Consider the following 72,089-nt stretch of genomic DNA (forward strand, 5'->3'; position numbering starts at 1 on the left):
TCAATCAATGTGACAGCTGCTGAGGGCGGTGCCATCTGATCTGAGAAGCATCAATCAAGATGACAGCTGCAGAGGGCAGTGCCATCTGAGAAGCATCAATCAAGATGACAGCTGCTGAGGGCGGTGCCATATGAGAATAACCCAACCCATCAAGCAATAACCCAAAATCCGAATGTACCTGGAGCTTATTTGATTTGCCCACTGCAGCAAAAGGGCCAGTTCTTTATACCAAATCATCATTACTTACAAGTATTCTGTAAAGGTTTTATTTTTCACAGCCTGACAAATGTATCCTTTCCCTGATGGAGCATAATTTCTGCTTAAAGGACTGCTGATTATACACGTGTCTGGAACAGCAATTCAGAACCACGGGGATATGATCTTATGAATCCAGCGCCCCCAACCCCATTAATAATCGCTGCGGCTTCGCCTCCTGCGAGACCTTGGCAATCCAAACTGCACATGTGCCATAAGAGCGGTGGAGAAGAACGCCCTGCTGTCGATCTACTGTGTTCCAGATTCATATTTAGTGACACACGCAGATGTGTGTTTGTGTACTGGGGTGCGACAGTGCCCCAACACTGTCTATACATGAGACGCCACTGGATATGATACATTTCAAAGTGGAAACAGTAATACTAAAAGTTAGAAAATCAGACACACATTTCAATGAGAATTGTTTGTCACATGCATGGTTTGGGATTATCCACATGGAAAAATAGAATCAATTACATAGAACTTAATATATAAAGTAATAGACAAGGTGTAAACGGAGATAGTCGGGAGAATCTAGAGAGAAATGTTGTACTGTACCAAACTGTGGAGGCTTTGCAAGCAAACAAACTACAGTAGATCAACCCCCAGGAGCATTATAGTGAGGTGATTAACTCTGCTCAGCTTGCTGCAGCCAGCAGACACAATGAAATCAGTAAAATAAGGTTACACTGTTAAACACAATCTAAAAGAATTTTACATTGTGCCTTGAGCTTCAAATATACCATTTTCCAAGCTACTGCTTAATTCTGAGATGAGTGTTGAGAGCACAAGCCGATGCTGAATTAGCTACCCACATAATTCCACATGTTATTATTATTATTTGTTTATTTAGCAGACGCTTTTATCCAAGGCGACTTACAGAGACAAGGGTGTGTGAACTATGCATCAGCTGCAGAGTCACAATTACATCTCACCCGAAAGACGGAGCACAAGGAGGTTAAGTGACTTGCTCAGGGTCGCACAATGAGCAAAGTGACTTGCTCAGGATCACACAATGGCTGAGGTGGGATTTGAACCAGGGACCTTACTGTTACAAGCCTTTTTCTTTAATCACTGGACCACACAGCCTCCCACTTGCATATTAAATGTAACTACGTTCAGTTAAGGAACGTGCATTTTGCACTCATTTAGCTTCCAGTGCTGTTGTACAGTACAGTACATTGATTTGAATTGTATGAAGTGCTGCTCTTATGATAGAGGACTTGACGCAAGTCCTTTGTGAGTAAACTGCAGTATAAAAGCATCGACTCTCCCAGTATTCTCAGGCCATGTCTGACAATGGCTCCACTGCATCCCCTTTAGTGCATCTTCCTGAAAAGAAAAATAAAGAATGAATGTTCTTTACCCGGCAGGGTGTATTTGAAGACTCTTTGCGATGTCCACAGGTCTAGAAAGCTCCACAAGCAACAACAATCAGTAAATTGATGTGGAGAGTCTTATGTTTCTCAATAAAGACAGAAAGCCTAGGTATTGTTTCTTCTTTTTCTGTTATCTGTTAAGGGAAAACTGTTTTTTTTCTAGTTGTTTTAGATCAGATGTTTTGTATACGAGCAAATGACCTACCTAGACAATAAAATGTGCCTAAATCCGTGATGATTCGTGATTATATTTACATTATATGAAATGGCTAATGTATTTGCTTCACAGCACAGGGGAACGTAGCTTCACTCCCACTGTCCAGTGTGTTCAGGTGTGTTGTCAGATGTGTCATTGCCATGAATGGTGAGTATGAGCCTGTAACAAACAGCCTTTGTTTCCAGTAATCCACAGGATTGCAATTCATTTGAAACCTGCTGAGAACTGGAGATCATGTAACACTTTACATGAAGTGTCTCTAATTACAGTGTATTTACATAATAGTTACATAGTAAATACATGTGCACTTACACATGCTTACAATGCTATTATACATAATACAATGTACTTAATGTGTACATCTTTTTGCATGAATATGTAAGTACACAATTGTATCAGAAAAGAGTTAGGGTTAGGTTTAGACTTGGGGTTCACGGGGTTAGGGTTAGGTTTAGACTTGGGGTTCGCGGGGTTAGGGTTAGGTTTAGACTTGGGGTTCGCGGGTTTAGGGATAGGTTTAGACTTGGGGTTCGCGGGGTTAGGGTTAGGTTTAGACTTGGGGTTAGCGGGGTTAGGGTTAGGTTTAGAGTTAAGGTTAGCAGGGTTAGGGTTAGGTTTAGACTTGGGGTTCGCGGGTTTAGGGATAGGTTTAGACTTGGGGTTCGCGGGGTTAGGGTTAGGTTTAGACTTGGGGTTCGCGGGTTTAGGGATAGGTTTAGACTTGGGGTTCGCGGGGTTAGGGTTAGGTTTAGAGTTAAGGTTAGCAGGGTTAGGGTTAGGTTTAGACTTGGGGTTCGCGGGGTTAGGGTTAGGTTTAGACTTGGGGTTCGCGGGTTTAGGGATAGGTTTAGACTTGGGGTTCGCGGGGTTAGGGTTAGGTTTAGACTTGGGGTTCGCGGGTTTAGGGATAGGTTTAGACTTGGGGTTCGCGGGGTTAGGGTTAGGTTTAGACTTGGGGTTAGCGGGGTTAGGGTTAGGTTTAGACTTGGGGTTAGCGGGGTTAGGGTTAGGTTTAGAGTTAAGGTTAGCAGGGTTAGGGTTAGGTTTAGACTTGGGGTTCGCGGGTTTAGGGATAGGTTTAGACTTGGGGTTCGCGGGGTTAGGGTTAGGTTTAGACTTGGGGTTAGCGGGGTTAGGGTTAGGTTTAGACTTGGGGTTAGCGGGGTTAGGGTTAGGTTTAGACTTGGGGTTAGCGGGGTTAGGGTTAGGTTTAGAATTGGGTTAGCGGGGTTAGGGTTAGGTTTAGAGTTAAGGTTAGGGTGAGGAATATGGTTAGGGTTATATCATGCAAAAACAAATTACACATTTTGTACATTGTAACTGTGCATAATAACATTGTAATTATGTGTAAGTATGCATGTATTTACTAAGTAACTACCATGTAAATACACAGTAATGAGAAACACTTAAAATAAAGTGTTACCTAATTTTGAAATAATTTGACATATGATTTAAATAACTGACTGTGGCAGGACAAAGTTGTCCTGCCCCTTTAATGGAAGGGGTCACGTGATGGGCGACCATTCTGGCTCTGGAGTGGAGCTACAGACCAGAGCTGGAATGGCCGCCAATTAAACACATGATCCCAATCACCAAATTGGGGGATTATCTTATTAATTGTTTAATTGGCCCAGCTGGCCCATATAAAGCTGGCCATGCTGCAGCACGGGAGGAAGGGAGGAGAACAAAGGAGAAACAATGAAGTGCTGGGGCCTGTGTGTTTGCTGGTTTTCATAACTGTGAGTTTTGTATATTTAGTTTAAGATATTTCTGTTTTGTTTAAATCTTTGTTTTGGCCATTGTGCCCTTTATTTTGCCGTGTGGCATTTCTTTGTTTTATTTATGTTTTGGTTTATTAAAAATAAACCCCCATTTCTAAAATACTCTGCCTCTGAGTCTTGAGAACGCCAGTATCCTCTACCATCCTGTCACACTGACATAGAACAAAAAAAGTTTAAAACAGAATATAAAACAGAAAATCTTCACTTTAGTTTTTTAAGGGCTTCGAGTAATGGGACCTTGTGGCAAAGTGGTTTGTAGTCCACAGGTGCAGTGGTGATGCAGTGCTCAGGAATGAGAGACACAAGACAGTTTACGGTTAAAAAGCAGCTCTTTATTTGCTGACAAATAATAATACCTGGCTCTACACGACAATGTGTATCGCTCAGGCAAACCACGGGGTTCCGTCCCGAAAAAATAATCCACTAAACAAGACACACACAAACACCACGGTCACAAGTCCAGAGTGAGGGCTCTTAGTGAAAGTGGTGATTTACAGGTTTATTCATGTACCTGTAATTCATGTGAAGTGGAGTCCAGGTTTAATTGCTGGTGGTTTAGCTACAGCTCCCAGAGGTTAGCCTTCTATAATGACAAGCACAGACAGTTAGAAACAAACAAAACACTTAACACTCACGATTCACAAATTGATCACTTCCTTTCTCGGTCCTAGTGGTAACCACATCAAAAGCAACAGATTGCTGGGGCCACTTACCCTAAATACCCTCTGTCACGCCCGCTTTCAGTGGTGCGGCCAATCACGTCTCCTCCAATCCATGACTGACACGTCGCTGGGCGCTCTGCTCGATTATACTGTGCCCTCACAGATCAGGAGGGAGATTGTTGACTCGGATTCATTCACTCTCTGTCACAGACCTATATTTAAAAAAGCAGTTCTATCTACCACGACCGCTCTGCAACCTTCCAAGTGTGAAGTGTGAAACATGTCTCCACTCTGAGAAATGTGGTTCCTTTTTCATTTTCCAGTATTACTGATGTACAGCGTAATGCAATGTTTAATTCATTTTTTTAGTGAAAGGAATGTCTTGAGCAGTTATTCTCAGAAGGCAGTACACAGGAATTATTGTGTAATATGTCACTCCACGCAGTCCTGCTGTTACTGGTTGAGCCAATGGGATTCGTCTGTACAGGGAATAACCCCAGCCTTCTACCGTTTCAAGAAGGTACTGAATTACGTTACCGCTGAATCCAGCCCAGTTTTTGTTATTATCAAGATACAGTGATATAGATGATAATGTGTATGCATGTACCCGAGTACACTGTAATAATCCAACGCCTAAACATAAACACATTTTAATTGTAGATCTAATGAGATTATTATCGGGATAATAATAATAATAATAATAATAATAATAATAATAAGCGCATATATTTATACATGCATACAAACATACATATATAAATACATAAAAAGTGGACTGGTGTTATCAGTATTAAGACATCGTGTGTAGACCCCATAGAGAGAGTTTATGTTCCATACAGAAAACATAATGTGTCCTTGATCGTCTGAGTCACAAGTCCTGCGGCTTTCTGAATAAGCATCATGACTCAGAAACGGTATGGTAATCCCATTAGCGGGATCGAAGTGTGGGAGAACTGACTGCTGTAGCTGGGAAAGATCTGGAAAATCAAGACAGCAAAAAGCTTGTCTACTTTGCAGCTTTTATTGTTCTGATATTTCCAATCGGACACTAGTGGGTTAATTATTTAGAAAACCCAGGGACAAGCAGATAACAGAGGGGATAAATAGGCTGAACTATTCTCTCACTTACCAGGTTCATATCACCAGTTAAATCTTTGTCAGTTGACTAATGCCCAGCATTACAGAAACAAGCAAAAAAGTAAGTGTTTTTTTTTTCTTTTTAATTTAGTTTGATAAACTTTCCTTCAGGAATCTGTAAGCAGAGTGAAGGAAAGCTGAAGGTCTGACTCTATTGCTGAATTGTTCAATTTAGCCTTGTGTTCTTTTTTGCTTGTTTGGGGGAAGGAGCAGTGTTGAAGGGCATGTTTTACATTGAAGCACCTCATGCTCTCAATACCTCTCGCTTAATTCTCAGTCTGTATTCAAAGAAGGGTGTAACACATTTAGCTTTATAATAAATCATCATTTAAAAATGCATATAATCAACAGAAGGACCTGTATATAACTCTTCCGAAGTAAAACAGCCGCATAACATGCGAGTAGCCCGGCTTCACTTTGTTCGGTGTCAGTTTTGAGTACCTGGGTTGGCAGCTAATGAGAATAATCACATGTCTTTCACGTTCTCTATTTTACTGCAGAGATCTCAGTCTCAGCTCAGGCTGCATTGTGTTTTGTTTTCTAATAAAAAGGATGGAGCAGGCATGTGATTCTCAGTGGCTGGCAATAGCTCTATTTTCTGCTCTTAGATTTGTGGCACAGCAACGCCACACAGCAGGGAAAGCAGGTACTTGAGAGTATGTGTTCTGATAGATATTATAGCAGAGAACAAAGACACATTTTGCTGTGTTCATTATTTAAATTGGTTTCAGATTTAATTTTTTCCTCTTTGCAGGACACCGATTTACATCCAGAGTATTTCGTATTTTGATGATGTCATCACCACACACCACTATCGGCTATTAACTAAAAATACTACTTGATCCCTGAAAAAATTGTATGTATATAACAATGTGTTTAGAAAGGCAAATTTAAAGTGAATACCTAGAATACCTAGAATATTGTGTTCAGTTCTGGTCACCTCATTACAAAAAGGATATTGCTGCTCTAGAAAGAGTTCAAAGAAGAGCGACCAGAATTATCCCGGGTTTAAAAGGCATGTCGTATGCAGACAGGCTAAAAGAATTGAATCTATTCAGTCTTGAACAAAGAAGACTACGCGGCGATCTGATTCAAACATTCAAAATCCTAAAAAGTATAGACCATGTCGACCCAGGGGACTTTTTTGAACTGAAAAAAGAAATAAGGACCAGGGGTCACAAATGGAGATTAGATAAAGGGGCATTCAGAACAGAATATAGGAGGCACTTTTTTACACAGAGAATTGTGAGGGTCTGGAACCAACTCCCCAGTAATGTTGTTGAAGCTGACACCCTGGGATCCTTCAAGAAGCTGCTTGATGAGATTCTGAGATCAATAAGCTACTAACAACCAAATGAGCAAGATGGGCTGAATGGCCTCCTCTCGTTTGTAAGCTTTCTTATGTTTTTAAGTATGTCGTAAATAATACATTATGCCCACCCCCCCCCCCCCCTCCAAAAAAAACCCAAATCTAAAGAAAAACAACTGTTTGAAGCAACGCTGATAAACTATATGGTCGGGCACATGCACATGCTGAGCGTAACCACGTGACGTGCCGAAGCAGCCTGCATAGAAACTGCTAATGAACTGCTAATGAGATCCTGATCTGGAGGAGCTGCAGCTCCGCCCCTCTGAGTGACTATCAGCAGTAAGCACTGCAACTCTTTGGGTGTTTAGAAAAGGGTAGTGGGAACCTTGTGCAATGGGGATTCAGGTTTAGGACTGAGGACATGGGGATTCAGGTTTAGGACAGAGGACATGGGGATTCAGGTTTAGGACAGAGGACATGGGGATTCAGGTTTAGGACAGAGGACATGGGGATTCAGGTTTAGGACAGAGGACATGGGGATTCAGGTTTAGGACAGAGGACATGGGGATTCAGGTTTAGGACAGAGGACATGGGGATTCAGGTACAATTGCATGTTGATAATGACAAACTTTTTTACATTTTTTGCATCACCCAAACAGTGACATTATATTTTGCGGGTTATACAATGACTATCGTGGGTCTGAGGGTTTGAATGTCAATTTGCTACTCTGTGTACTTATAAGAGGGAAGGGCTCTGTCCCCGGCCAGTGTGATACAGAAAGTACAGAATGGTCTGACCAGCAAAGAATCATTTATAAGGACTGGACTTGCAAAATTGATCAAAATAATACCAAGGAAAACTGCAAGCCAGCGTCCACATCGCTTTGTTAAGATCTGACCTTGATCTGACTGTTGCTGTGTGTGTGTGTGTGGGGGGGGGGGGGGGGTTGGGGGGGGATTTGTTCACCTCCTCACTGGAGACCATAAGCAAACCGCCGCTAAGAACTTGGACTTGGATGTTATGTGTCAGCTAATCTTAGGCAATTCTCCCTAAAGTCTGCTGTGCCCTGAACTTAATTGCATACAACCAACTGGGATCAATAAAACACATTAAATAAGCATTTGTGTTGATGCAAATAAAAGTCTGAAAAAGAAAGGGGCACACCAAGATGTAGAAAAAGTGCATAGCCAAATAGAGGAGCAGAAATCAAGAAAGATAAATATGATCTGGGTGAGACTTCCTCCTTTAAAATTATACAAGTGAATCCACTGTTTAAAACAGAAACATCTATTAAATGTGGCTTTCTTCAAACTACTTCTCACTGAGAACTGGCACACACAGCCGCAGACACACACAGATTCTTAGTAGAGGCTTATGAAATGAATATGTCACCCTCAATTGACTGTCAGTTCAGGTTGCTCTTCAGGTAACACCACTGAAGCCCCACTATGGGATGAAAGAGTAATGACTCTGCAATGAAGTTCACTGGGGAGATCCTGTTTGCTGCAGTAAAAGTACAAAAAAATGGCCAAATTGAATCTGGCAAGCTCAGCGGCTCTCTGGTATGACAGCATCCATTGCTAAAACGTGTTTGTCATCATCTATTACGTCTGTTTAGGAGGCAAAGCATTTGTATATTAACCAAAGCCAGCAATTAACCAGTGTATGCTAGTACATTAACAGTCCATGTGTTAGATACTATTGGGTACTTAATGCTTAGTTTCCATGTGCAGGCACGATAAACTCCCTCACACCGTCTCCTTCTCTCCTTTTTCTTCTCACTGTTTGTTTGGTTGTTCATGTCCTGCCTTCTATCGCTACAGATGCAATCCTGCTTATGCATGGAGTAAGAGCCTATGCTATGATATGAGTCCACCCTCTGGTGGTGGCACAAAGTTATTTTTACATATTGTAGAAATTGTTTTGTGAGTACGTTTTGGGGGGTTTGTGTACCTACTGTATAGTTCTAATTGGCACCCCGATTTCTGTCTTTCGGTTCCTTGATTTTGTACGATCTCTTCTATTTGAATGCGGGCCTCGGATGGTTTTCGGGACGATTTAGCAGTTTTTGACCTGGATGACTTGGTATGTTGGTGTTGCTATCTTTTATTTCTCACATTAGAAAATGTGCTGTGCACGAAGCCAGAATCTTATTACCAAAACATACCGAATTTCAGTGTATTTGAAAACTGGCCCAAACACTGAGGGGTAGATGTACTAAAGTGTTGCACCTGTCGCAATAGTTGCAAACCAGCTGCGAACAAGTCGGAAGTCTTGAGTGAAATGTACTAAACAAGCGCAATGCTATTTGTGACTTTAGGGAATGTTTTGCAGCAGCAGTTTTCTTTGTGGTTCAAGCTTAGATGAATATGTAATTCTGGGCGTTCCTGCATAAATTTCTGGTATGTTGCCAGTTGTGCACAATGTATTTTTGAGGCGAATACCCAAGTACCTGATTTTCACGAAAGGCAAGGTGTACTTACAAGCCTTGAAAACAAATTTCTATGACATTTCTGGTTTCCCCAACATGATGGGAGCAATAGACTGCACACATGTGCCACTAACCCCTCTGGCTCATTCTGAGCATCTGTATAGGACCAGGATTACAATTTTGTGTCAATTGTCTAGGCTACTAAGTATGCTAAATTAAAAATAATAATATAAATAAATAAATAAATAAATAAATAAATAAATAAATAAATAAAATGATAAAATCATTTAGTCTCAATTTAAAATAATCTTTTATTCTCATTGTACAAAGTGTGTACAATGCAGCAGCATTATTTATTTTGTGTTACCAGTAGGATAAAGTAATTCATTTGATTTTACTACTGTACTGTACAGGCCTACTGTACAGATTTATATTTTTACATAGTGTAATGTGTAGCCTACCCAAAACACATGACTGTTATTTCAGCGCAATGATTTTCATTTAAAATGCATTGAGCACTATAGATGTATGTGTGTGTGCGATTTTATTGTATTGTTTTTAAACCCGACACCTCCTTATGTCAGACCAACATGTCCAGTTTAGCGCTACTGTATGATTATGAAAAGCTTTTTGGGGGTGAAGGTGGGGGCTCCACTATAGAATCTGATGGGATTAATGCCTTTCATTATTTATTTATATAACAGTATTAAAATAGGTAAAATGAAGACAAAAACAAAAACAATGTTATTTGTACCCTTGCATGTATAGACGTTATCCTTCAGGCACCCTCTGCTGCAGCAAACCACAACTCAACTTCCGCTATTTATTTGAACAATGTCGCATGATTCTCGTAATGTATAATGCTAGAGATCTCGCTAAGAAGACGCAACAAATATTTAAATTGGTATATTGCAGCTGTCTTTATTAACATATTTTCTCTTAGTACATATGACAAAATGTTTACTTTGCTAAGTGTCACAACGAAAATACAAATTGCGGTATGTCTGCACGGCGACTGCCCCATCTTAGTACACCTAACTGAGTATCAGGGAATAATTAGCTGCATGTTGGACAGATAGCAGTATATCCTAAAAACAAATGAAAGAGTCGTTCTCTCTACAATTTATAATCCTCTTTAGTCTTTTTTGTTTAAGTTTAGAGATTAGAAAAACCTAATTTATTACTAAAAAATGTACATTAAACTTAGTCGAGATACATCCTAGGATAATGAGAAAATACAGATAAAGTTTTATAAATGGCAAGCCACCAAAAACGAAAAAAGGAACCTACTAGACATTCATTTTCTGGAGACTAGTGCTCCAGTCTCTGCTTTTTTTGGTTTTCAAGCATGCATCAGTAATAAGTTTATCTCACAATGGAACTAATTGCAAGAATGTGAGCAGCAAAATAAATCACTATATTGGGTAATAATAGCCAAGGGAGGAGAAAATTGTAAAACACTGTACGATTCCAAATCAATCAAATACAACTCCCACTCACATACCATGCTTACCTATTCCTGAGGGTCCTTCAGTTTGCCAAACTGTAACAGAGTTTCACTCTATTAATACAGTAGATTTCTCAGTAAACATGGGGGGAGGAGGAGAAGATGCTAACAGACAAGCACCCCTTTCACAGCAATACAGCATATAGGGTAAAGCGCTGTGTACGCTTTCACACTGACCACAAAGTGAACCTTTCTTCAGTACTGAAGTTAATAAGGTTTACCTTACATTGCAATACAAATTGTAAGGTAATATTACAAAAAAAAAAAAAAAAACATTTCCCTGTTGTTACATCTGTTTTTAGAGCATTCTCTAAGTCTTGTGTTGGAAAACATCCTCTCACATCTACTTACTTTACAGCTGTGCTTAGCCACAGTGTTCTCAAGTGTGCTCACAATATTTGTTCAACCTTCATTAACCCCTACAATATAAAAAATATGTGTGCGAGCAGTTTGGTCAGGATTTCAGACTAAGAAATCCCTGTGACTAATGAAGGATTGCACCAATATATAAGCTGGACGGTGACATGCTGTCGGAAAAGTTTGTATAATAAGCTGCTTTAGTACTGACATAACTTCTACTAGACTTGTGTTACTGAGATAACCCGGAATGAACGCACTGATGTTCTGTGTATAATTTAACGATATAGGAATTCATTGTTACCTGCGATCGCTGAACAGCTTAATTCAGTCCTGGATAGAACAGTTTCAGCCTCAACAGTTTTGCAAGGAAACGCATACAGGAGATTTTCAGAAGAGAAGAACCAAGAAACCTCTAAATTCTGTCAAGGGGAAACCTAGAATCTGGTGTTGTTTTGGCCATAAAAAGTGGTCTGGTGATCAATGGCAAAAGGTTTTGTGGTCAGAAGAATCACACTATACTGTGATGGACAGGTGCACATGTGAAGACCTGCCAGAAATGTCAAGGGAGACAGGGGTTCCATTATTGTTTGTGATGCAATATATTCCCACTGTGTGATGTGATGCTGCCCAAGATGTTGTCTGAAACAGCAGTTGTATCATATTCCAGTTAGGAGCATTGCTTACGAATAGTTTGAGAATTGAGTGTCAAACGTTGGTCGATTATTTCTCACACGCACAAAAATCTTAATAAAAGGCTTACAAACATGAATGGATTTATAGCATGTATCGGAAGAACAACATTTCACATGCTGAAGGAAATCTAAATGCATTGAAAAAATACACATGAATAATTCATTTTCAAACCACTGTATATACACGATAATAACTTTATTAATTCAGAACAGTAAACTATTTTAATTATAGAGAGAATATTTGACTAGGACATGTGCGCTGAATGAACATTGAATGTCTAAGATCATCTCTTGCACTGATGGATTTTTTTAAAGAAGTCTGCTGTGAGCTTTCCATTGATATATCTGTCACTGTGTAATGATTAGACTTGTAGCACTTTGCTGCTATTGTTGCCATGACACCATCTAAAGAATATATTAATACTGTTTACTAAACACTGTGGTTGTTGTTTTACCCAGGCTTCTTCCTGATAGTGAAGTGATCCCCGACCCACTATCCTTTTATGTTTTCAGTGTGCTTGTCAAAGCTTGACAAATGGCTTCTTTTGTCACGTCCCTGACCTGGTAAAAAAAAAAAAAAAAAAAGAAACATCAAGCGAGTTAGGTGTAAAGCAAGTGACTGCTCGAAAGACAGTTTGTGGCATTTTATCTCCCTCTCTCCCCCTCTCTCTCTCTCCCTCTCTCTCTCTCTCTCTCTCTCTCCCCCTCTCTCTCCCCCTCTCTCTCCCTCTCTCTCTCCCCCTCTCTCCCCCTCTCTCCCCCTCTCTCTCCCTCTCTCTCCCTCTCTCTCTCTCTCCCCCTCTCTCTCTCCCTCTCTCTCCCTCTCTCTCCCCCTCTCTCTCCCTCTCTCTCTCTCTCCCCCTCTCTCCCCCTCCCTCCCTCTCTCTCTCTCAGGGATGCTTCCATGTTAATACATGAGGGTATTAGGTGTGCATGGTGCAGTAATTACATTCTCCCTCGCACACTGGCACCTGACTCACGCTATTGTTGGACCGATAGGAGAGGCGCGGGGAACCTGTCTTGTTTCTGCAATACGAAGGCCTTCATTATGATCCGCTGTGTTCCTGTCCTTTTCCAATAGAGCTGCAAATGATAAGAGACTTTATTGTGACTACACCCACTTCCCATCTCCCATTGGGTTTCCTAAGGACATAGGCTCTGGGCTTCAGAATCGTAATTCAAACATTAAATGACAGATAAACTGCTGGTCTCACATAGCCTGAAAAATAAAATATATTTCATGCTATTGCTATGAATACAAAATCAAATCCATTAAAGGGGCAGAGGTTTGTTGTTAGACTAGTTTGCTATTGTTACAGTGACTGACAGTTGGTTTATTGTTAACGAGTTGATTGGTCACTAAAGCACTGAACATTTGCAGCTTCTTAGGACAAATGGCTGCTTATTTAAGGTTCCTCTGTCATTTAATTGCATTGGAAATCAGTGTACTGGGGTTTACAGGCTCTATAGGGGCAGGGCTGGGGGGATACACAGGTGGGCGGGCTTATATATATATATATATATATATATATATATATATATATATATATATAAATAACATATTAGCTGTTACTCTGAAAAAAACATTGAAAAAGATTTTCTCTCCAAGCAAAAAAAATATATATCAATACCAAAAACAAATAATATTTGTTCTTAATAATGATAAACGTAATGATTGATTAGTTTAATATGTACTATCAATAGCGCTGGCAATGAAGGCTGCGCATTCATTGATTTCTGCAGGGGTAAAACGCGATGTGATCCATCGCCTACTTCACTGAGAAACAGCTATAGTTTACACATAATATTCTGCCCTATTAATTACACTATTTGCAGACAGGCCTGGGTTGTTTGGTGTCATATCATAAATAATCATTATGACTCTGTTCTTACTGTGTCACAGGCTGCCTGCGGAGCTGGGAGAGTATTAACTGGTGCAGCTGTGCTGGAAATGAGACAACACATGGCATTTCAAGAGCAAGAGAACAGACAGGGAATAAGAAGTTTGTGTATTTATTTATTTATTTAAGTGTCAATAAAAAAAATCTCTTCCTGCATTAACGGTAATGAACAAGATCATTGTCTGAGGGGTTGTTACAAGTTAAATGTTCTCAAATACTACATTCACTGAAGCCATTGGTAACATTCCTTGGCATCTACAGTGTTTTAGGTAAAGGGCTTAAACAGTAGGTATCCCTTACCCACCGAAACACGGCCCTGTGTGCATTCAGCCAAGATCTGCAACTCTACGCAACCAGGATTCGAACTACTGAGCTCCTGAGGGCACGACTCACCCTACCCTCCCGCTAGCTCCTCATCACAATTCAGGGAGCAGTTCTATTTTAGTACTGCAGGATGAGCAGCAAACTCAGATCTTTTTTTTTTCGTTCTTTTTTATAAATTTAGTCGTTGCCAATTATTTTTATTATTTTCTTTTATTATTATTATTATTTTATTTAGCAGACGCCTTTATCCAAGGCGACTTACAGAGACTAGGGTGTGTGAACTATGCATCAGCTGCAGAGTCACTTACAAGTACGTCCCACCCGAAAGACGGAGCACAAGGAGGTTAAGTGACTTGCTCAGGGTCACACAATGAGTCAGTGGCTGAGGTGGGATTTGAACCGGGGACCTCCTGGTTACAAGCTCTTTTCTTTAACCACTGGACCACACAGCCTCCTTTTCTCCCAATTTGGAATTGCCAATTATTTTATTATGCTCAGCTCACTGCTGCACTGACTCGGGAGGGCGAAGACGAACACTGTCGCTGTCCTCCAAAGCGTGTGCCGTCAGCCGACCACTTTTTTTCACACTGCGGACTCACTATGCAGCCACCCAAGAGCTACAGCGTCGGAGGACAACGCGGCTCTCGGACAGCTTACAGGCAAGCCCGCAAGCGCCCGGCCAGACTACAGGGGTCGCTGGTGCGCGGTGAGCCGAGGACACCCTGACCGACCTAGCCCTCCCTCCCCCTGAGCGCCGCCCCCTGGAAGCTCCAGTCCTCGGTCAGCAAAGGAATAGCCTGGACTCAAACTCGTGACGTCCAGACTATAGAGTGCATCCTGCACTTCACGTGGAGCGCCTTTACTGGATGCGCCACTCGGGAGAGATCACTGAGATCTTAATCTTATTACAGCACCCACTCTTCTGTCTAAAAGGGTACAGGATAGCATTAAAAATAACTGGGTTTACCAGATGTAAAAAAAGCAGAATGACTGGGTATTTGTTGCCTGGCGTCCTGGATAGCTGATAGTCCCTGTTATTTCAAATACATGCAAATACTTTAATGAGCAAATTGTATTCCACACATTATCCATTTACTACTTGTGCAGAACAACTTGATGAGACCCGAAAAATTGGTTTGTTGGAGAATGTTTCAGATGTAGATGATTTTCATTGACTAGCACTATAACAACAACAAAAATCAGTTTGACATCAATGACTCTAATGATGCCTTTAAATAGACTAAGACCATGTCGTAAATGAATAATAATAATAATCTTATTAATAATAATACTGCAGTCCACAGTTGTTCTCTGCATTAGCTGAAGAAAGTGTCACTCTCTCATCCTGAGATATTAGGCTGTAGTTTGTCAGGTTGTAAGTTTTTGGTTCCAGCAGCAGATGCACCCGCTCTGTCCCTCCAGCTGTGCTGGACACATACCAGAAAATGTGCTGAGTAACTGCGGGCCCAGAGCGAGGCCCCTCTCCGAAAATGAAAAGGGCTGACGTTGGCTCAGAGGGTTTGCCATAAATGAAGTAATTTGTCATCCTGCCTCCTATTAATGACTGGCCCTTTCCTGCACCAGTCGAGTCTCTGAAGAACAGTACGACTGCCACCAATTCATCTCAGACTGACTGTGCTGCAACAACCACATTCTGCGATGCTTAGGGGCAGTCTGAGTTCCACCTCCCCCGAGGGACAGACTCCACAGCCCAGGGAGAGTTTGCAGAGAAGCTCAGTTTGCTCTGCAGTAGAAACATACAGATTCTGGCATAAATTGTGAAGAGTCCTGTGGCACAGTGGCAGGCTGTCAGCGGCAGAAATAGTAAACCCCAAGCACAGAACATCAGTTTAAAGCACCTTGGTGCACTTTTATTATATACAAAACACAGGAACAAACAAAAGGGTTGAACAAAAACACTAACACATGAAACAACACCAGAGATCTGGCTATCCCAGGCTTGTTTCTCTTACCTTTTCACTCTCTGTTGAGGCTTCACAAACCGCCTTCACTGAACTGTCCTCCATGTGCTCTCCCCCAAACAAACATTTCTTTGTGTCTTTTATAGGGTGTGGCCAGGGAAAATTGACTTCAATCATTCAATTGCCACCAGGCCACATTCCACATTTTTCTAATTAACTAATAAAACAATTATACAATTGAGCCATTAAACATGTTACCATGTGGCTGTGTAAAGGCAGCCCCAAAACACAATGTGTTCAGTGTCCAGGGCCTCTGCCCTGTCACAAGTCCATTCCGCTAGTTTAATCCCATCAGACTCCTCCTGATTGTCCTGTGGCTCTTCTGAATCTATATGCTGTGCCTTCTGTTAATGTTTACTATTCTCTGTTTAGGGTAAGTGTAGCAAGGCGGACACTGGGAGCAAACCATTCTCAAACCCCGAGCTAGAATCATAAACCCTGCACAAAGCAGCCAAGCTAGGCTGGTTTGCAAAAGCATAGATAGGGTTTAAAATCTGACAGCAGTCAGAATCCATTACACAACATCCACAGCTACTTCCAATACAAGTCCTAACTTAATTCTGCCATTAAAATGGCTTGGGGGACATTAGTTGGATTCTTGGTCCAAATTGGGATTATGAAATTTGTTTCAAGGTTTGTGGAAGACTTTAAAAAGGTAGCTTTGACAGCATGTATACTGAATGCTGAAGCTCACTGTGAATCTCACTAAGCATTGTTTTTCTGCAGTATTTATTAAACAAGTCCCTACTTAGACACAGCTGCCTGCCGTAACCTGGAACTCACCTTTTCAATGGCTTTTCTGTCTACCAGTCGGCCTAAAATTGCCCTCTCCAGATTGAACGTGATACAAGGCTGTTGTCTCAACTGTCCAGCCTCCCCCAGTTTCTGAGGCACAAAGGACTGAAAACACAGTTACCTGTCCTGGCCTGTAAGTCTTGTGCAGTCACAGGGGTGAGTTTTCTGAATGTATCCAGGCTGGTGCGCCCATATTTTCCAGCGTACATCAGGTGTCTGGTTCTTTTATCCAAGGGCTGGGCTGGTCAGTCCACAGCTCCGCAAATTAGACAGCTGGGCTGCTATCCAGCCAGAGTTCTCAGAGGACTGAGAAACGGAAAGAAATGTTTTCTCCTAATTTGGTCTAATGTGCTCATTAATTTTCTTTAATTGGACTAATTTTCTATGTGTGAACTGTTTGTTCCTGTGTCAGCATGTCAATTAGTTTGACTGGAGCAGGGGTTTAGTTTACCACGCCAGCTTTGTTACCATTTTGTCTCAGCAGTGGACTGATTTCTGTTTCTGAGGCAGTAAGTAATGCCTCTTGTGGAAAGACAATAAGGAGCCTCATAAATTTCAGGTGTGACAGCCAAGCATTTTCAGCAGAAAATATCTGTACACTAATGAAAGTTTGTTGTGGTAGACCATTGTAAAAGTAATTCAAAGCGAAGTAAAGCACAGTAAAAACATGGCACAATCACAGAGAAGCATAGTGACAATTCATTAAGAGTTGATACTGTTTATTAGAATAAATGTTATATGCAAACACTAGCTTTCAAGAGCTCAACAAGTCTCTACTTCAGATGTGAGTGGAAAAGTAAAGACACTGTATAGAGTAAAGCCATGTAAAAATCAACGTGAAGCAAAGTAAAAGCATACTGTAAGCATGGAAAAACAATGGAAAACTGCAAAATTACAAAATTAAAATTACTTTATTAAGCCTGAGGTGACATTCAGGGGAGTGATCATGGGGGCTTTCATATCCTACCCTCCGCCCTAACTTATTGCTAAACCTGAAGAATACTCACCTGGAGTAGCTGTTGCCAACGTTATCCCAGGTGTAACTGTATCCTCCACTGCCCCAACCCTTTACTTTATTTGCAGATAGTCCTCCTGCTAGGTGAAGGGTGGAAGGATTGTCACAGTTCATCATGCTGATCTGACCTCATCAGATGGTGCGGCGCTTCCTTCTCCCCTTGAGATGCAGGACCAGCAGCCACATCTTTAAGCACTAACATCACCCGGACATCACCCCAAAGAAGCAGCCATGATCCAGATGTTGTATTACAAGTGGAGCACTGGCACACTACAGTCAACTTTTATAAGGGACAGACATTCAGGCCCACATTTATAAAGGGGAAAAACCGACCGCAAAAAGCCTAATGTGCTTGTTCAGTACGGCCGCACTCAGCGTCAAAATTACAACTTATTTTATAAGACTAATTAGGTAAAGCAGGCGATTTCGCAATCAACCAATTTAAATACCCCTCACCGCAATTAGAGATGGAGAATTACACACCTCTCACAATGAATAGCGGGTTTGGGTCAACACTGCATGTGTAGCTACACGTTCCAAAAGAAAATGAATGGCACACAAAGACCTCAGCCTGCTACTAGCCATGGTGATGAGGATGCTCGGAAAAACTGAAATTTACCAATATGGAAGTGGAGATTTTGGTACAAGCAGTACTTGTAACACATGAAGATGCGTTACAAGCTTGAATTACATCTCCAGGCCAAAGGAATCAAATATGGAATGTGCGGTGGCTTCTTAATAAACAAATGTCCTTTTTTTACCGTTTTCTTTCCAACTCGAATTTAACAATACTGCCTGAACCAGTGTTGTTAAATACCAGAATGCCATATTACAAAAAATACATTCTGTAGGCATTTCTCTACTGAAATAACGGTGGAGGATGAGCCCTCACTGTATTACATGTATATGAGACTTTTTCTTTAGTGCGCCTCGGAATATTGTTCCATCTTTTCTTAATCTCCTCCACCGTTGTTATAATAATGTCTACACTCCAGAAATAAAAGCTTTCATTAGAACCTTGCTTTGACGCTGTGGGGAGACCTTTTTAGGTACTTCTAAGAACCTTTTTTTACATGGATTCTATATTCTCTATTTGCAGACTTTCTGTTTCATCATGTAAGCTATGAAACATGTATTGAAAATTGGAGTTTGCAAAACATACAGTACCGGTATTATAAACCGTAATTTACAAATTGACTTGATCAGAAGGGTTAAAAAATGAACTATTTGCAAAATGTTATTAAATGTTTCTTTGTCCTTGAAAACAATGTCTCCTTCTTGCTGCAGACAAGTCTCCCACATCACCTTGTCTTTTACATAGCCTACTGTCTGACTGCAGCCAATTAACTCCTGCTTTTCAGAGTTCTTAAAATTACCAAGCACATTAGCTTAAGAAGGTCCAAGAGTTCATTATTTCAAAATTGTTTAACTCCAAATTGTTTAAAAATGATAAAACATAAAAAAAAACCTTCAGCACGTTTTGCTGAAAAACCTGAAGGCTTACCAAGATGTGTTTTTAAAAATGATAAAACATAAAAAACCCTTCAGCACGTTTTGCTGAAAAACCTGAAGGCTTACCAAGATGTGTTTTTAATTAATGCATTTATAATTTGTTTAGTGCGTTGATGAACTGGTCAGCGGAATAAGAGAAAAAAACTCTGAAAAGAAAGTCAACCTTTGTTTCAAAGACCAAATAAATAAATCTATAAACCCTCATGTGGCTTAACGTAAAAGTGAATACAGTATATAAAGAAATATGGACTGTTCTCCGAGCCTTTATGTTTTCACTAAAGTGGGTTTATACCCAATAGATAAACATAACGATCTTTTCCGTGAATAGAAATGTCCACATATCTAGTGGTATGCGGTGAGAAATAATCTGACTCAGGGCAATGTTGTTTATAGCAGACACATGTTAACACCCTGGACCCCCACTGATAAGAACACAGAAGTACCATCTAGTGCTCACACATCTCTTGTGTAATAACTGTAAAGACTCCACACAAACCCATCGCCCCCAATCTCCAGTTCTACACCTGGGGGCATGTCAGGGCAAGCTTGTCTTGTCATCCTCACACTGGAATTATCATGAGTGGCTGAATCCTTAACACAGCAGAATCTGAGATTTGTTTAAATTTGACTATTTTCTTTTTCTTTTTTTGTCTTACCAGAGCAGATAATGTAATTGTCCAAGGTTAATAGTTTGCCATTTTCAAGGCAGTCAAGTGGTTCATTTGAATGAGACACAATCAAGTGTGATATTCCTAGGAAGAAAAGACGAGCTCCAGACGTAATGGATTTTGCTTCTCAAAGTAACGCTTCATGGTGATAGCCTGCACACTCTTTTTTTCTTTTTCTTTTCCTATCGACAGCCAATGCGTTAAGCACTACAGTCAATGCTGCAGTGATGTTCATTACCAGGCAGTGGAAAACCCCAATCCTGAACCTTAACAGCCCTGAGGTGAGACCAGAGAGGTCATTAACGACCATAAAGAAGCTGCTGTGATGGCCATTACCAAGATCAGAAAATATGCACAGGGGAAGGTATATATATATATATATATATATATATATATATATATATATATATATATATATATATATATATATAATTACATACTGTTTCAAAACGGAATGAGTTTGCAGTAACATGCTTCTGTTTGCCTTCAGTGTTCGGAGGTCATTACAATAGATTAATGACTGCTCTCTGGCCAATCCCATTTGGGTATTCTGCCACAGAGGTTTTCTAATGTATGTTAACATTAACCCCCAACCCCTTCCTGTACTAAGCAGACCAGCAACCAACAGTGAGTCATAAGTCATTACACCCACTATTAACTCAGGTCGGGCATCATTAAACATGGAAATTGAGGAGAGACGGGGAAAGAATTGTAGCTAAATGGCCTTGTGTTTAGAGACGGACATGCAGTCTGTTACCAGCGGTGTAGAACTCCATCTGCAGACATGCTCAGCTCTACGGGGTCGTGGGTAGTTGATTGTATTTTCTCTTTCTCTTTTACTTTTGTTTTTCTAACACGATTAACCAACTCAAAGTGCCCTCACTTTATTGACAGAACACTTTATTTGATTTCTTTTTGTATAGTTTTTTTTCTTTTTGTGAGTGCAGAGGAGAAGCCATTTTGCTTTCCTGTTTTATTTTTCTGTTCTATGGTGCCTATGTCTGGGAGTTTGACTGATTAGCATTTGAGAGCCAGCAAATCAGATGTCAATGTCACAGAATACCAAGCCAATCCCCTGTTTTTGATCTGCTCACAGTAGGATTGGACATCTGCACAGCCAAGGATTGGACATCTGCGGCTCCATGAGCGGCTGGTGGAGGTAAATACAGGTGGGATTAGTGGGGATGAATACAGGTACATGTACAGTAGTGTACACTTTTATAACATTATACAGTGGCTCTCAAAAGTATTCACCCCCCTTGGACTTTTCCACATTTTATTGTGTTACAACATGGAATCAAAATGCATTTAATTAGGAGTTTTTGCCATTGATCAACACAAAAAAAGTCCATAATGTCAAAGTGAAAAATAAAATCTACAAATTGTTCTAAATTAATTACAAATATAAAACAGAAAATAATTGATTGCATAAGTATTCACCCCATTGAGTCAATATTTGGTAGAGGTGCCTTTGGCAGCAATTACAGCCATGAGCCTATTTGAATAAGTCTCTACCAGCTTTGCACATCTGGACACTGCAATTTTTGCCCATTCTTCTTTGCAAAATTGCTCAAGCTCCATCAAGTTGGATGGGGACCTTTGGTGAACAGCAATTTTCAACTCTTTCCACATATTCTCAATTGGATTGAGGTCCGTGCTTTGACTGGGCCACTCCAGGACATTGACCTTTTTGTTTTTAAGCCACTCCAGTGTGGCTTTGGCTGTATGTTTGGGGTCATTGTCCTGCTGGAAGATGAATCTTCTCCCATCCCAGGACTCTTGAAGACTTCAGCAGGTTTTCCTCCAGGATTTCTCTGTACTTTGCTGCATCCATTTTGCCCTCTATCTTCACAAGCTTTCCAGGTCCTGACGCAGAGAAGCATCCCCATAGCATGATGCTGCCACCACCATGCTTCACGGTAGGGATGGTGTTTTCAGGATGATGTACGGTGTTAGGCTTGCACCAAAAATAGCGCTTAGCGTTGAGGCCAAAAAGCTCTATTTTGGTCTCATCAGACCATAGAATCTTCTTCCACTTGGTCTCAGAATCTCCCACATGCCTTCTGGCAAACTCTAGCCGAGATTTGATGTGAGTTTTTTTCAACAACGGCTTTCTTTTTGCCACTCTCCCATAAAGGCCAGTTTTGTGAAGCACCCGGGCTATTGTTGCCATATGCACAGTGTCTCCCAGCTCAGCCGTGGAAGACTGTAACTCCCTCCCTGACTAGTGCCCTTTTCGCCCGGATACTCAGTTTCTGAGGACGGCCTGTTCTAGACAGATTCACAGTTGTGCCATATTCTCTCTATTTCTAAATAATGAACTTTATTGTGCTCCGGGGGATATTAAATGCCTTGAAAATGTTCTTATATCCTACCCCTGATTGGTGCTTTTGAAGAACCTTATTCCGGATTTGCTTTGAATGTTCCTTCGTCTTCATGATGTAGTTTTTGTTAGGAAATGTACTAACCAACTGTGGGACCTCCCAGAGACAGGTGTATTTAACCTGAAATCATGTGAAACACCTTAATTGCACACAGGTGGACTCCATTCAACTAATTATGTGACTTCTAAAGACAATTGGTTGCACCAGAGCTTATTTAGGTGTGTCATAGCAAAGGGGGTGAATACTTATGCGATCAATTATTTTCTGTTTTGTATTTGTAATTAATTTAGAACAATTTGTAGATTTTATTTTTCACTTTGACATTATGGACTTTTTTTGTGTTGATCAGTGGCAAAAACTCCTAATTAAATCCATTTTGATTCCATGTTGTAACACAATAAAATGTGGAAAAGTCCAAGGGGGGTGAATACTTTTGAAAGCTACTGTATATTGTGTGCATTCTTACAACAAAATAATATTCACATTTTTATAGTTCAGATGCCTTTTTAATTATTGTAGTAAAAAAGTATGCGGATAAATATATTAACTACACTGTATCCACCCTGTTCTTACACGTTTCTAACATTATTTAATACAGGAAAGTGCATGTAGTAAATAAAAGTAACTGCATGTAGTTCACATATCTTTCTTTTGAAGTGATTCCAAAACTGGGCTCTTCTAGTGAAGCAGCTCCTTTGTATTTAATCCATTGACAGCAACAGTGTGACCTACACAGCTGTGAGATCTACGCTGCCATCACACTTAAATAGCAATTTAAAGCTTTAGTATTGATGGCTTTCCCCTCAATTAGGGGCTGTTGTGTATCAATAGATACCCATGGCCATTATTAGCAGGCAGAAAGCAATATAACTATATCAAAAACATTGAGCTATTGATCAGAGTCTTTTTCCTGCACTTTACTGTTTGAAACACTGAAGGTTAGAATCGCCATTAAAGGAGCATTGCCGTGTCCCGTGATTTTTTAAATGAGAAAGCGCAGTCTCCCACATAAAAGTTTACCATAGTAAAAGCATAGTAAAGAGCAATGAAGCATAGTGAACGCATGAGAAAGCAAAGGTGAGCATTGTAAAGCACAGAGAGGTAGGGTAGAGCGTGTTAATAACCATGGTGAAATAGGGTAAACTATGGTAAATGCATAGTATAACCATGGGAAAAATATTGAAAAACTGCAAAAATACCATTCAAAAGCACAGTGGTAAACAGTGGTAAAGGGATATACCGTATGTGCTGCCACATGTACAGTATAGTTGTAATGCAAGTTTCATGGGCTGTAGATGTATGCCATAATTACACACATATACATGTGCATGGTTGAGGGTATGTACTCTTAACATTTAATATGGATGAGCTGTGTGCTGTTGCTGGGTAATACACGAATGGCTGTCTACACTCTGAGTGTGGTGTAAGGGTGTTTAAGTAATGTCTAACACTAACAGAGCTTGATCACAGACCCAACTCTGATTAATAGTATTAAATACACACACACACACACACACAGGCAAGTCATAAACTGACCTCTGGGAATAGAATGTGTTCTATAACAAGTTCCAACATCCTACATCATGCTCAGTGCATTAGCCAGCGCCCACGAATGACAGGTGCACCTGTTCCACTATTGTAAAACAAGAACCAGCATTGTAAATAGGAGAATATGCATATATTACTTGATTATTTTAAACCAGGTGTGCAGGTATACAAAAGAGTAACAAACGTGTTTAGAATTGAAGCACTTTTTTTTTTTTTTAATTCAAAACTGTAGAATTAATATGTTTTTACCAGGTTTCATTTTGGAATCTCGCATCAATTCAAACACAGTGACAGAATGGCTTGAAGGATCTCAGTGTTCCAAATTGCATTGTGTTGCTAAGCAGATACCATGTTTGATCTGTGATTCTCTGTATTCAGCTGTTTAATTCCAGTTTTTCATGTATAGTAACTGTAGTAACAATTTAAATTGTGTCTCTAATTACTGTGTATTTACATAGTAGTTACTTAGTAAATACATGTGTACGTATACATAATTACAGTGTTATTATGCATAGTTACAATGTACTTAATGCATACATCTTTTTGTACAGTATAACCCGAACTCTAGCCCTAACCCTAACCCTTTTCTGATACAATTGTGTACTTATATACACAAGCTAACTTCACTACAATGAAGCCCCTTGGGACCTGGAGAAATGTTAGTTATATCAGGGTGTTCATTATAATAGGGTTTGGCAATCTGCTGTTTCTGAATAATGAAGAACCACCCAAATTGAATTGAACGTCAATGTATAACACTTTTACATTTACTTCACATTACATTTAAATGGTATGTTTAAAAGAAGACAGTAAAGAAATGAAAAAGGAAAGAATGTACACTTACATGCTGAATACAGTAATGACACGACCTTTCTCTTGAAAAAAAAAGATATAGTGTAGATTGCTTCACATTTGTCGTCCTTTTCTTAATGTAAATTGTAGTTGCCTCCTCACGCCAGTTGCCTGGTTACAGTTTGTGTGAACATGGCGGACAGGCAACGATTGCATACGTCATGCATGGTTCTCTTTGAATTAGCTTTATCTTTGAATTGGCCAACCATGGTCTTTGTTTTCACTGAGAGGATAACACATTCACACTGGAGAAAGTTCAGTGTCAGTCCGTACTGAGATTGTTGTATCTGGTCGATCCTGGTAAGTAATCGTTCTAATAGGGCTAAGTTCTATTGATAAGGATCTGTTTTTGCTGTTGGGATAGTTAAAAACAGAGGTTCATTATAAGAAGGGTTTGCTATAGTGAAGTCAGCCTGTATTGTGCAAAAAGATTTACACATTAAGTGCATTGTAACTATGCACAACAACACTGTAATGATGTGTAAGTACACCTGCATTTACTTAGTAACTACTATGCATATACACCATCCCCTTAATGTAAAGTGTTACGGTAATTGTTATATATCGATAATACTACATTAACTTTCAAGGAGTGTTTATTTCAACCAGGAGGGGATTTCTCTAACTGCTTGTTAGGGGAATAACTAGATTGACACCTATGCAGTGTCTTCTTTATAGATCATTATTTTATTTTGATTACTTTCATAAATTAAATCAATATGAATGTGAGTTAAATAGCTCAGAGAGAGCAGTCTATTTTGTGTATGAATTTTGATGCAATGTGAGGTGAAGGGTTAGAAACAAAGCCCTTAGCCTCTCAGTGTCTGATGATTGATTATTTGACAGTGTTACGTTCCACCACTAAAGCTCAAACCACATTGCCAGGTGATGACAGTGTTGTATATAATTTTAAAGGAATGGTAAAATCCAACCTAAATTCTATCAGTTTGAAATAAAACAAAACTGCGGTCCCCATAGACAAAGATTTCCCAAGGGCTGACAATTACTACCCTGACAAGCCAAGTAATACAGTTTTCAGCTATAAATTGAACAGCTGGAATTGCTGTGAATAAGCACAGCCTCCCAGAAGGGTAACATAATGCCACTCTTTTATTAAATGTACCTCTTTTATATTATCCTTTAAAACTGTGACATTTCAAAGATTTTTATTCCTATATGATGTTAAGAAAGAATTATCTCATTGTTACCTGGAATGTAATTCACGGATGTGTGAAGGAATCTTTCTTTTTATGTCAGTTAATCCCTGACCTTCTTTGTATGGAAATGGGTCTGCGGTCTAATTTCAATCAACTGTGTTCTGAGCTGCTGTGCCTCAGGGGCTGCCTACTCTCAGTGAGGGGGGGGGACAAGGGAGCAGGCGAACTGCTGAACCCAACTCTGGATTATGAGATGGGGCAGAAAACCACACATTGTCTCATTAAACAGTATTAAATGTGTGTTCTGTATGTTCTTGTTAACTTGTAATTATTACTTTGAGATGCATTGCATTATAATCAAAATGACGTATTATTACTTATTATTTAAGAGTGCCATCTCCGCCTTCCTATATTGGTAAAAGCAAATTATAAATACTTTTTTAAAAGTTTGCTTTTCTCAACAACAAGAAAATAATAATCATCCACCCTTAACTTTATACCTAATCACTCAAAACATGTAAAGTCCTGGTAGAACATTTCTTTTGTTGGGTTTTAATAAAGGCTCCAGTTTTCTTATATAACATTCAATCAAGCAGTGGCAAAATAATTTCCTAAAACCCAACTGAACTTTAAATGAGCAGTAAACCCGGAAATGGAGCTTTTAACAAATCTCTGGAAGGGTGTACATTGTTTTCTGAAAGAAGTTATCAATGAAGTCCTCTACCTGCCCCTTGAAGTCCTCTACCTGCCCCTTAAAGTCCTCTACCTGGCCCTTGAAGTCCTGAAAAGGTCTATTGGGAAAATTGTATCCATGGTAAAAGAGTAATGTGGATAAAAATGTATTTGGATCAAGATATAAAAAAAAATCAATGACGAGTCAACCTCATCTAAATAATAAATTGCACACTTTATACATGAATTGTCCTCTAGCATCGTTCACCCCAAGGTTACTCGCTCATCTTAACCCGTTGGTACCGAACCCTGTTCAGATTAGCTCCAAGCATTGATCTTAATACCATACTAAAAATAATGCATCTAGTCCTGTGACAAGCTTGCTTGAGCGGTGATGTCAGACCCGGAAGAAACACATAGCAATGCGAGTGAAATGAAGGGAATGTGCTGTTGCGCCATTTTATTACAAATAAAAAGATTTAACAAAACAGAAACACACAAAACAAAACAAACACTTAACCAAACAAGTTTCATGCTGGTGTTTCCATTTAATTATTTTTCTTCTCTCTCTCTCTCTCTCTCTCTCTCTCTCTCTCTCTCTCTCTCTCTCTCTCTCTCTATCCCGTTCTCCACTCACAAACACCCAACCCTGTGTGCGTGAAACATTCATTCTTTTATACAGCTGTGCCGAGACTCGATTGCTAATCAATCATTCACTTGAATCTCAGCACAGACTGCACGTAGACTAATTGTGCACTTCCCGTGCCCCCATACAAATACCCATTTTAATCTGTACCTGAAGTGATTGTGCAATCCCTGTGCCTAAATACAATTATACATTTTACATCACCTGTGCTACATAACCCACACTCTGCGCACCACTACAATAATACATATAACAGACAACATAAAACACAAAACACACACAGGGGCAGCAAACCCTGCCACAGTCTTTATTATGTTATCTCCCAGTTTATATCCCATCAAAATCCAGCAATAAACCTTTGGTTAAAAGGTAACTTTCATATGCTCTTGGCTATCTTTTTTAAATGAGGTTACTTTCAAATGATGATATATACAGATAAAGGTCACATGTGTAGATATGCTTTGCTGGCTTCAATGAGCATGCTACGGACTGCACTGGGACTCTGCCTTTGGGGTGCCTCTGTAATAAACGTGAAATAAATCAAGTGTAAATATTTCTCTTTACGTGAATAAAGCTGAAATACAGTAGTATATGAACACAGTTGAGTCTAGTAGTTAGGTTTCAAGAGGAAAGGATTTTTGTGTGTCGTGTGACTTGTAGGACATGTCCCAGGAAAAGTGACCAGCATGTGGTTTCAACCGAGGGACTGCTTGGATGAGAGTTTTTTTTCCCTTAACATGTTGTAGACTACTGTACATGTAATAGACATTGTCATTGTGTCAAACTAAAATACTAAACAGTTATGGCTTGCCCTTGTTGCAACTTAAAGTTTTAAACAAATCATTAAAAAAAAACCTTTATGGCTTTAAAGGATACACAATAAGCCGCTAGGATACACTTAGCTGTTAGCGCACAACTTGGCAGCAACAACACCCTCTCTGGTCGCCGTAGCCATTCCTGTGCGTCCCCTATGTATGGCCCAGGACCCCTCTCCTCCTTCACGGGACTGGGCTCCCATTCGCGCCATTTAGTACCATAGGGACACACATATTAAACAACAGCTGCAGCTTATCTGGTACGGCTGGATGCTCAGTGTAGAAGAGTCGACGTGTGCGTCCTCTGTAACGGGCGCAGCCTGGCACTGTGCCAGAGAGCAGCACGCAACACAAACTACATCTGTACTGGCAGGCATCAGGTATGTAGTGTGTTTTTGTCATGTATTCTATAAAATAGAACTCAGGAGCTCAGTTGTTCGAATATTGGTTGTGTAGAGTTGCAGATCTTGGCTGAATGCACACAGGGCCGTGTTTCAGTGGGTAAGGGCAGCAGTGTGGAGTAGTGGTTAGGGATCTGGACTCTTGACTGGAGGGTCGTGGGTTCAATCCCAGGTGGGGGACACTGCTGCTGTACCCTTGAGCAAGGTACTTTACCTAGTTGCTCCAGTAAAACCCCAACTGTATAAATGGGTAATTGTATGTAAAAAATAATGTGTAAAAAAATAATGTAATTGTAAGTAAAAATAATGTGATATCTTGTAACAATTGTAAGTTGCCCTGGATAAGGGCGTCTGCTAAGAAATAAATAATAATAAAATATGCACAAATCATATTCACAATCACAAGGCTCTAAATTGGCAACAAGAAGGGCAAGGCCAACATGACCTTCAGTTCAATAGATTTGTAGAGGGCACCAAGGCCACTTAAGTCAAGGTGGTAGGTTGTGTAATTTTGCTTAGGATTCATATATAAAGCTAATTATTGATTACAGAAAGAAAAAACACAGTTTAACTTTATAATATTTATTAATTCAGAAAATGAAATGCTGTTTTTTAATCAACCAGTAGCCTAGACAGGGCTCCAGACTAACTTTTTGCTTTAGGTACCAATAGGCAGGATTTTCAAAAGGTCGTAAATGATAACTCCAGTGTTAATCAAGAAATCGGGATGTAGCATTGTTTTTTTGCATTTTCAAGCAGATGTTATACCTATTTTGTCATTAAATAATCTTCCTAATATTCCAAAATTATGTTGCTTTATGAAATAATGTTAATATCTTAATGAGCAGTGCTTCTTGTGACTATTTCAGAGCCCTGGTGTCTTGCTGCCTTTTCTGCACACTAGTCGCTAAATTGTTTTTAGAAGTGGAGGCGAGGCAGGTACCCCGGCACGCACTTGGAAGCTGGCAGAGGAGAGTGAAGAAATGCAAAACTAGACTCGCCCAAATAATTGGCATAGGCAAAACTAGATTGGCCCAGTATCGATGTTGAAGTGTTGGTCAAAACATAGACTCGCCCGGGCTAGCCCAGAAATTCAGTGAAAACTGCTGAAAAAACAGATTTCGCCCAGTCGTCTTTTTCAAGTTCTGGGCCAATCTAGATTCTCCCGATTGGATGCGGGCGAGTGCTGAAAAAAAAGTGCTAACCACTGGGTTTCGCTCTTAACATATGTTTATATATATATATATTCGCGATGTATCTTTTTTACCTTAGGGTTACAAAAAAACCTTAGAGTACCACTGCATAATCTGATAGGCCTGTGTCCTGCTTTCCCTCCCTGGAAATATGTCCTACCATTTGTGAAGGCAAGGAGCAGTCAGTTGATCAGTGGAGGTTATACTGCCACAACTTAATGTTCCTGTTGAGCAGGAGCAACTCCCACAAGAGGATTGGATGAAGGCTGGTGGTTTGAGAAATGCAGCAGGTTCACTTCTGACTGCAGAGTTGGCAGACTTCATGCTGACTGTACTGTCACTACCCTGAAACGGAGCGGGTATTTAGACAAGTAAACCTGGTTAAAACACTTGCGTAATCATCTCCTTGACAGCTACTGCGTGTGAAGTTTGGATTAAGATGGACCAAGAAGGTGTGTTATACCTTTCAGCCATCAGCTGAAATGATGCAAACCACCAATAGTGAAATGTATGAGACTAGTAAAGTGGAGGAGGCTGGAGTAGAGAATGAACACATGGGTATTGCAGAGAGATTGTAAATAATAAATAGACCTGAATGGTTTTTCCTGATATTTGCTTTAATATTTTGAGGTGTGTACCAGGTTTACAGTCTACTTGAATTTTATGTATCTCTTTTTTCTTTCATGTTCATGTAACAGAGTTAAGCTTTCTTTGCACTTTATTTTGTATTTATAATGATTTAAGATGTATCCTTTTTCTATTGCACTTTGATTATTTTATATTGATATGTTTTTAAAGCACTTGTGAATGTGTGCAAGATAATCACAGTGTAATTAATCAATTAGCCCAGTTGTTGGTAGCTGAATACTTTATAAAGCTTGATTTAAGAACGAGGACAGAGCTGGGAGGACGTTCAGGATAGCGAGCAGTCCGTGTGAGCATGGATGCTGGTCTGGGAAGTAGGAGCGGCGGTCTGGGTTTTTGAGAAACAGCTACTTTGTGTGTGAAGTTTATGAACTGTAGTGTATACTGGCGGGGGGGTGTATCCACATATAGCAACTGTAGCTCATGTGTTACCGCTGCTGCTACATTCTTAGCCCGGCACAGACTCTGCCTGTAGTGAGAGGGGTAGGGGGGAGATCTAGAATGGCTCCTATGTGATAGTTTAGCCTGTTAAATGAAAATCCAGTTCCTTTCTTTGATAGCTGTGAGAATGGGATTATTTAGTCAATGGAATACGTGCCCGATGCTCGGTATCTGAACTCCATTGGAGGTGAGATTGAGGACTCGCTAGGTTTTGTTCTTTGTTTAGTTGGAGCTCCGATTTATTTAGATTTGGGTACATTTCGTTGACCGAGTCACAACCACATCTCCAATTCACCAATGTAACTAACTGGATTGTTTCATTCTGCTTACATGCCCTTCAGTGCTTTAGACCTGTGATGCGGACTTGTGAACGACGGGGTCTAATTTGTGTAGCTCATGTTAACTAATGTGCCTAATATTTTACGAAGCCCTGGAAAAAAGGATCCATTTGATGTGTTCTATTTTTGTAAATGCGAAAAACATATTTGATCTTATAAATAAAAACATTTATAAGATCAAATATTGCTCTCTGCTCTTTCCCAATAAAAGAATGTGCTGTTAAACTAGGGCAACATTGGAAAACTTTAAATTTGAGTTGAACCCCCGCCCCCCTTACATTTCCAAAGTACAAAACAAAAACTACAAATGCAAAAGAGCACAAAGGTACTGATTACCTGGTTTAATAAAACTCTAAGATGATATTTGTGTAATGATTTATCAAAGGAAATGACAGATTAACTGATACAGTAATGTATGTATTACAGCTGATAAATACAGAATGATGTGAAATCGTTCTTGTTGGGTTGGTTTTGAACAGTTTGATTATATACATGTTAAGAGTAGTTATGTATACCACCCCAAGTTCAGGTTCAGACTCAGCCCAATCTCAGTGAGCTAGAAGTAGATTTTCCCATTTGATAACATTACCCTGTATCTTATCTGCTTTTAAATAGCAATGTGGAAATGCAGCAGGATCTATTTATATTTAAAGAGCAGGCATATTTAGATGTTATTTTTAAATAGTTCCATACTGAAGGACTCAGAATGGTTTTAAAATACAAAAGCTTCTCATAAATTGAGTGTTAACCAGGCTTCCAGGAGCGGCGTTGTATTAAAATTCCTTTTTGTCTTCTCTGGGTTTTTGTTTCAACACCAGAGTGCTTTCCAGCGAGGAACAATTGAAATGGAATACATTTTAAACACTCTGGAGCTTTGGAAAATGATAGCTCATGTATGTTTAAGATATTTTGTTTTATTTCTTTATTTCCAGTTGCTGGCTCTCATGTGGGTTTCTAAGAATGTCAGGAGAAATCGTCTGGCCCAGGCTTGTGTTATTATCTGAGAATAGGGCTGGGGATCCATACATCAACCTAGGTTAACTGGCATCCCAAAAGGCATTTCATTGTTTTCAATTATCTCAGCCACCCGCCATTTGTGTAATCACGTTTTTAAACACACTGACACATTACCTGACTGGAATATTAACTACTTTTTCTTTTTTTTTTCTTAATTATTATTAAAACTGAAAGCACCAGTAGGTTTTTTGTCATTACTAGTTGAGGGCTGGGTTGATTTTTAAAAAAAAAAAAAAACAGATTTTCATTTGAAGATCCTTCATGTTTTTCAATAGAGGTCATTTTGCAAATGCTACATATACATCAGGAGCATATTTTTATTATTATTATTTATTTCTTAGCAGACGCCCTTATCCAGGGCGACTTACAATTGTTACAAGATATCACATTATACATTATACAGATATCACATTATTTATTTATTTTTACATACAATTACCCATTTATACAATTGGGTTTTTACTGGAGCAATGTAGGTAAAGTACCTTGCTCAAGGGTACAACAGCAGTATCCCCCACTGGGGATTGAACCCACAACCCTCTGGTCAAGAGTCCAGAGCCCTAACCACTACTCCAGAGGAAGTCACATACCTCTGTCTTCTCATTTTCTGTCTGATTGATCAATCCATTCATCACCTTATGTTTCTGTGATGCAAGTGAGTGGATGTGATTTTTCACCTTAGTGTCATGCCGGTTAGTCACAGATGGGCAGTCCGTGCCAATGTGATGGAAACAGCAAACCAGGAGTAGCAGCGGGCATGTGCTGGTGGTTCCTAACACAACGGGGAGAGGCAGCCCACCGCACAGACAGACTGAACACAATCACGGAACCCTGCATGCCAGCCCAGGTCCTAACCACTGCACAAAAAAGCCAGGCTTACTTGGATGAGCAGTTACACACCTAATGAATTACCTTCATGTGCAAGAATTTCTATAACATGTTTGCACATCATGTTGTGTTTGTACCATCGTTTTACTTCAGAGTTGCGCACTTTTCTTTATCCTTAATATGCCAAAGAATAATGTGTTTATAGTAGAGTCCAATACAAAACATTTAGGGATACAGAGAGAATGGGAAAGCTAAAAAGACTAAACATAGGATCTTGTGAAAACATGATGTACAGCTCTTCAGAAGTGAGTGACAGTTCATGCCAAGTGAAAATGCCCAGGAAAGAGAGCTGTGAATACGGATGAAGTTCCTAAGCCCAGTGATTAGTGCTAGAAGCTCAGAGATCTGTTGTATAGGAATTGTATAGGAACAGTTTTGTAATCAGAGGGGAATCTTCACATTTCAGTGGGACTGCCACATTTCTGACCAGAAAATGAAGCCCTGTCCTGTTTTGTACTAAGGAGAATTGAACCCAGCTATACAATATTAAACAAAATGAATAGCTACACTTTTTTATTAAATTAGACGTAATTACAGTGTAATAACACAGTAAATATATAGATACATATGTAGTTAAAATGTAAATTACAAAAACATTGATTTGTAGACAGTTGCTTACCAGTTGTAGACAGCTGATGTCCTTGCTAATTAATCTATGTTTGCAGATGTGGTTCCATATTTACAATGTGATTACTACGTAACATATGTTTTTACTTCCGATATGTAAAAATCTAAAATAGGAATCTTTGAAGGGTAAAAGCAAACAATGGAGGGGTTAAAGCAAGGTTGGATATGGTGTTGGGGAAAACAGATGGGGCTAGATGTGTTGTTCTTTTTTCCAAAAAGGAGAGAAAAAAGAACCTAATACAGTTACCAAGCTAGTAATAAATTAATCAAACGTTTAAATTACGGGGGGGGGGGGGGGGTTAACAGTCTAAGGGTGTTTTTTTAAAAATTGATTTTACAGTTTTTCCTTTGAAAATAAATGTGCTAGTGACAATTTGGAGTAAATCCACTTTTAGATTCTATCCCATGGTGCTTTGAGACAAAGCTATTTTTGTGTAGATCAATGCATGCTGTACAGTGGCTAATACTGAACAGTGGAAAAAAATTAAATGTGTTATTCTGAGATCACAAGATAAATCATCTCAGGAACTCGGCATTTCAAAACGTTATGTCGAGATCACGATAAATCATCTCAGGAACTCGGCATTTCAAAACGTTATGTCGAGATCTCAAGATAAATCATCTCAGGAACTCAGCATTTCAAAATGTTATGTTGAGATCACAAGATAAATCATCTCAGGAACTCGGCATTTCAAAACGTTATGTCGAGATCACAAGATAAATCATCTCAGGAACTCGGCATTTCAAAACGTTATGTCGAGATCACAAGATAAATCATCTCAGGAACTCAGCATTTCAAAACGTTATGTCGAGATCACAAGATAAATCATCTCAGGAACTCAGCATTTCAAAACGTTATGTCGAGATCACAAGATAAATCATCTCAGGAACTCTGCATTTCAAAACGTTATGTCGAGATCACAAGATAAATCATCTCAGGAACTCAGCATTTCAAAATGTTATGTCGAGATCACAAGATAAATCATCTCAGGAACTCTGCATTTCAAAACGTTATGTCGAGATCACAAGATAAATCATCTCAGGAACTCTGCATTTCAAAACGTTATGTCGAGATCACAAGATAAATCATCTCAGGAACTCTGCATTTCAAAACGTTATGTCGAGATCACAAGATAAATCATCTCAGGAGCTTGACATTTAAAACACATTTATTTTTCCTCAATGAGAGCAGGCTTACATTAAAATACTTACAGCATAACTAACATGAGTCCTTTTGCTAAGCTGATCTTTTCTGGAAATAACTAAGATTAATGTAGAAATGACTAGGTGTCTGGCTTATTAAAAAATATGAATTTACTGTAAGTAGTTAATGTATACAATGAAACAAAATAATGATGCTGTAGAACACAAATGGGTAGAACTAAAGTTGATAATGTTTAAATAAACATCACTTTGAGCAAGAAGCAACGCCGCACCTGTAGGGCCATGTAGCAGTGCAATGGTACATATCCAGTATAACAGCACACACAGTGCAATGGTACATATCCAGTATAACAGCACACACAGTGCATAGCTGATGAAACTTCTACCAGCGTAAGCCTGGCAGGACTGTGTAAGTATTACAGATCGCATCATGCTGTCATTACATCCAAATCATTTCATAGAACAAACATTCAGAATTTTCTTTTCTTGTTTTTTACGAATCACCCGACGGTTGAGTGTGCGTATTCAACATAAAGACTGCATTGCACCGTGAGTGCCTTCAGTCTGCTTCCATTTTTAAATATTAATGACTGTGTCATTTACAAGGTAGTAAATGCACAGCGTTTTAATGAATAGACCTTGAGGAATAATATGATTTGATTTTTACAATGATGTGATATTGGATTTCTCAGCAGGGATCACAATCCCATGTGTGAAATAAAACAAATGGATGTCTCGGCTGGCTATTAAGATTTAACAAAACATGTGTACATTTTGTATTGATTTAAATGGAATTGAATAAATTTATTTTCATGTCGTCTGTTGTTTATTTATAAGGCTAAGGGGAATACTTGAACCGAGGACCTTTTGCTTTGAAGACTTTAGAGACAAGTGCTGAAAACAATGAAACTGAACATCCTATTAATCGCAAGGGTGGATCGATCAGCCATTCCCTATAAATGCAATATTGAAACATTCACTGTATTTATAAAATCACATTCACTGCTGGGTGTGCTACCAATGCCCCTCCAGCCTCTCACCAGCTGATAAGAGTCTACATCATGTTTAAAATTGAGAAATTGTATTCCAGCATCTCTCTGTCCAGTGCTGCCAATTTCCAAACATGCAACCCCAAGACAAGCCCCAAGTCCTTGGCCTAGTGTTTCTGTACATACTCCTGCCAGTCAGCCAGACCACTTGCATGGTCTCCCTGATCATCCTCATCAGTTTGTACCTAAAATCCCTTTTCAATACAGTGCACTCCGTTTATAGGAATCACATCCGTCCCGGGTGATTTCATTCATATAAGCGGTTGATTCTTAAAAGCTGACCGATATGATTACAGTTAACAAAAGCGTGCTTCCTCACACCAGCAGTTTAAATAAAGCATACAAATGTGAATGATGCAAAATCACTGAGGGCAATACATCAAAACAATCAAAACAAGTCCTAGTGGATAAGCAGCTTATCATATGATCACGATTATGTTCACTCAAGGCTGCAGAATCCTATCTTACTACAGTATACTTGAGAAGCGATCGTCTCGTGAGGGTGCCTAGTTTAACTGCCCTGCGGTGTTACATGTAATGGCCTTTTAATTAAAATGACATCACAGTACACCTGCACTTAAGCATCTGTGGCTTACTTATTTTCTGTTGCGATGCAAATCTCACATTTTTTCACTAAGCGGAGATGCAAAGCTCCGCAACCCCCCGCCCCCCTCACCACACCGCTACGCAACCCCCCTCCCTCTACATGCGTATCACACAATAACAGTGCTGTACTCAGTATGTATTCAACGAATGTGTATTCACTTTAGTAAAACACATTTTCACTAACAGAGAACACAAACAATACCTGTACAATGTAGTCGCGCGTCTTTCTTTATCCTGCCATGTCAAAACACATAAGCTGCACGATTATTTTTTCTACTGGGAGTCGCTGCGGATCAGGGATTATACTGCACACGTTGTGTATGTGGCACTCGAGATGTGATCAAATTCAAATTCAGCTTTATTGGCTGTACATTGCTATTGATACCGTATCGTATTACATGCAGTCAGTTTGCCCCAAAATGATTCTTATAAGCGGATTGCTTGATTCTTACAAGCAGAGTGTTTTACATCGGTTAGTATAGGAATGATTTTGTCCCAGTGGTTTTGATCACTATATGCGGTTGATTCTTATATCAGTAATTCTTATAAACAGAGTGCACTGTATATCCACATGATGGATTTACAGCTCCGCTGACCACCTCCAGCGGGGAAACTGAAGTCCACCAGGCTTTCCACTATCAAACCCTTAAGGGTCCAAAACCCCTGAGGGTCTGTATTTTTTTCAAAAGATTATAAAAAAAACTGCAATTTTGGTACCAGCATTATATGCTACGGAAAAGAGTTGACACCCTCCCATGTTTTTAACAGCTGCCACATGCCCAATGTATCTTTGCTCTCAGACTCCACAGTATCATGTGCATCTGCAGTCACAACACTGACAAAGAACTGAATATTGTGACCCCACCACCTCTTCATTAGTCCAACGATGCCTTAATTACCTGCCTCTGCCATGCTCTATTACCTGTTTTCTCTACTGCCATTGCAGCCTGTCACTTTGTACAGGTTCTTACATGCTGCAAACAGTCTTGCATCAACTCACTACTGTCGGATCTGTACTGAAATTGATCTGTTATCTTGGCAGACTAGAAGGCTGCTGGCTTTTGCTTCTCTATTTTACAAATGTAGACATGCTGATGATCCAATATACTTCATGGCTGGTTATATTTTAAGGAACACCAAATGTAAACTGAATATTCCTCTTATGAGAACAAAGATAGTCCAGACATCTTTTATGTACAAAGCTCCTGAATTCTGTAATTGGTTACCATTGGACCTTCGAAATGCATCCTCAATATTTGATCAATGTAATCGATGACTAACGAAAAATGTATGTGGGAAGGAATGATGTGTAAAATGGGTATTAGTCTACTTTTTGTTTCTTTTTTTGAAAACAAGCTAGCTGAGCCAGATAATGAAGTTTAATTGGTGTGTGTGTGTGTATACGTGCGTGTGTGTGTGTGTGTGCATGTATGCGTGTGTATACGTGTGTGTGTATGTTTATGTGTGTGTATGTGTGTGTGCGTGTGTGTGTATATGTGTGTGTGTGTGTGTGCGTGTGTGTGTATGTGTATGTATGTGTGTGTGTGTATGCGTGTGCGTGTGTGTGTATGCATGCACGTGTGTGTGTGTGTGCGTGTGTGTGTGTGTGAATAAAATAAAACTCATCACTCTACAATCCTTGCTTTAGCACACTTTCATCAGTGATGTCAGCTTTGCCTTCTTTTGGTCATATGGTACGTAGTTATTGCATTGCCTGCATATTTAGTACTGACCTTCATGTTGAGTATATACTGTAAAGTTGCACAGTATCTTCCACAGTGAAAGGGGTGTGGGCTGGGGTGGGGAATTTGTCAGGGAAAAACATACAGTAGATGAAAGTCAGTACAAAAAATAAGGTTATGCACCCTCTGTAGTTGCATGCATATGCTGGTGGTAGATGCCATATCGATTCAATATTTGCAGGTATATTTCATGCAGTTCTAACCACAAAACCACACTGTCTCCTGGCTCCCAGTCTTTATCTCAAATAACAATACCACAGTATTCCATATGCCTGACAAGTCGCTACAGCTTTTTAAAGTAGAATCCTGACCAGTGGAGTACCACAGGGATCACTGCTTAGGTCCTCTGCTCTTCCTAATCTACATTAATGACTTAGTTTGTGGTATAGTAAGCAAACTTGTTAAATTTGCGACAACACAAAAATAGGAGGAGTGGCAACCACTGTTGCAGCAGCAAAAGTCATTCAAAATTATCTAGACAGCATTCAGAACTGGGCAGACACATGGCAAATGACATTTAATACAGAAAAGTGTAAGATACTGAACGCAGGCAATAAAAATGTGCTTTATAAATATCGTATGGGAGATACTGAAATTGAAGAAGGAATCTATGAAAAAGACCTAGGAGTTTATGTTGACTCAGAAATGTCTTCATCTAGACAATGTGGGGAAGCTATAAAAAAGGCCAACAAGGTGCTCGGATATATTGTGAGAAGTGTTGAATTTAAATCAAGGGAAGTAATGTTAAAACTTTACAATGCATTAGTAAGACCTCATCTAGAATATTGTGTTCAGTTATGGTCACCTCACTACAAAAAGGATATTGCAGCTCTAGAAAGAGTGTAAAGAAGGGCGACCAGAATTATTCTGGGTTTAAAAGGCATGCAGACAGGCTAAAATAATTTAATCTATTCAGTCTTGAACAAAGAAGGCTATGCGGCAATCTGATTCAAGCATTCAAAACTTTAAAAGGTACTGACAAGGTAGACCCTAGAGAGTTTTTCAACCTGAAAAAAGAAACAAGGAAGAAAAAAAACAAACAGGGGTCACAAATGCCGATTAGATAAAGGGGCATTCAGAACAGAAAATAGGAGGCACTTTTTTATACAGAGAATTGTGAGGGTCTGGAACCAACTTCCCAGTAATGTTGTTGAAGCTGACACCCTGGGATCCTTCAAGAAGCTGCTTGATGAGATTCTGGGATCAATAAGCTACTAACAACCAAACGAGCAAGATGGGCTGAATGGCCTCCTCTCATTTGTAAACTTTCTTATGTTCTTATTTTTTTATTCACCACAACTAAGTGCAGTGACTGGAAGACAGGGTAATCAAGCTAACAACTGTCACAGGCAGAAAGTCAAGCAAGCACCCCTGAAAGAGGCTTCACCCTTTGTGACACCAACATAAAGCCATGTCACTGATGTGTTTGTATAAGATATAGTTGAGCTGGAAGCTGTTACTGGTGATGCATTGCAAGTTGTGAAAGTTGTTGTAATTGTCCTGCTTAGGGTGCTCCTGTCAACATGGAGCCCTTGTTGGGAATGAAGGGGTTAATGATTGAAACCCCACCTGCTTCTCAGACTTCAAAAAAAACTGGAGCTAGTTTTATTGATTTTCCTTCTTTTTCGGCTGGGATTACAGAGAGTTTGGCAGTGGCTTGTGAGCACAAGGATGCTTTATCACAGTCTCAATGGCTCCAGGCTCTGGCTAAAGCTGCTTCCTGTTCCTGCTTCATTAAGCCTCACACTTTGCTGAGCTTGAGATCCATCTAATTAATTATTTTGCTGCCGATTCAAATGTGTTATCACCCCTCCACCACTGCCTGTGCTGAGGCTCTGCACGCTTAATCTCTTCCAGGTTTCTCCACGTTAATTATTATGCAGACTCATTTTTTTCTTCTTCCTACATATTTGCTTAACTAAAGCTTTCAAAGTGCAAATGTTGACATTCTGTCTCTCAGGTTTCAAAATAATGGCTATTATGAAGGGTTTTTTTATGTATTTTTAAATTATTAACCATGTGCTGAGACCCAGTATGTAATCTCATAGACCCGGAGTTGGTAACCTTTTTGTGCAAGAGAGCCAGACTGAATGGAAATGTAGAGCACATGGTCTGCAAAGGGCCAATCATAAGCACACAATGTATGTACTTTAAAGAGATTTTAAATTGATTATTTTACTTACAGTGTGCTTCTTTAATGTGGCTTCTGCTGCTGCATCGTTTTGCTCATTTCTTTGAAGTCCGGTTCATGGCTGGTCAGGTTTGCTTGTTTGATTTTTCATTGGCAGAATTTGCAAGCATTTCTTCACGTACTAAGTTGCCACATACCGGCATATATCGGCTGAGAATACAGAGTTGTTCAACATCACAGACGTCTGTTGACTCATCCAAAGCAAATATGTAGCAGAACTATTTTCTTTTATATTGATTCCTTTGTATAAGGTGTAGGATTCATGTTTTAATTGTGGAGAGTGATATATATTGGATGTTCTAGGATTTAGCGGTGGGCGTTTTTAGCTTTATGCATGCATAGCTGAAGGGCAAAACATGTTATAACCATAAACGTATTGAAATATTAATGCTATTATACCTGTTAAGGTACTGGACTTCCCAGATTGCCTGTCAGCTGGGATTCAACGTAGTGTGTAACTACTCAATCCATCTTTAAGCATTTAATAAAGGGGTACTAATACTACTCTGATTCGTTAAAACTTCAAATCGAATGAGTCTGTGTGAGCTTCTTGATTATTAAAAGTCATCTGGATATGTTGCAAGATCAGTGCACGAACAATCCACTTACAGGAGTCCGAAACATCTTTATGTCCTCCTGAACATCTCCCCTGAGTTTAAGAGTGTGCTTAGAGTATATATATATATATATATATATATATATATATATATATATATATATATATATATATATATATAAATAAAAAGAGTACGTGCGAATCTGACTATATATATATATATACATATACATGAATTATCAAGAAAAGTAATACATTTTAGTTGTAATGCAGGAACTGTATGATTATTATTTAAGTTTCTTAAATGCATTTCTGTTTTGGTTGTATGCATAGAGATGCTGCAGAATCCTGATCCAGACAGGAAGTTTGGAGAGTGTCGGGAGGGGGGGGGGTTGTAGTGTCATGGGGAGCAGAAGTGTAGTGTAGCTCTCACTGTGGTGTTGTTGTTTAGGGGATAGCCATGGGATGAACTCACCTTCCTCACCGAAGCCCTGCCTGGATCAGGAGACCGGGAGTGTTCAGTTGTCTTACTGGTTGAAGAATATTAAAGAATTCAGCCTTGCGACTCTTACAAACTGCTGTAAGAAAAGAAAGGGAAAATGTCCCTCTCCACGCTACACTGGTATGTGACCTCATCAAGGCAAACACTCATCTGATCTGCGAGCGCAACAGCTTTCATTTTAAAGATGTAGGACTTCTTCGACATCCTGATCAAGTCGTATCCACAGAAATAAACTTCTATATACGCCTCCCTCAAATACTGCAATACAAAACTGCGCCTTTCGAAAACCAGAGCACTTCTAATTACGGCTGCCCTTGAATAAGCGCCGCAAATGTTTTTAGCAATTTAAATCTATTACATTCTCTATACAAGCACATTTCCTTCTGCCAGCTATGTAAGCAATGCCTACAGTATGTATTCACATGTATACTGTGTGTTTATGTTTGCTAGAATGTATGTTTGTAGCAGGGCATGGGCCATCCACATGTAATTATTTAAAATATTTCTATTTAAAAGCAGGGATTATTTTTGTTTGAATTCCTGTGTTGTTTCTGGATTCCCCTCCAACATGCAGACAAGCCAGCCATGTGCGAATGTGGCTAGACTGGTAAGTCTGACCTGATTGGAGGGGAACTTACAAAGACATGTGGTCAGGTTAACTGGGTAATTGATTGCCAATTTGATTTTGACCATGTGTATACAAAAGGAGCCAGTTGCTTTGTTGTGCTGTTTGGAGTTCATTTAGGAAAAGGACAGGGAACTGCAGGTGGTGCTTCCTGTCTCTGCACTGAGATAGCTTTAGCATCGGTGCTGATTTATTTAGGAGTTGTATGGTTTAAAAACTGCAATCTCTTGTCTCCTGCCTCTGCTAGTCCCACCGCTAGCCTTGACCGACCTGCTGCCGTTCCACATTATTCATTGTTTAAGATGGGGCTGTATGTTTGAACTGATTTGACTTATTATCCCCAGCTAGGTATATACTGTGATATAGGTTGAGATGCCTGTATGTAAAATGAACATATGCTACATCAAGAGAACTGTTTTGAACAATTGGGATCAAATCAAACTTTAGATTTTTATTGTGAGTATCAAAATAAAAAATATCAAGACACCTGTCTGTCCAGCCGTACAGTATGTCACGCTTACATTTAGAAATGTTCATATGGTTTGTAATGAATTGGCATCTCGGTCCATTGAATTGAATGGAAAGGCAAGGGCTGGATGTGAACCACACACCATCCGGTTCGAAGTGGAACGTCTTACCATTCAACTAAAGAGCAAGCTCTGTATCGAGAGGGAAGTGTGGGCCTTAGGCTGATTTCAGTATTATTAACTCACCAGCTGCTAGGAGGAGATTTATTACAGGTTGATGCAGGTCATGGTAATGTTCTTTTTATAACTAGAACTAAAAGCTCTAATCTTGCCTTCACCGTTGCGGCTGGGCATATGTGTTACATATTTGTTGGAGTTATATTTTTTAAATCCCTGGGAGAGTCAAGTTCAGAAGCCTGTCTATTTTATAATTAGATTTAGTGCCTTGTTGACGCATAATTCTGTTGAGGTTCCAGGAACTTTGTTCTTTTTTTATTTTTTATAAGGACAGATTTTTCAATTTTTCACAGGCCCCTCTATGAGACACATCTATGAGAGGATGGATTTTGAGCAGGTCTAACTCAAAGGCTAAGCTACATTTTGATGCACTGTTTCAGGCTGCAGCCACAAGCATCATCAGATGGGAGCCTGACTTGCATGGTAACCCCAGTTTGGAAAATGTTTCAATTTTATTCCTAATGGCTGCAAGTAACTCAAAAACCAGTGGTTGCTTACAGATGTATTTTAACTTCAAGATATTCAGTAGTCAGTAATACAAATAACTGATTAAATTATAAATCACTGTATCACCTCAGAAAATGTATGAACGAGAGGAGCCAATATGACCCATCTAAGCTCGTCCGGTTCCTAGTAGCTGATTTTTCTCAAAAATGTGTCAAATTGGGTCTTAAAGGATCCAAGTGATTCTGCATCAGCAACATGACTAGGCAGCCCATTCCATACCCTCATCACTCTCTGTGTGAAGAAGTGTCTCCTTACCTCTGCCTTAAGTCTCTCTCAAGTCTACCTGGTACACATTCTGAAAGACAGCCAGCCGTGGATAGAACTGTAAACTGGACCTCGCAGTAAATATAATCTGTCTAAATGTATAAAACATACATTAGGGATGATCTTTATTACAATTTAATTTATTCTAAACACATGTGTAAGCAGTTGGGATTACGCAGCGCTGTTTCTGAAACTGTCAACACACGCAGTCAGACTCTGCCCAGATGCTGCTGAGTTCTGATTTGCTGTCCCATTTACAGTATAGGTTATCACCACACTGGGGGGTTCTTGTATTGCTGTGTGGCTGTAAAATGTTTTACAAAGGGTTTCATAAAACAGCGTCACAAAGAGACATTTTTACAGCAGGAACACAACTTTATTTGCTTGGCAGTCAAATGGTTAATACAGTACTTTGTAAAATAAATAAAAGCAATACATTTAAAACAAAATGTTGAACAATATATTCCAAATGCTCTTTGAAAATGATTCTCAAAAGATTTCATGAATACCAACTTCCTTTTAAATGATTTATGTAAAGGCCCAGTTTGTTTAAGGTTAGGTTATTGGATTTTTGTGATGTGCAGAAATGTTTTTTTTTTTATGTATTTAATAAATACCTTTATATATCTATTTATAGAGAAGAGAGGAAAATAATGAACTGAATATATTTGACAAAGTATTTCTGTCCTTTGCTCCATGTGAGATTGTAACCTGTGCAAGGATTAGAAATATAGGGGAAACAGAATGTCTGTTTATGCCAAAAAAGCACATTGAATTCAACAAACCAATGTACTTGTGTCATGATTGCAAAGCCCCAATACATTGACCACACTGTTATACCCTTAAGGGTATTCAGCACACTTGCTTTGTATCATAATATTATAGCAAACCAGTTGTTTATCTTAATAATATAGTAGGAGGTGTCACACTGTAATGAACTGGCATCTCATCTCATTATATTGAATGGAAAGGCAAGGGCTGGACGCAATCCGCGAACCATACGATTCAAAGATTAGCATCTTACCATTCAACTAGAGAGCAAGCTCTGTAGTCGAGAGGTAAGTACAGGTCTTATGCTGATGTTAGCATGAATAATGCCTCAGCTGCTAGGAGGAGATTCATTCCATTCTCCCCCTGCTTAATCAAAGCTCATCCTTGAGTGTAAACACGAGGGCACGTCCACCTCGACTCAGGGAGTTTCAACATTGGGCTTGTAACCTCGACCACTCGCTGTCTCCTAGGATTCGGAGCGACTTTACAGAATCACGTGTCTCGCAAGCCAGCATACATGCTATAGCTATAATGCAAAGAACACGGATATTTCATCACCTGTTTCAACCACATGGGTTCTTCCTACAGGACGCCACTGTAATTCATTTGCATCAGCCGATTAAGGCAAGTGAACCATACTGTTCAATAACAAACGCCTCACCATTCAACTAAAGAGCAAGCTCAGCAGTCGAGAGGTACTGTAAGTACGGGTCTTGTAGTGATATCAGTATTATTAACTTTGTCCTTGGACCATAGATTTATTTCTAGTATTTTCAGTTTCAGGTAATCACAGTTTAAGCACTCACATACAGAGGTTAATTAGGCCTAATTAACATACCCTAATTACACAAGAAGAAACCCTGCAAACATTGTGAATGCCTGAAAAACTACACTGATGACTGAGCACCCGGCTTCCAAAACCCAGAGGCCCAATCATTGCTCTGGGACCTTTTTTCATTAAAAATTATACTTGTCAATATTCATATAAAGAGTTGCTCAACAACAATCACATTTATTCATTTGTCATGGGGTTTATGTACATGCTCTGTGGAAGTTAGGGGGTGGTGTAGACAACCCACACCCATGACAGCTGTGTGATATGCACACCTGCAGGAGCTGCTGCCCAAACATAGGCACACCCTAGTGAAATAATGATTTCCATTAAACGAGAGTAGATGTTAAAAGTTCATGCTGATTTGAGCTCGGCTCTCGCCAAGATAAGCACCAACTAAGACGTAGCTTTACAGTAAACTAATGTGATCCATCTGTGTCTCCATCCATTTGCGCTTCCTTCCATATGATGATGTAGATATCCTTCTGTCTGGTGTTGATGGCTGAAGTGTAATGCTGGCTCCAGGGATCAGCTTATTGCCTCCCTAGTGCATCAGCACACACAACGGCTGCGATGCTGGCTCCGGGGATCAACCACAGTGCGGTCTCCCCAGCTCATCAGCATGACAACCGTCTGGATTGAGCCAAGTAGGGCACATCTCTGGGGTCTTCAAGTGGGCACCTTCCATCCGCGGTGTTTCGTCGACTAGCCCACGACACCTCAAGAGGGCTCGACAGTGATTCTGGCGTCCAGCATCACCCCCCTCCATCCCCCACTCAACTCAGCCCAGCTTACTTACCCGTACATCAGCGTTTCTTTCTTTCTATTGTGCTTGAGATCCCCAGCCAGAATCTTTCTGTCTCAACCACAGCCAGTTGCTGCTCCTCTCTGCTGCTTCAGATAAGTTCTTCACTGTGCGATGCAACTCTTGGCCACTGAATCTGACGTCACTGAGAAACCGGGTTGTAGAGTGTGCCACAAATCCTCGACAACCCACCTCCACTGGGTAAACCCGGACTCTCCATCCTCGCTGTTCCGCTTCAGTGGCTAGCTGAGCATACCGCAGTTTCTTCCTCTCATACGCCTCATCTACAGCATCCTCCCATGGCACTGTTAACTCTACCAGGTGAACAAGGCGTGCTGATCCAGACCACAAGACAATATCTGGTCGAAGGTTAGAGGTGGCAATCTCAGGTGGAAAAATAAGCCATTGACCAACATCTGCCAGCATTTTCCAGTCTCTAGCAGCTTCCAGTTGTCCTGGGCGAGGCTTGGTTTTAACACCTTTTCTTGGTGGTTGCTCTCCTGGGCGGAGGAATGTTGTCTTTTGTGTGTAATGTTTTGATGGAACAGGTGGCAACTAAAAGCAGTCGACTGGTCTCGAGGATGAAAACACGTCAAGATTCGGACTTTGGGACATAGGTCAGTCGAGATACCCAGCAGATTAAGGCAGGTGAGCAGTCATGGTCCACAATGTTCCAAAAGCAGCAGATAAAGATTCATTTTATTTTTAAGTTAATACGTCATGTGTAGACTGCCTCTTGTTATAGGAGCAGATTATAGGCCCTCTTGTTATAGGAGCGGCCATCTCATACAGTTTGGCTTCTGGGTTCAAATCATTTCTTTTAGAGTAAAAGCCACCCTGCACACGATGTAGTAATGTATTCTAAATCACAAAAACAAAGTCAGTACTGAGGAACTGCTACAGTATTACGTTTATAACTATGCCATGTGTTTCTATGCACAATGTTCTATGCACAGGATGACAGCTATACACAACAAATGATGTAATGGAATTTTGACAAATCGTTTACAGTGATTGGTTTATTTTCTCATATGTGATTTATAACTGAACTAAAATAAGTGATTAGTGTCTACAGTATGTCATGCAAATTGCACATAAGAAGGCAGTTTTATATCCACGAAAAACCATTGCCTGGATTAGCTAAGTTCCATATTAGAAACGTAGCATTAAAGCAACCATTGGAATGGTATGTCAGTGTCCCTGTTCTCTCCTGGAGCCCAAGTCAGCATAATGTATCTGCAGTAGACAGTACCTTCTCCTTCCCTCTGCCAAGATTTCACTCTCTGCGCAACAGATTCTGAAGTTTCCCTTTGAAAAAGCCTCAGCAATCATTAAAAAGAAAAGCCTTCCAAGAAAGTGAAATGAGTGGCATTCGGGGAAAGCGTGCAGATGAGTTTTTAATTGCCCTCATCTGCCTCTCCAGCACAAACAGATCGATGTCCACCTGCATAGCCACTGCGTGTTCCAGCTCCTTCCCCTCAGCTGCTCACTCTCTGCAGCCCCAATCTGCGACTCATTTTCCACACTATTAATTACCCACCTGTCTCCCTGCAAAGAACTTCACTCTGGCCAGCACAGAATCCCCTTCCAGACACGTTCCGGATCAAGTTTAGGAAAAGAAAACAGATTAAAACAGAGGAGAGCCAGGGGGACCTTCCTAGAAATGTCTACAGCTGCTGCTTTGCTTTGGACCAGATGGAAACATGAACATTCAGTGTAATAAGTCCTACTTTCTCACCTGCAAAGCTTGGTTATTGGAAAAGATATCCCTAACTTCAAACACTGAAGAATTACATTGTTCATTATTACTGGTAGTAAATAAACTGAGTTTAGGTAACATACCTTAACATTTCACTAACATTGTTGAAGAAGACCATTTTTGTCTTCCCTAAAACAGCTTATTTTTTGTGATACTATACACTATGTATTTGGTACTAAGTTACTCCATCTAAAGTACCATTTAATTGTGGCGCGGCTCCCTATTTCTTTTGATGGCAATTTTCTTCTTCTCATGACGGTGTGTCTGGGCAGAGGCTGGGCATAACTGGCGAGCTGTTAGCCTTGACTTACCTGCAAGGGTCTAACACAGCATTGCTCATTAGACCAGGAACTTGGGAATTACCAGTATAAAATTTTCCCATATTAAAGGTATAGCAAAGTGTAATAATGCACAGTGAAAGCATGGTAAAGCATTGATAAGCATTGTAAAGCACAGAGTGGAATGGTAAAGCATATTAATAATCATGGCAAATGGTAAATGCATGGTATAACCATGGGAAAAGCATGGTGAAAGGGGAAAAATACCCCATAGAAATACCATGGTAAACTTATATATATTAGATTCTATATGGCCATTTTATTCCAATTACATTATTAAAATATTAAGAAACATTTTAAGAGCTATTGTTTTTTTGCAGTGATTTTGCAGTGATTCTGCTGAGGCTGTGTTGCAATTCATTCTGTTTACTGCAGCCAGAACACTTCATTCTGCTAAATCCGCCCTCATACTCTACTATTGCTGTCCTTAGATTCCTGCATTGGTTACTAGCAAGGTTTTGCATTCATTACTTGCTTTATAAAAGTTTACCACGGTCATTTTTGCAGTTTTGCCATGCTTTTCCCATGGTTATTCATTACTATGCATTTTACCATCATTTTCCTCAGGTTTGCCATGTTTATAATTATGCTTTAGCATACCTCACTAATCTTTACAATGGTTGCCAAAGCTTTTACTATGCTTTATTATACCTTGCTATGCTTTTATTATGGGAACCTTTTATAAGGGGTGTAGGGCTGGTTTCTTTTCAAACTGGCTGTACAGCTTATTTACGTTTCTGGAGCGCCCGGGGATACTTGCACATAAAGGACACAACCATTAATGTAATTGGAAAGTTATGATGGCTTCTATTCTGGGAACATGTTTTTCCACCTCTGAGCTTGCTGCAAGCTTCAAACAGACACACAGGAACGTCACAAACACAGTGGCCTCCGAGGGCTGCAGTTGATTTCAGTATTTTTGTAGAGCTGAATTCTCCATATTACCTGCAGCAATCTCACCTTCTTCCCCTTCAACTATAAAGTGTCATGCCTGTGTGCGTGTGTGCATGTCTGTAGGAGTCTTGTCTTTCAGTGCATTTCTGTTTGGCAGGTTTGATGATGTGTGGGCGAGTGCATCTATATTAAAACGGTTTAGAAATGTCATGACAAAATAAATACGGTAAGGGTCACGCTTCATTTTAAAGAATAACTTGGTAGAGGGGAGTGAAGTGGAGGGCTGAAATTACACAGTAATCTGAAATTATGTCTTTTTTATTCTTGTTTAGACTATCTTTCTTTATCATTTTCTGCTCTACTCATCACATCCTGGTGTCTTTTTTTAACTCAGAAGATTAAAGCACCACTGTTGCCTCAATACAGCTGTCAAACATGCCTTTACACCAGAATGTAACCATTAGCCTGTCCCCCTGCAACACTCTGCCCTTAGTGGCTGTAAAAAAACACATCAGTAAGAAATATCACATACTGTAGAAGAGGTGCAATATTTCTTACATCCCCAGGGAATCTAGGGTCCTTACAAGCTTAACCTTTTCTGGGATTGAAACATATGACAGAGTAAAATCATTCTTATGGGAGATAAGTCAAAAAGCATAAGCCAGAAAATGAAGCTTGGAAATTGTTCTGGAATGTGGCCTTAGATCTGCATCTCATTATTATTATTTTTTTTTATTATTATTTGTTTATTTAGCAGACGCCTTTATCCAAGGTGACTTACAGAGACTAGGGTGTGTGAACTATGCATCAGCTGCAGAGTCACTTACAATTACGTCTCACCCGAAAGACGGAGCACAAGGAGGTTAAGTGACTTGCTCAGGGTCACACAATGAGTCAGTGGCTGAGGTGGGATTTGAACCGGGGACCTCCTGGTTATTATTATTATTATTATTTATTTCTTAGCCCTTTTCTTTAACCACTGGACCACACAGCCTCCTGTTATCTCATGCTATCTGAATAATGTTTGGGCCATCTGTATCAGGTTAGTGATGATCAGGTTTTGAGCAGTTTGCTTGCCGGCTGTTGAGAAGAGGTGGTTTCAAATAATACATGCCAGATGTATGTGTGTATGTACGTGTGGTTGGACACAAATAATAAAATTAATCAATATATAAATAAGTAAAAAGACAAAGAAAGTATAGGTCACCCTCTTTATCTCAAAGTATACTTTGGAATTGATTTGATCAACTTATATCCTGCCGGGTTTTGCAACAGCAGGATTTTACAGCACAGGGAATCGCCTTGGATTTCATCAAGGCCCAGGATATCATCAACGTCCAGGATGACCCTGGATACAGTAAGTGGTCAATGCAATGTAAGGGGAATCCCTGGTTAAAACCCAGATGTGGCTTACCCTGGCAGGGGTTAAGGTAATCACATAACAATTAATAAAGGAGGAAGATTTAGAATTCCTTATCTGCGTTCATTACATTCATGGTTCATTTGTTAAACTGTCCCATCTAGATTTTAAGCCTCAGTAGTCCTACAAAGTAAATAAAGCACTCTAAATAACTGATCAATGGCAGTCGGTCTCGAAAGTGCTGCTCCTGTAAGTAAATCCATACTAAGAACCAACATTCCCTGCTTCCTGTCTCCACTGAACCGCTTTCATGTTTACCTTGCACAGTCCAATTCAAATTATGGTCAGTTTGCATGACTCTCTAGACAGATTGGTTAAATAAAAGGGACAGTGTGTATCAACATTTCCCCAGAGAGCTTTTGGACATATTGATTAGTTAGCAGTTTACATTTCATCTCAGTTCTTAAAAGCCAAGAAAGGAGAGTCACAAAAATCTATAGAACGAACTCAGAGGCTGCATAGAGTTCCACAGTTCTGCCTGTCAGCTTGTGAATTCATCTAGATGATTAAAGTTGTTTCTACCATAAATGGCAGAGAGCATGAGTTAAAAATGAGTGGAACATATGACTGCACCCTCATACTATGTATCTTTTCATCTGTAAATGTAATCTGACTTAAATTTTATGGACAATTTGACTGTCTTGCAACCATTTGTTTATGTTATTGTTCAATATGCCTAGCACTACATGCATTTCATGAGGCATCTTTTACTTCGTGCAAAAAAGTCTTTCTTTAATACTCCATTGTCCCCAGTCAGTGCAGCATTCATGCATTTTACAGCAGTCTGGGAGATTTGGAAGGTGACAGTGGGCCCAATTAACTCTGCCCTTTTTCTCCCACAACTCATTTGCAGCTAGTTTGTAAATGCTTTGTGGAATTTTAAAGCAACCACATTATCAATGGACCTGTGGGAAGAAAAAAAAACACAGCAGTCGCATCGCTGCATAGATACATATTTTAAGGGAATTTAAATAAGATGGTTTTATGCAACCATGCCCACTGTTCGCTGTTGCGGAAGATACATTCAGTTTCCCATTTCATTTTATTGATATAACCAGGATAAAGAACCTTTGAGAAATGCATCTCATTTTCAAGGGGGTTTGTCATAAGATAAAAGAAGAAAGTTACAAGACCGAAGCTCATCAAATTGCATTTGAAATACTATATATATATATATATATATATATATATATATATATATATATATATACAAACCAACTATTTTGTAATTGACTTAAGTTCTAGAAAACAAAACAATCTGCAACAAATGTATAATATACTGATAATGGGAAAGCTGTTAAAGGACTGGCCTAAATTGCGTTTGAAAGCCTTGGTTAGTGTAGCTGTAAATTAAAATATATTTAAATGTGAAGCAATACTAATAAGTGCAGCCACACATTTCCTTTTTGTATTAGTGTTGCACACTCTGTCGTTTGAGTGATGTAAGAAAACATGTTTGTTTCCTTAATATTTCTTGAGGCACTGAGAGCGGAAGCACCAGGCACGACACACAACTTCAAGTCACAGTAATCAGGTTTTATTAATATACAAGTAAAGTTATACCGATAAATTCACTACTACTAGAGTATGAACTAGCCCTAATACAGAGTAACATATGATAGATTAATACTTCCCAATAGCTGCTAGCTCCAGACAGTTGGTGATGTCGGCTCTCTTCCCCTCCGTTTCCAACTGTGCTGCATTTAACAGCAAGGGCACCCCAGAAATATTTCACATGGTATGCCAAACTGAATCACCCCGACATAGCATAAAATACTGAACGGTAAACCAAATGACATACTACAACAATAAAAAAGTACAAATAAATCTATCTGAAATATAAACTTAAACCAGACGGAAAACTCCCTCACAAATCATGCCAGTTACATTTCTAATGACTTTTACAATCACTAATGTAATCTTCACTCACCCCATTTAACTAAGAATAAAACGTTCTTTTCTTACACGTTGTAGCAAACAAGTAGTTCAATAATAATAATAATAATAATAATAATAATAATAATAATAATAATAATAATAATAATAATGTGTTGTTCATTTTAATATGATAGCGATAACATTTTAATATTAATAGATCTATAAATGTGCTTTTACCATGTTCAGTCCTGAAAGAGAAGAGGAATTCTTCGGGTTCCCACTGCATCAAAGTCCTGCAACACTTTCTCACTGTCGATGGTCACCTCGTGGTGAATGTTCATCAGTGCCAATCCGGTTAGTCACATCTCTGACATGGTACTGTGCTGGTACGTTTTCAAGCGCCTCAAACAGCTGAAGGAGTGCTCAGCTGAAGCAGTGGACACGGGCATGGTAAGCAGTACTTTTAAGATGCTGTGGACATTAGGGTACATTATCACAGGGTCCTTGAATATTTCGCATATTTCACTGCTGTTCTTGTCAGTATTGCAATGTCTCTAGAGCTCAATCTCTGCTCCAGCTGTTTGTACACGCGGGGCATCATCAGCTGTTTGTACACGCGGGGCATCATCAGCTGTTTGTACACGCGGGGCATCATCAGCTGTTTGTACACGCGGGGCATCATCAGCTGTTTGTACACGTGGGGCATCATCAGCTGTTTGTACACGCGGGGCATCATCAGCTGTTTGTACACGTGGGGCATCATCAGCTGTTTGTACACACGGGGCATCATCAGCTGTTTGTACATGGGGCATCATCAGCTGTTTGTACACGCGGGGCATCATCAGCTGTTTGTACACGCGGGGCATCATAGCCTCATGATCCTATTTTATCTCACTCCACATAGCTTGGGTCAGCATTGGCAACTTGTTGGGTAGGAGATACTGGGCAAAGATTGGGCAAAGAACTGCACACTCGATCATTCAAATGTGTGGTTAGATGGAAGAAATGGTTTCAAGTGCCAGTATTCCTGTGGCATTAAAGGTGGGACATTCGATCTCTGGGTTTGAAGTCAGCTATATGAGGCATTGAGACAATTATTTCAGTTTTCGCATCCAGTGCACAGGCAACAGGTTGTTATAGGTGCTGTCTACTCTTTTGTCCCCAAGCAGTGAAACTAAATTGCTGGCTTGTTGACTGGCTTTCACAAGATCGCAAGACGGGTTCTGAAGAGCATTACTAAGTGGAGTGAGATACTGCAGTAACCCTTGGCACACAATAATACAGACCAGTTGACTCCATTGCTCTGGCTATGGATACAGCGGTGCCACTACACTTTTGGTCTGCGTCTGTTTTTAAATGATCAATGGTGGCAAACAAATTTTTATAGTTCACGATGACAGTGGAGAGGCACGCATCATGCTGAGACCAGCAGGTGTCACAAAACTTCTGTAGATGCTGCTTAGTATCACTTTTATCCAAAAAACACTGCATTCATTTTGGAGATGCAGTCACAAAAGCCACGCTATCTTGAACGGTATTCAGTGTGTTGTGAACCAAAGGTATTCTCATTGAGTGTGTAATTGCGAGGTTTAGTGAGTGGTTTCTGCAGTGCACATACACTGCTGAGGGGTATTGCTGTCTGATGCGGGCCTCCACTCCACGTATTTTGCCTCTCATATTTCCAGCACCATCATAGCCTTGTCCGACCAGGTTGGAGGTGTTCAAATTGAACTGCTGCAGGTGGTTCAGAAGCAGGGTGTAAGCATCTCCCCTGTTGTATCGCTTGTTGAAACAAAAGCCACAAAGTCCTCTCTCACAGAGAACTGTCCTGATGGTGAATGATCCACATACCGAAGAATAAGGGACACTTGTTCTGTACATAGCGGAATGGTGCTGCCCATCCCTTTATTGGCTGAAATTGGTTTCGAAAAGCACTTCATTTTATTGAGTCGGATGCCATTTTAAGTACATCTGCACTCACAAGGCTAATATCTTGCACATCTTCAGTCTCAGATACTGTAGTACTTGCATTACTACAGTATCTGAGACTGAAGATGTGCAAGATACTTGCCAGTCCCGCCAACGTCTCTTCAGCACTGAAAACTTCACTTCTGTAAGTCCCTGAAACAGACGGTTCGGTTCTTTTACTTGCATTATTATTTTGATCTGATTCATCTTTCCTCTGATTTGCTTGTTTGCTGTTGTACAGCTCGAATAGCTTAAAATATTGTAACATGCACACACACAGCAAAAGAAAAGGACCATTGTCAGCCACGGACCACGGCAAATTAAATAACAATAATAAATAACTCTGTCTCTATACATTCTGATCGTTCACACTTCTCTATTGATCAGCTCTTGTTCTGTCTCCACACGCCAACACTGTCAATGTAGGCACTCCCCTCCCCTATATATCCTCTCAACTCCCCCCCGTCAGCGTTCAACAATCCCGGGAAGGCATTACCTGAACTCTGCCCCCTAAGTAAAATCAGGTGCCTGTCCAGGATTGGAGGACCCAGACAGATTGACGGCCGTGTATTCCCTCCTCCCTTCTCTAGCCCCGTGAAACATTCAGAACGTAAACAAAACAGGCAACGTACAGACAAGTCTTGCTGCAGAGCAAAACACTGGGTCGCTTCATGTATACAATATCCGTTTGCGGATTGCACAAGATTAATTAAATATTAAAAAACAATGGTACGCACAGTGCATAACGTGCATGCAGCTGCGGGAGCTGATGTTTAACAGTATAACACTACATATAACCTGAATCCCCACCCTCAGCCCATACATGCCTTGATAAGCAGAGCCCCTCTCTTTAGCAACCCCCCATAGCAACCCTATTTAGATCAGAAAAAGCCCCTCTGTCTAACAACCCACATTCGTAGCTAATTTCCCTTGTATCCGAGACCATTCACAAGATATGTTTATGAATTCCTTCAGTGAATTTGACGGGAGACGTGCTGACCACATGTTCTGTAAAGATGCAGATTGGAATGTGGAGTGAGGGTTCCAGAATGCATTCTATTCCACTTGCCAAAGACTTGATTTATTGTTTCAGTGTCGCTGTCAAAACAATGGGTTGGCGAGTGCGGTGTTCATTCAGATATTCCAGGTAACATCAAGCAACTTCCAAGCAATGTTTTCTAGTCACTTTTGAAGCAACCCCATTGTTGGGGACATTTTCAAGCAGTTTTCACCAAGTAGCTTACATTGTTTAGATGTTGTACCTTGAACTATTCACATGGTAGATATTGCTAGAGAACAAGTTGCTTCATAAACTGCCCAAAAAAATTGCTTGAATGTTACCTCATTTTAGTACAATTAAAACGGGCAGCACAGAAAGTCCAGACACAGAGAGGCTTCTGACAATGTAGCCTAGTCTTTACATTCTGTTATGAAATACTTATTTTAGCCCTCTAGTAAACCCATGTTATTACAGATATCCCCAAGACACATCTCTCTCTCTGCCTTCCGCATAGCTCAGGAACAAGGAGAGGTGCTAGCAAGGTAACTTAAAGATATTCAACTAGCAGGCACTACAACAGCTAAGATATATTCCTGTTCTAGACAGTTCGCTGAATAAAAACACAGGCGCAGCAACACTTGCAAAGGGTCATTGCAAGAATTAAAAAACTCTGCTTCTAGTAGTTTGCGCTGGAGGTAACCTTTAAAAATGCCTGGAAGAAGAAAAAAAATGAAAGAAGGTTTTGTTGTATTCCTCTTGTTTGGCAATCAATTACAGAACACAGAGAGCAAGTGGGGGCTACAGAGGCCTCCCTTGCATATTCATGAGTGAGCATTAGCCTCCCGATCTCTTGCTTGGGAGGATTCGGTGGTGCATTGTGAATAACTGTACACAGGATTAGAGGGTTAGCCACTGAAACTCAAGCACTCTCTAATATGCAATGTGCTGTAAGCAGTGATTACATCAGACTGGATGGGTGGGTAACATGTTGGGTTTATCAGTAGAAGGGGGAAAGGAATTTGTCTTCATGTCAAGGCATTGCCTGGGACCCCATAGTGCCAGGCCAAAACAGGCTCTTATTCAGGGCACTTTGTTCTAAATAAGGCAGCAGAACAGTATGAACCCCTTTATGAACACTCAGAAAGTGGATGTCTTTGTTTGTTTTTTGTCCTGCACTTTTAGGGTCACATCACAGCTTTCAGTGTTTCTTTCTTCCAACTTATGAGAACTGTACTGTAGCCCCAAATGGGAAACATGCTCTGAATAGCTTTCTGGTCTCGAAAGTACAAAGTAATGTGAACATAGAGAATTCTTGCAAGACTTCACCTACAGCTGTCTACTGAAGAGCAAGCCAAAGGGACACATGACCACAATATGGCTGCCATGTTAAACACACAAGCCCATGTAAACTCAGTTGGTTTGTGCGCACATCTTATTGATAATAACAAGTGCCACTGAAAAACAAACGAGACTCACTCTTAAGGTCCTCCTACCGGGATGCTAACAGCATCACTGGTTACAGCACATCAGATATTTGGAGAGCGCTCGAGAATCAGTGGCTAACCCTCTCATCCAGTAATGCTCGCTCATGAATATGGAAGGAAGGCCTCTGTATAAAATTATAAAATATGTTGTTTAATATCCATTTTATGCAGCCATGTCAAGACTCAGTAAAAGACACACTGATTCCCATTGGGTAAGGGTTGAGAGAGCACAGATAGACTGAGAGACTGCAGATGGAAAACACGAGATTTATTTACACTCATTTACACCCTTCAGTTTCTATGCAATAAACCACAGGTACCAGCAATGCCAGCCCCAGCACGGTATAGTTTCACACTAGACAGGCTATCACAAAACAGTTGAAACAAAAGCCCTTTTTTAAAAAAAACAAGGTTTGTTGTACGAGGCTGTGTGCTATCCTGCTCATGAAGTTTACAAACTAAGATTCAGGAGGAAGAACTGCCCTATATACACACTACGTCATCCAGAGCTATATAAATAGACAGGGAACTTACCCTTCTATTCTGTTTGATTCTTTCACTGCCCTCCGCCTCCACCTTGTAGCTACTATTCTGCCTCGTCCAGCAGGTTTGGACCCTCAAACCAAGCGAGTTCAAGGCAACTAATAATTTCTGTACATCGCATAATCATCAATAAAATAGTTGTATATATTAGTTTCTAGTGTGAACAGAACATGGACCAAGGCTGCATTGTCTACTGGATTCAACTCCTGGATTAATTCTGCTGGTGTGAAAACAGTATTAGTCTTCCTTTAGTCTACCTTTAGACAGCACTGCTCTCTCTGCCATTCCACTCTCAATGAGAAGTCAGATATATTGCTTGACTATTTAAAACTTTTTGAAAATGTAAAAATCCCTGCAACATTTTGAAAGCACATTACCGATACTTGATGTAACAATGATTTTGTGTTGGCATGTGACAGAGAAAGAATAAATCTTGGTTATAAATCTCCCTCCCGACCTGTGAGGGCGCAGTGTAAAGGGAAGAGTGTGCCCCGGACTGGATAGTCTGGCAATTTATTCTAGGGGAAGGTGGAAGTCGGAAATCTAGAAAGGGGGTGGAGCCACGATGTAGCAATAGCGGATTGGAAGAAAAGTGATTGCACTCGCTAACCAAGGGGGCGTGGCTGAAGGTACAAAAGGGGATGTGGCCGAGTGAACTGCTCCTTTGTTATGGTTGCGAGAGAACCGCTGAAGGACGGCAAAAGTTACTGTGAGTGTTTTGTGTTTGTTTGTTTGCCCATCTAATTGTACTTGTTTGTCATTATTAGATGGCTAACATGTACCAGGAGCTGTCACTAAAGGCCAGCACTAACCCGGACAGCACTGCACTGTTGTACATGAATATATTGTATTTCACCACTTGCACGTTAGCACTCACTCTGCACTTGTGATCGTGTTTGTGTTCTGTGTGTGTTTATAACGTGTTTATTATTTCGGGACTGTACCCCGTGGTTTAAACTGCATGCCCTGCACTCCCAGCTGAACCTCCCAATCACGATCTGAATGATTCTAGCATGGGGATGTGAAGAATGCAGTACAGATGCTGTTTGTCAGATGGTATTCCAGCTGGTAATTATATGATGAGAACATCCTCTGTAGGGCGGACGATCCTCTGTAGTGTGGTTAAATATAAATAATGTGGCTGTAAAGGCCACAATGTGTTTCCACATCAAAGAGATGTTAATATTGAATAATATCTTAATGTTTTCTTCTTCAGATTCACTTTGCAGATCATTTTCTATTTCAGTCGTTACATCTTGGTGACTTATTAAAAGCTTTTTTAAGTGGCATCAATAGAGCTCTCAGAATCATGTCTCATTTCCAAGGACAGCTGGTACACTAGAGTGTGACCATTTACCTGCACCCATGCAACATAAGATATTTCTTATTGATGAATCTCTTTCATTCACGAGAGGTAGAGTGATCAGGGGGACAGATGAATGGGTACACACTGGTGTACCAAGTGTACTTGCAGGTTATATATGATTCTGGGAGATCTTTTGAGTCCACACAGTGATATTACACACCCAGACAAACCAGAGGGGTACGGTGGTTAGTTATGCTAATAAAACATTAACATTAACAGTTAAAATCTGTTGAATGAAGAGTGGCTCGCCATTTACTTCTTTTTTTTCAGGCCTGGCTTCCAGTATCAGAAAAAAGCATCACAAAGCATAGCTGAACCAGTTTAAGTCATGGTGCCATCTGCCACTGGGATAGACTTGAACATGATTTGAAATCAGACATTTCCATCAGTAGCAGAGCAAGATCAAATCAATTTCAATTCAGACCCATTTAGGAGTGTGGGCTGGCAGAACTCTTCCTGCTGCCAGTGAAAGTTACCTAATGTGTGTCCAATGCAAATAATTGAGCAGGGTTTTAAATATAGCACTGCAGAAAATACAAAGTTGCTGGTTGAACATTAAGGCAGTGAATATATAATACTTTCTGGGGAATATTGGAGGTTGGTGAATTATTTCATTTATAAATAGCAGTTACAAAGCATGATACATATAAGTGGGGTTACCATATGACTCTATGTACACTGAGTAAATGTAGTCTTCCTGTGAAAGGTACCTGAGACAGGTCAAATGTACAAGAATGCACTGCGATGTCAGTTGAAAATCCTGAGCTGTTGGAAAGTGTCTTAGTGTACATGGTCATTGGTAACCTTACATACAAGTGGCTTTTCTTTAATGTTCTGGTTACAGATATGGATTGTAGAGTGTAGAGTGTGGACTGCAGATGGAACCGCCAGTAGTCCCAGTATGATATTCAAACGAGGTTGAGTTTTACAGACTGGTTTCATGGTGCAGATAGAAATGCGGCATGATACAACGGGGTTTTGAACCCTGGAGGTGGGGCTGACATGTAGGTTGAGAGAAAGGGTCTTTAGCCTGATGGAAAGCCCTGACATCTATTCAGAAAGAGATTTGCAGAGACCACGAATAAAAGCCTTTTGTCTCGGACTTGCCATTAATCTGCAAGAAGCAAGAAATGTCGGGAAATGAAATGTGTTACTTTAAACCTCTCTCCTGACTGGTAAACCTACAAATTAAAAAGAAAGAAAGAAAAAACGGATGCGGTGACGTTAATTGCTCCGAGATCGATAAGTCTATAATTACTTTGTGACAAATGGCTAGCTTCGAGACAGGGGGGGAAAAGGGATCTGATTTCAAAAGGAAATATTTACTTTGTACTTACCCGCAAAGCGGCAGCCCGCAGCTTTTTGACAGCATGTCTGTTGCATTTTTAACAGTGTGTCTGTTGATTAAGAGTGTGAGAATGTGTTGCTGGTTGTGCTTGTGTGTTAAAGTGTACTGTGTCTTTGTTTATTTATTTGTATATGCATGCAGCCAGTGTTGTGTGTATGTGTTTCTGCTGGACTGAATTGTAAATTGGTGTGTTTTTTTCCTTTCTGAAAAAGAAAAAATGCTAATGTCCAGCAAATATGAGGTCTGTATCTCAGATAATTCTGAGGTGTTAAGTAGGTGAAGTAAGTGTAGTGGTGGTGGGCTTTTCTCATGACTGCCATTGAATGCAACAAACAGCAGTGTCGTGACAATTTACAAATGTTATATATGTGAATAACTAAACTGAAAAGAAGACCACACGCAGCCCAAAAAACAGAACATTTCACAAAAAAATTTAAAAGATTTAAGGTAAAACTGCAGACATGGTAGCTTTGTTTCCTGTTTATTTGTATATATTTATTTTGGATGATACCCATAATCAGTCTTGTCCGTGTATAATTTTAAGTTAATAGCATGGTCATCTGGAAACCTAAAAGATCTGTGACTGCAATGTGAGAGGCACGTTTAAAGTCAAACAAAATGTGAACATATAAGCTAATGATGCAGTAAAAAAAAGAAGATGCTCACTCCATCAAATATTTCCATGTATCGTGCTCTAGGCTCAGGATGTGTGATGCAAAGCAGGTGGCCTGTTTTCAGTCCTTTAATGTACTTATAAAGAACAACACTGCCCCCTGCCTCTGATTACCAGCTGCCACTAAAAAGTCAAGGGAAAAATAAAATGCTCTTCTCCTTAAATAATTGTAGTGGTTCTGCTTTAGTACTGAAATACACGTGTCATTTACAGATCAGATACCCAGATGGTCTTTCTGTGCTAAATACCACATAAGGATGTGATTTTGATTCCTGTTTGGTACAGTGGGCACCATTACCGCATTACCTACCCCCCCCCCCCCTTCACAACAGACACCCCACTGCAGAAGCAGCTATTGTAGCTGCAATGTGTTCAATTACTACAGCAGCATCTACAGACATACCGTGTGGGAGTGAACTGAATCATACAGATAAAAATATCTTTAAAAGTTGTGAACAACAATAATTCGAAATGGTAATAATATAATGACACCTCAAGGACGGCGGTAATCAGAAGTACTACGGTTTTTGAAAGGTGAAATGTTTTAACCTAAAGGCTGAGTTTGGTACTGCACAATGACCTGGTCATCAAAGGATGAACTATGGCACCTGCTGTATAACATGAAAATGAACTCAATAAGTTATTATTATTAACTACTGTGTTGCTGTGAATGTATTTACAAGTTGCACAGCATGACCGATTGCATGGAAACGTACCCTTAAGATTGTCCAGATTGGGTTGAATGTTACTGTGGACCAGATTCTCTCTTAGGTTTTTGTCTCTTCTGTATTAATAACCCTCCTCTAATGTCATACAGAAGAGACAAAAATCTAAGTTAAGGGAGCCGATGAAGGACTTGTAGTCCGAAACGTCCTGATAATTGATTTGTAATCAATTATTTTACCTTTTTAAGTACCTGAAATATCCTTTTCTTTTTTCTTTTTTCTTATTGATCATTTTGGTACACAGCAGTTTTCCTTTTTCTCAAACTTGTTATTATTATTATTATTATTATTATTATTATTATTATTATTATTATTATTATTATTATTATTTATTTCTTAGCAGACGCCCTTATCCAGGGTGACTTACAATCGTAAGCAAATACATTTATATATATATATATTACTGCACATGAAGCCAAGTATGTGAGCTTGCATCGCGCACTGAATGCATGCCTGCTAGGCACAGACGAGGATTGTAGTAAGTGACCACAGACTGCAGCTTAGGGTTGATAGGCAATTATCAAAGGTCTGACGTCACAGGAAATAGTTTACATTGCAAAAATTATTTTAATTCATTAAAACCCTGAATACATCAAATATGTCCCTGTAAATACATTTAAAATGTTTGTAGTAGACAAAGAAATATATTTGAATGCGCTTTAAACAGCCAAACATGTTGCATTGCCAGACCAGTGAGAACACAGTAATGTTACATTGTAAGCAATTATTAAATATAACAAAAGCTAGTAAACATGTAGCATCACCTGACCAGTGAGAACACAGTAATGTTACATTGTAAGCAATTATTAAATATAACGAAAGCTAGTAAATTACTTATTTGCCTAGTTTGTATCCTCTCGTCTCTGCTCAACCTTACAGGGTAAGGTGTCGGGGCTTGCTGCTGAATATTGCAATTGTAGAGTCATACTCCACAGAATCGCACAGGTCTCTTTCAAATGACAGGAGAGACAGCATGTTCAAGCGACTTGTCAGCATTGAGGCTCGCTCAGCTGTCTTAATCCTGTTCACGGTGGAGAAGAGCCTTAAAAGTGTGTGCCTATTTGAAAAGATAATCCAGTGGTATTCATCTCAAACTTAAATTCGTGTTGGATCATTTTTCCCCACAGTCGATTTGCGCTTCATTTGTTGAACAAAGACTAAAAACTTCAGCTTCATCCATATTAACGTACAACAAAGTACATGCTAGTAGTAGACTTTCTCTATTGCCGAATGTGTCCAATGTTGCCATGTTGGCAGGCATGCAGATGCAGCTTTCATGAGGCCATATCATATGTGTCATTTTGAAAGCGGCTGTTCAATTCGCAGAGTTGACAGTCTGAAATATGATTGACATTGCTCTCACATCTTCATTAGAGTGCTCCCTGGTTCACTTTCCAAAAGATGAAGTAACAAACGAATCATCCAGTCCATTTGGTCATTTTCTCTTCTGACATTTATTTTCACATGTTACAATTTCCACTACTGAAGTAGATGTAAATGAATAATTTGCAGATTCGGAGGAAGAGGATGATATGTGAATTGGTTTTGTGGCTTCAATATCTGTCTGTTGTCTTTTAAAAATGTAATACTCGTTTGTTTTGGCACGTTGACCGTCGCATTACTACTAATTAGTCTGCAAGTTTGCTTAAAAAGCTGCACATTTTAAATAAATCTGCGCCAACTGCCTCACAAGCTGTCAGTCAAACACAGCTTGCTCATGATTCGTTGTGTGAGAGGAAGATCCCACCTAAACATAGCATCACTTTGCATTGATTGGCTAAAGCCTGCGACATTATCTCTATAGCCTATTTGTCCTAAACTTGAGCTCCCGCCTTCGGGTGCACAGTTTTAAAAAAATAATAATACATGTGCCCACACAGGACCACCTGTGGTTACGCCCCTGACAGACATTACTTTTGCAGAAATTGTCTGGGAAATTATGCAGATGGGTACTTATTGTCATCCCGGGAGTTTTCCTGGAGAAGTGTCCAAAAAACGGGAGAGTCCCGGCAAATAAGGGAGAGTTGACAGCTATGTTGTTTCCACCGACAGTATTGCGGTGTAGCCTGCTGTGCTCACGTGACTGCAATCCCTCAATTGGATTGTTTACATTACGTGGATATGTTCATTGTCCCCAGCCTTGTTCAAATGCTGGAGACAAAGCAGAATGTACAGATCAGTACTAAACAGTACATTTCTAATAAGATAGTGGAAATCCTTTAAGAAACTCATGTATATCAAAGAAAATATTAAAGGAAGTGGTGTGCTTTGTATATAAAGTGCCTTATAAAGGGGGCTGCTTTGAAAACGTAGTTTGAGAAATGAATCCATTTTTATCATGCTTTGGTATTTACATTTTAAAATGTGTTCTGTCTTCTGAAGTGATGCAGTTTTGGTAAAAGTGCACAAACTGTGATTTGTTTTTGTTTTTGTTCTGGAGTTTTAAAAGAGATTAACACAAAATAAATTACCAAGCAAAAACCCCCGAGAGTGAAGCAAAGATTTTAGCTTGATGTCTGAAAAGCAGTTCCTAATTTGTAGCAAAATAGTATTTATAATAACATTAAGATGGATTTTTTTATTTTATTTAACTTGATCATTATACTGCATGCTTCTCGTTCAATACATTAATACTTCATGGTGCTGGACACTCCAGTGGGATAAAACTCTTTCATTTATTGACCTCAGCATTGACTCATTCTAATACTTTTTTTATTGCTGTTCTGGTTTCACGGCACGCAATACAGAACTAAAGAGACCAGCGAGGTCAATGCTAGAGAGATTGTAGGGGGGGTAAAAGTCAGCACTAAGGTATGTGCACTAATGAATGTCATTATTAGCATTAGTAGCAGCAGTAGTATTATTATTGATTAGATTATTTTTTATTTCACTTAATTATTTGCGTGAAGTTCACTTATGTTTGTAGTTATATTTGGTTATATTTGTTTCACCTACCCCTGTGATAGTGGCTTGTTACCTCTATGCGGATCTGCAATGATCATCTGTATGAAGTCAGACGGTTAATCTGAAAAGAGCTTCTTAACTTGCCCCCTTGGTTTACAAAAGAACCTGCATACTTCATTTATTTATTATGTGTCCTGGAGAATAATTGCTAGCCGTAGTCCTTAAGCCCACTTCATTGCTAACCTATTTATTTATTTATTTATTTATATATTTATTCTTTTACTACTTCAGTATGTCATTGCCATTTGAGGTTGTTGTGCACACCTCGTTGGCTTACTCGAAGGAAAAGTCTTTAAAAAACAAAACAAAAGTCAAATGTAAGCGTCAAGTGGAGGTCAAACTCACGTTAGTAACTGGCAGCAGAGGAATGGGGCGTGTGACTAGTTAAGCCCTTAGTCAGCACCCTGCTGTCACTGCCGTTTGACTAGTTAAGCCCTTAGTCAGCACCCTGGTGTCACTGCCGTGTGACTACTTAAGCCCTTAGTCAGCACCCTGGTGTCACTGCTGTGTGACTAGTTAAGCCCTTAGTCAGCACCCTGGTGTCACTGCTGTGTGACTAGTTAAGCCCTTAGTCAGCACCCTGGTGTCACTGCCGTGTGACTAGTTAAGCCCTTAGTCAGCATCCCGGTGTCACTGCCGTATGACTAGTAAAGCCTTTAGTCAGCACCCTGGTGTCACTGCTGTGTGACTAGTTAAGCCCTTAGTCAGCACCCCGGTGTCACTGCCGTGTGACTAGTTAAGCCCTTAGTCAGCATCCCAGTGTCACTGCCGTGTGACTAGTTAAGCCCTTAGTCAGCACCCCAGTGTCGCTGCTGTGTGACTAGTTAAGCCCTTAGTCAGCACCCCGGTGTCACTGCTGTGTGACTAGTTAAGCCCTTAGTCAGCACCCCGGTGTCACTGCTGTGTGACTAGTTAAGCTCTTAGTCAGCACCCTGGTGTCACTGCCGTGTGACTAGTTAAGCCCTTAGTCAGCACCCTGGTGTCACTGCCGTGTGACTAGTTAAGCCCTTAGTCAGCACCCCGGTGTCGCTGCTGTGTGACTAGTTAAGCCCTTAGTCAGCACCCAGTGTCACTGCCGTATGACTAGTTAAGCCCTTAGTCAGCACCCCAGTGTCGCTGCTGTGTGACTAGTTAAGCCCTTAGTCAGCACCCTGGTGTCACTGCTGTGTGACTAGTTAAGCCCTTAGTCAGCACCCTGGTGTCACTGCTGTGTGACTAGTTAAGCCTTTAGTCAGCACCCTGGTGTCACTGCCGTATGACTAGTTAAGCCCTTAGTCAGTACCCCGGTGTCGCTGCTGTGTGACTAGTTAAGCCCTTAGTCAGCACCCAGTGTCGCTGCTGTGTGACTAGTTAAGCCCTTAGTCAGCACCCCAGTGTCGCTGCTGTGTGACTAGTTAAGCCCTTAGTCAGCACCCCGGTGTCGCTGCTGTGTGACTAGTTAAGCCCTTAGTCAGCACCCAGTGTCGCTGCCGTATGACTAGTTAAGCCCTTAGTCAGCACCCCAGTGTCGCTGCTGTGTGACTAGTTAAGCCCTTAGTCAGCACCCTGGTGTCACTGCTGTGTGACTAGTTAAGCCCTTAGTCAGCACCCTGGTGTCACTGCTGTGTGACTAGTTAAGCCTTTAGTCAGCACCCTGGTGTCACTGCTGTGTGACTAGTTAAGCCCTTAGTCAGCACCCTGGTGTCACTGCCGTGTGACTAGTTAAGCCCTTAGTCAGCACCCTGGTGTCACTGCCGTGTGACTAGTTAAGCCCTTAGTCAGCACCCTGGTGTCACTGCTGTGTGACTAGTTAAGCTCTTAGTCAGCACCCTGGTGTCACTGCCGTGTGACTAGTTAAGCCCTTAGTCAGCACCCTGGTGTCACTGCTGTGTGACTAGTTAAGCCCTTAGTCAGCACCCTGGTGTCACTGCCGTGTGACTAGTTAAGCCCTTAGTCAGCACCCTGGTGTCACTGCTGTGTGACTAGTTAAGCCCTTAGTCAGCACCCTGGTGTCACTGCTGTGTGACTAGTTAAGCCCTTAGTCAGCACCCTGGTGTCACTGTCGTGTGACTAGTTAAGCCCTTAGTCAGCACCCTGGTGTCACTGCTGTGTGACTAGTTAAGCCCTTAGTCAGCACCCTGGTGTCACTGCCGTATGACTAGTTAAGCCCTTAGTCAGCACCCTGGTGTCACTGCCGTGTGCTGTGCCAGAGGCCTGCACTGAGGACCTCAGGGAACAGACTGATTGCACAGCAGCCCCAAATCAAATCACCTGTCACACTGGCTTTGACATGGAATTTGTTTTGTTTTACGCATCCATTAACCTTGAACCACATGTATTTATTTCCTTGTGCTGATCCAGGCCGGGCTTTGTGGATGTCTCATCTGCCAATCTGGGCTTTTTGATTTGTTTGTTTGTTTTTTGTCTGTTTCCTCTAAAAAAAAAAGTTTCAGCTGCCGTGTGGAATTACACAGTCATGTTGTTGTTGTTGTTGTTGGTGTTGGTGTTGTTTAAGCGATAGTGCCCGTCAATGAAGGCTCTACTCTGTGTTTGTTGACTGTAACAGGAGTTATGCGTCCCGAGCTGAAGGCGAGGGCACTATCTTAAGTCCAGGTCAACTAGCACTTGGTAGAGCCTTCATTGAGAGGGCACTATCATTATTAGAAAACCATTTTTCTCATTATTTTTTCAAAAAAAGACTTTAAAACCAACATTTACCTTGAACTTGTAATGATTCTTCTGGTACCCTTTATTAAACAAATAACTTGTTTACTTGTTGGGGCTGCTTATAGTTTATCTGAACAGTGCCAGATATCTGAATGGAGCAATATTACTGAGCTGTCCGTGTTTCGCTTTGTTGTTGTTGAAAGATGCTGTGTCTGTGCTTCAGTTGTGCTGACAGGCTGTGATTGGCTGACTCGGCAGTTGCAGGTACAGAATTTGGTTGCTTTCGTCGATGCAAAATATTGATTGGCTGGTTTTGGTGGCTAATAAAAGTCATTTGGACCAACTGTGTCTTTGTTTAGTATTTACTGTCTGTGGTCGGGTGCCCCACCCCTGTGCGTAGCATTTGTGTTTTATGTTGTATGTGGTGTGTTATTGCTGGTGTATATATATTGGTGCACAGGGTATACATGGGGCATGTAGCAGAGGTGATTTAAAATGTATAGTTGTGTTTTTAGGCACAGGGATTTCACAATCACTCCACATGCAGATAAAATGTGTAGTAGTATGTGGGCACTGGGATTGCACAAATGAGTTCACGTGCCGGGGTTCAAGTGAATGATTAATTAGCAATTGAATCCCAGCACAGGTGTATGTATAGGGGCACAAATCACTCACTTGGGTTTGGTGTGTTCGGGGAGAAAGAACGCGAGAGAGTCGGGTGAGAACAAAACTAAAGATAATAACAATTATTATTCGTGCTGGAGGAGCAGCACGATACTTGCTGTGGGGTTAGTTCAGTGTTTTTTGTTTGTCTGTTTATTTTGGCCAATGTGCCGGTTTGTTTGCTCTGTGTTTGGTTTTGTGTTGAAATATTTTATTTCTTATAAAGCGCCGTGGCCTGACATCACCACCAGCCAGCCTGTTCACACTGTCCAATAGATGTGAACTACGCTTAAAAATGCAGCAAGTCAAAAAGAAAAAGCCAGTATTTGCACGGATTGATTTTAAATTTGATTCACAGGTGATGCGGTGACATTCCAGCGGGCATCTACTGTTTATTAATACCTGCTATAGCTGGAAGCTGATTGGCTGATGATACGGAATCGGTTTCTAATTTGTTATATTAAGGAACACAGGCCTGGATTCAGTCAGAATTAGGGTGGTGCCATGGTCAATATAAAGTGCAGCTATGGTGGTACAATAAATCTGGATATAAATCATTTTTAGACAGAAAGCGAATAAACAACAAAGCAACTGTAGAAAGCCATATGCATCCAAACTAATTGGCCAACAGCAGGATGTAAGGGTGAATGCTGAAAATAATTCCTTCCGATCATTTTGATAAAGGTTAATGGACTATGCACATGGCAAAGCTATCTTTTTAAATTGTGTCCCTGCCCCACAAATGTAGATGTTCACATACCCACACACACACACACAAAAAAAACCTGCCCAAAGTAATATACAAAAACTCATTATGCATTGGTGTTGGTGATCTTTATAAATCAGTAACATAGCAAAACACAATCAAAACGCAGGGGAATGGGCAAAAACAATGAAACCATTGTACAACTGCACCATACATCCCTGTCTCTCAGTCTGTAAGATCATCATAGATCTGACTGGTAAATGAGGCTGGAGAAACAATCATGGTAGGGGATGAAAATCCCTTGGCTCCAATAATCTTTTGGGTTGATCTGAATCTCTCTGACCTTTCTAGTTGGAAGTTGCCCTAGCTGAGATAAATCTGCCAGGGCAGCGATTTACCTTAAAGCAGGAAACTCCAACCCCACCCCCTTCATTCTTGCAGTAGCAGTAGTGTTTGGCCTGGTTAAAAAGCATTTCCTTCATCTCCCAAATGGGACAAAGACTTAAATGATGCCCTGTATGGTCCTACTATAAAAACAGGTAAAATGGTTTTAGAAACAGATGATACAGTAGCTGAAAGGTGTGTCTGTTTGGGTCCTATTTTGAAGCGAGTGCAAAGGAAGCACAGGAAACATTTCAGACAGCAATTCAATCATTTAAACGGTACAGAACTAGCAAAGGGTTTTCTCACCATCAGTAACTGCTCCTACTTGCAGCTAACTGGTTCTTTATCGCTTGCTTGTTGTTTTTATCATGGGGAGTTTACCTTTTGGCCCCTTGACCCTGTTTCTTGTAGGTTTGAAAGATCTGAAAAATCCCCTGCAAGCTTTCTCTGGAGCTTTGCCCCCCGCTAAAGTCTTTGCTCCAGAATTGTGCCTCAGCATCTCAGAATTGTGTGGGTTCTCTCAGCATCTCAGAATTGTGTGGGTTCTCTCAGCATCTCAGAATTGTGTGGGTTCTCTCAGCCTCTCAGAATTGTGTGGGTTCTCTCAGCATCTCAGAATTGTGTGGGTTCTCTCAGCCTCTCAGAATTGTGTGGGTTCTCTCAGCATCTCAGAATTGTGTGGGTTCTCTCAGCCTCTCAGAATTGTGTGGGTTCTCTCAGCATCTCAGAATTGTGTGGGTTCTCTCAGCCTCTCAGAATTGTGTGGGATCTCTCAGCCTCTCAGAACTGTGTGGGTTCTCTCAACCCTTTAGAAACGGGTTTCTAATTCTAGCTCTAACAACACAGTCCTCAGCCTGACTCACCTCTCAGCCGTCAGCCTGACTCACCTCTCAGCCCTCAATCTGACTCACCTCTCAGCCCTCAGCCTGACTCACCTATCAGCCCTCAGTCTGACTCACCTCTCAGCCCTCAGTCTGACTCACCTATCAGCCCTCAGCCTGACTCACCTCTCAGCCCTCAGTCTGACTCACCTCTCAGCCCTCAGCCTGACTCACCTCTCAGCCTGACTCACCTCTCACCCCTCAGCCTGACTCACCTCTCACCCCTCAGCCTGACCCACCTCTCACCTCTCAGCCTGACTCACCTCTCAGCCCTCAGCCTGACTCACCTCTCACCTCTCAGACTGACTCACCTCTCAGCCTGACCCACCTCTCACCCCTCAGCCTGACTCACCTCTCAGCCCTCAGCCTGACTCACCTCTCAGCCCTCAGTCGGACTCACCTCTGCCTCATTTGGGAAAACATATCCTTTTAAAGAAATGTACTCTTTCCACAAAATGTTTAAGAAATTGTGTTTCCTGTTGTTGCGTCCTTTAGCATGCCAATATCCATTAAATGAACAACACAAGAAAGGAAAGCAAAACTCAATGGATCTTTAATGGAAATGCAGTGATGTTTATATGGTTCTGTACTAATGGGTAGTGGCAGCTACAATGGCAAACAGCATGTTTAGTTAAAAAGTCAGAAGCATGCAGTACAAATCAGTGAAAGGTTATGATGAAGCTGAAAAGGTTAACATAGCAAAAATGTTTAGTGCAACACAGACCAGGACCAGAATACACAGTTGGAAATTGAGTGGAGTCAGACGCTCAGTGCAGTTTGTAGTGGATGTATGGAATGGGTTACCTTGCCATGTTGCTACTGCTGAGTCATTCGGGTCCTTCAAGTCATGGGCTCATTCAGCTCCTAGGAACCAGACAAGCATGAGCTATTGCAGTCTGTTTTAAAGATCTAGACAGTGCCGGATCTAAACATCAGACTAGTTTTACAAGCTGTTTGGACTTTAGGATCGATCCAATTGACAGAATAGTGCCACAGTGCTGACATATCAGTCAAGTGCAGTGCTGTTTCAGAACCATTGCGCAGAATATGCTCCAAATCTACTGCAGGGGCAAGCCTGGCAATGCTACTCACTCTTTCTGTTACACAATGTTTGTACAAATAGATCCCATGTAAACATCCTTTATACAAACACTTTATAAACGTGTGAGTAAGGGAAGTCACAGAATTATTTTGTTTTTTTTTTGGGGGGGGGTGAAGGGGAGAGTGATGTTGGATGAAAAGAGGGATGCAGCAGAAGGAGAGGGGGAGAAGAACGTGAGTCTCTCTGGAGTTAACAACAAGCCAAATTCTTGCTGAATGTGTAGCTTATAAAACTCATTATAAGTGTTTTACTTTCACCCACAGTTAATTATAACATTTCCATATTTAAACTGCTGATTGAGGGCTTACAGCAGCACTTCCAAAGCAATCAAGATCTTTTTAGTAAGCATTTATCATGCTTAAAGCTGCAGGACAAACACAAGGCAGCGGGCTTCGAAACACACCCCCTCCCCCCATGCCCTGTCCCTCGGGTCCTACAGGAACAGCAGCACTTAGGAACAAGGTACTTAGGAATATATCATGATGCATACAGGTGCTTTTCTTGGGTTTGGTTTAAAGATGCGATGTATTGCATTTAGGGCATTTTAAAAGCAAGTTTAATTTGAGGTCATTTTTAGACAATAGCCTACTGGCTTTAGTTGCCGATACAACAATGGACAAGACTGCGCAAAAAGAATCTTGATGTAAAAAAGCTTTGCAAGGTATAATAATATCAAATGAACCCTTCTGTGCACCTTACTTGCTTCTTGACAGTTATTTAACAACAGAAGTTTGTTTTTTGGTTTTACAAATAAAGGAGTAGGGGGTGAATTAGCATGGTGGTAAATGCTTTGTGAATATAGCCCTTAATCTCAGCAGAAACATGGTGAAAAATAAGAACTCCGTGGCCAACACCACATTAACATTGATTCCCCCATTCATGTTCTCAGCTGCAATGAACTGTTAAGCATTGATGGATTTGGAGGAATTCACCCACACAAATGCAAGCCAAGAGCTCTCATCAGCTATAATGTTGCATGCTGAATTAAGATTAAGGTACCCTCACAAATATCCCCTAAATATGTCAATTAAATTGACTTAACTCCAAATTTATTCCGTATTTTCTTGTTTAGTTGATATAAATTAATCTCATTTAGCAGCAACGGCATATTTATATTTGAAAGTTAAAGCGCTACTAGATGCTAATAACCAAATTACTGCTGGATGTGCTTGATATGTGATTAAATTAACAGAAAAGTCATAAAAGATAGTGTCCTACCCTCTGGACCCAAGTCATTCTTCAGCAAGACCAGAAGCTGATTGCCTCAGTGCTTGAGTGCCACAGCTATTATTGGTTTGATTTAGCTTTTGTTATACAGTACATTATTATAGACGACTGAGAATCTTTCAGCTGATCAGAATGCACATTTTGCCGGAATCCAAATGCTAAGCATCTTTCAGCCAATCAGAGGGGAGGGGAAGAGAATGCTTGTGTGTCTGCAGCTGAACTGCCTCTGTTTCTCAATATCCTGTTGCAG

Source organism: Acipenser ruthenus, chromosome 2 (genome assembly GCF_902713425.1).
Source record: "Acipenser ruthenus chromosome 2, fAciRut3.2 maternal haplotype, whole genome shotgun sequence".
Taxonomy (NCBI): domain Eukaryota; kingdom Metazoa; phylum Chordata; class Actinopteri; order Acipenseriformes; family Acipenseridae; genus Acipenser; species Acipenser ruthenus.